General features: G+C 35.8%; 5 protein-coding genes across 7 annotated transcripts; 2 read left to right on the top strand and 3 right to left on the bottom strand.

The window, feature by feature from the left end:
- Positions 1-11801: 11801 nt before the first annotated feature.
- On the top strand, positions 11802-13844 carry LOC136815267 (uncharacterized). The gene has a single exon (XM_067071710.1). It carries the CDS (start codon positions 11802-11804, stop codon positions 13842-13844), a length of 2043 nt encoding a protein of 680 aa, XP_066927811.1.
- A 3631-nt stretch (positions 13845-17475) lies between these two features.
- Positions 17476-30815, bottom strand: LOC136815213 (uncharacterized). Of its 3 annotated transcripts, XM_067071661.1 has the most exons (6): positions 30728-30815; positions 30469-30543; positions 30065-30122; positions 29395-29527; positions 19301-19780; positions 17476-18957 (listed from the first exon to the last, which is right to left on the bottom strand). In XM_067071661.1, exons 5-6 carry the CDS (start codon positions 19686-19688, stop codon positions 17900-17902), a joined length of 1446 nt encoding a protein of 481 aa, XP_066927762.1. In that variant the 5' UTR covers positions 19689-19780; positions 29395-29527; positions 30065-30122; positions 30469-30543; positions 30728-30815; the 3' UTR covers positions 17476-17899. The 3 variants fall into 3 exon arrangements, with proteins under 3 accessions (XP_066927762.1, XP_066927763.1, XP_066927761.1); XM_067071662.1 differs by lacking the exon at positions 30065-30122 and having other exon boundaries at positions 30728-30809; XM_067071660.1 differs by lacking the exons at positions 29395-29527; positions 30065-30122; positions 30469-30543; positions 30728-30815 and adding an exon at positions 26358-26636.
- Positions 30816-31639: 824 nt separating this feature from the next.
- LOC136815212 (cobalamin trafficking protein CblD-like) lies at positions 31640-32695 on the bottom strand. The gene has a single exon (XM_067071659.1). The coding sequence runs from the start codon at positions 32670-32672 to the stop codon at positions 31824-31826; it is 849 nt and encodes a 282-aa protein (XP_066927760.1). The 5' UTR covers positions 32673-32695; the 3' UTR covers positions 31640-31823.
- An 8100-nt stretch (positions 32696-40795) lies between these two features.
- On the top strand, positions 40796-52146 carry LOC136815215 (large ribosomal subunit protein bL12-like). The gene is made up of 5 exons (XM_067071663.1): positions 40796-40888; positions 49625-49808; positions 50207-50275; positions 50908-51036; positions 51912-52146. Exons 1-5 carry the CDS (start codon positions 40839-40841, stop codon positions 52026-52028), a joined length of 549 nt encoding a protein of 182 aa, XP_066927764.1. The 5' UTR covers positions 40796-40838; the 3' UTR covers positions 52029-52146.
- An 818-nt stretch (positions 52147-52964) lies between these two features.
- Positions 52965-58167, bottom strand: LOC136815211 (ankyrin repeat, SAM and basic leucine zipper domain-containing protein 1-like). The gene is made up of 3 exons (XM_067071657.1): positions 58010-58167; positions 57222-57606; positions 52965-53490 (listed from the first exon to the last, which is right to left on the bottom strand). Exons 2-3 carry the CDS (start codon positions 57583-57585, stop codon positions 53141-53143), a joined length of 714 nt encoding a protein of 237 aa, XP_066927758.1. The 5' UTR covers positions 57586-57606; positions 58010-58167; the 3' UTR covers positions 52965-53140.
- Between the last annotated feature and the right edge of the window lie 13450 nt (positions 58168-71617).

Here is a 71617-nt window from a genome sequence, read left to right as displayed (position 1 = left end):
GATGTAGTTGATTATCTTTGGTGAATCTTAGATGTAGTGGATTATTTTTGGTGAATCTGCAGATGTAGTTGACTATCTTTGGTGAATCTTAGATGTAGTTGATTATCTTTGGTGAATCTGCAGATGTAGTGGATTATTTTTGGTGAATCTTAGATGTAGTTGACTATCTTTGGTAAATCTGCAGATGTAGTTGACTATCTTTGGAGAACGTTAGATGTAGTTGATTATCTTTGGTGAATCTTAGATGTAGTTGATTATTTTTGGTGAATCTTAGATGTAGTTGATAGTTTTTGGTGAATCTTAGATGTAGTTGACTATCTTTGGTGAATCTGCAGATGTAGTTGATTATTTTTGGTGAATCTTAGATGTAGTTGACTATCTTTGGTGAATCTTAGATGTAGTTGACTATCTTTGGTGAATCTGCAGATGTAGTTGATAGTTTTTGGTGAATCTTAGATGTAGTTGATAGTTTTTGGTGAATCTTAGATGTATTGACTATCTTTGGTGAACTCTTCGATGTAGTGATTATTTTTCGGTGAATTAGATGTAGTTGATTATCTTTGGTGAATCTGCAGATGTAGTTGATTATTTTCGGTGAATCTTAGATGTAGTTGATAGTTTTTTGGTGAATCTTAGATGTAGTTGACTCGCTTGGGGAATCTTAGATGTAGTTGACTATCTTTGGTGATCTTAGATGTAGTTGACTATCTTTGTGAATCTGCAGATAGTTAATTATTTTTCGGTGAATCTTAGATGTAGTTGATAGTTTTTGGTGAATCTTAGATGCAGTTGACTATCTTTGGTGAATCTTAGATGTAGTTGATTATCTTTGGTGAATCTGCAGATGTAGTTGATTATTTTTGGTGAATCTTAGATGTAGTTGATAGTTTTTGGTGAATCTTAGATGTAGTTGACTATCTTTGGTGAATCTGCAGATGTAGTTGATTATTTTTCGTGAATCTTAGATGTAGTTGATAGTTTTTGGTGAATCTTAGATGTAGTTGACTCTCTTTGGTGAATCTGCAGATGGTGGTGCTTATTTTTGGTGACTCTTAGATGTAGTTGATCGTTTTTGGTGAATCTTAGATGTAGTTGACTATCTTTGGTGAATCTTAGATGTAGTTGATTATCTTTGGTTGATCTGCAGATGTAGTGGATTATTTTTGGTGATCTGCAGATGAGTGATAGTTTTTTGGTGAATCTTAGATGTCGTTTGATTATTTTTGGTGAATGCTCACCCGATGTATTGATTATCTTGGTGAAGCTTAGATGTAGTGGATTATTTGGGTGAATCTGCCGATGTAGTTGACTCTCTTTGGTGAATCTTCGATGTAGTTGATCTCTTTGGTGAATCTGCAGCGTCCGTGGAATTATTTTTTGGTGAATCTTGGATGTAGTTGACTATCTTTGGTAAATCTGCAGCTGCTTGACTATCTTTGGAGAACGTTAGATGTAGTTGATTATCTTTGGTGAATCTTAGATGTAGTTGATTAATTTTTGGTGAATCTTAGATTAGTTGATAGTTTTTGGTGAATCTTAGATGTAGTTGACTATCTTTGGTGAATCTCAGATGTAGTTGATTATTTTTGGTGAATCTTAGATGTAGTTGACTATCTTTGGTGAATCTTAGATGTAGTTGACTATCTTTGGTGAATCTGCAGATGTAGTTGATAGTTTTTGGTGAATCTTAGATGTAGTTGATAGTTTTTGGTGAATCTTAGATGTAGTTGACTATCTTTGGTGAATCTTAGATGTAGTTGATTATTTTTCGGTGAATCTTAGATGTAGTTGATTATCTTTGGTGAATCTGCAGATGTAGTTGATTATTTTCGGTGAATCTTAGATGTAGTTGATAGTTTTTGGTGAATCTTAGATGTAGTTGACTATCTTTGGTGAATCTTAGATGTAGTTGACTATCTTTGGTGAATCTTAGATGTAGTTGACTATCTTTGGTGAATCTGCAGATGTAGTTAATTATTTTTCGGTGAATCTTAGATGTAGTTGATAGTTTTTGGTGAATCTTAGATGTAGTTGACTATCTTTGGTGAATCTTAGATGTAGTTGATTATCTTTGGTGAATCTGCAGATGTAGTTGATTATTTTTGGTGAATCTTAGATGTAGTTGATAGTTTTTGGTGAATCTTAGATGTAGTTGACTATCTTTGGTGAATCTGCAGATGTAGTTGATTATTTTTCGGTGAATCTTAGATGTAGTTGATAGTTTTTGGTGAATCTTAGATGTAGTTGACTATCTTTGGTGAATCTGCAGATGTGGTTGATTATTTTTCGGTGAATCTTAGATGTAGTTGATAGTTTTTGGTGAATCTTAGATGTAGTTGACTATCTTTGGTGAATCTTAGATGTAGTTGATTATCTTTGGTGAATCTGCAGATGTAGTGGATTATTTTTGGTGAATCTGCAGATGTAGTTGATAGTTTTTGGTGAATCTTAGATGTAGTTGATTATTTTTGGTGAATCTACAGATGTAGTTGATTATCTTTGGTGAATCTTAGATGTAGTGGATTATTTTTGGTGAATCTGCAGATGTAGTTGACTATCTTTGGTGAATCTTAGATGTAGTTGATTATCTTTGGTGAATCTGCAGATGTAGTGGATTATTTTTGGTGAATCTTAGATGTAGTTGACTATCTTTGGTAAATCTGCAGATGTAGTTGACTATCTTTGGAGAACGTTAGATGTAGTTGATTATCTTTGGTGAATCTTAGATGTAGTTGATTATTTTTGGTGAATCTTAGATGTAGTTGATAGTTTTTGGTGAATCTTAGATGTAGTTGACTATCTTTGGTGAATCTGCAGATGTAGTTGATTATTTTTGGTGAATCTTAGATGTAGTTGACTATCTTTGGTGAATGTTAGATGTAGTTGACTATCTTTGGTGAATCTGCAGATGTAGTTGATAGTTTTTGGTGAATCTTAGATGTAGTTGATAGTTTTTGGTGAATCTTAGATGTAGTTGACTATCTTTGGTGAATCTTAGATGTAGTTGATTATTTTTCGGTGAATCTTAGATGTAGTTGATTATCTTTGGTGAATCTGCAGATGTAGTTGATTATTTTCGGTGAATCTTAGATGTAGTTGATAGTTTTTGGTGAATCTTAGATGTAGTTGACTATCTTTGGTGAATCTTAGATGTAGTGGATTATCTTTGGTGAATCTGCAGATGTAGTGGATTATTTTTGGTGAATCTTAGATGTAGTTGACTATCTTTGGTAAATCTGCAGATGTAGTTGACTATCTTTGGAGAACGTTAGATGTAGTTGATTATCTTTGGTGAATCTTAGATGTAGTTGATTATTTTTGGTGAATCTTAGATGTAGTTGATAGTTTTTGGTGAATCTTAGATGTAGTTGACTATCTTTGGTGAATCTGCAGATGTAGTTGATTATTTTTGGTGAATCTTAGATGTAGTTGACTATCTTTGGTGAATCTTAGATGTAGTTGACTATCTTTGGTGAATCTGCAGATGTAGTTGATAGTTTTTGGTGAATCTTAGATGTAGTTGATAGTTTTTGGTGAATCTTAGATGTAGTTGACTATCTTTGGTGAATCTTAGATGTAGTTGATTATTTTTCGGTGAATCTTAGATGTAGTTGATTATCTTTGGTGAATCTGCAGATGTAGTTGATTATTTTCGGTGAATCTTAGATGTAGTTGATAGTTTTTGGTGAATCTTAGATGTAGTTGACTATCTTTGGTGAATCTGCAGATGTAGTTGATTATTTTTCGGTGAATCTTAGATGTAGTTGATAGTTTTTGGTGAATCTTAGATGTAGTTGACTATCTTTGGTGAATCTTAGATGTAGTTGATTATTTTTGGTAACGGTCTTTGGTTAACCTGCCTTTTTGGTAATCTGCAAATAAAGGTTGATAGTTTTCTTTGGGAATCTGCAGTTTTAGTTGATTATTTTTGTGAATCTGGTGACAAAACAAAAATGTTCTTCGGCCAATATACATATGGAGCTGATGGTTTTTGGTGAGCCTTAAGATAAGGTTGATGGTTGATGGTAAATTTGCAGATGGAGTTGATGGTTGTTGGTGATTTTGCAGATGTAGTGAATTTGATGATGATGTGAGTTTTGAGTTAATCGGCGATGTAGATGTAACTGGTGGGTTAAGAAAGAACTGTGCTTTTTGGTCAGTCTTTTGAGTAATCGGTAGCAGAGTGTATATCTCACTTATAACGTAGCGCAAAACAGCAATTAATTCTGTAAATATCGGATCTGTTTACAGACGATTGATAGAGTTGACGGCTTATGGTACATTTGCTGATTAAATTTTCTTGATTGGAGATTGTCATTATCCTTGACAGAGAATAAGTGTTTATAGGAATGAATGAATGAACTAATCTTTAGGCTTGATATACGATACGATATTGAATTATCTATTCATCATTATATTGCGATATTATACGATATTTATTAATTTGTACGAGTGAAGGTAGAGAGTCGATCCCCATATTTTCCTAACACCCTGCCTGGTAGTGCTTGGGATTCCAACACAGTCCATTGCGGTGCAAGTCTGTGATCGAAACCTTCACATTACCAATCGGCAGAATGTTAGTGAGACACAGTGATAGCCTTATCCAGATGGTGAGTGAATGTATACCGAGCTTATCGTTCTACATCTGCAATTTGAGCTTTACTAAGCTCATTATTAATTTATCTTCGATTTCTCAAACGACATTTTGTGCATGTTTAGAGAGAGCGTAAATATATCTTAGTGCAAAACTATACATACCACATGCAGTGACCGATAATTCCATTGAATTGGTTTAAAATTATCAATTATCATTTAACAATTATCATTTGATCGAGGTGGTTGGTTTGCTTCATCCATTTATACATATGTTAACAACAGATGAGGAAATGTTTAAAAATCGAATATTATCTGTTTCGCATGATCAAATCTATATACTGTAATCTGTAAGCAAGTAAGTTGGGGACCACATTCGAGGGCGAATACGAGGCTTCTTTTTATCTAGCTATCTACCCGAAGGTAGGGCGCCATTCCTTTCCCTGGAGTCTTCCACTTGCTGAGCATCAAACAGAGAGGCATCAAGTACCATTTTGGGAATCTCTGGTATAACCAAGCTGGGGTCAAGCCAACAACCTTGCACAACGTATAGCTGGATGCTCTACGTTCATGCCACGGCTTCTTATCCTATATAATCCAATATTCATGGTGTTTCAAAAGTCAAAATTTCACATCCTTAGAATTTTCTTGACAATTCAAGACTTTTGTACCCTTAATATACCCCTAAAGGGTAAGAATCGAGAATCTAGAGAGACTATTTTGGCTTCTTGTTAACGAGAGAGACTTTGGACGGCCCTTAAGGTCCGTAGATATATGATTATTTTGCTTTGTTTTTAGGAGAAACGTAAAACAGTCCGTAAACATGAAAAGATTTCAGTTGCTTTTAAAAACGTAAAAAATGGTTGGAGTAATGCTTTTATTTCAAAATTTTGATTATTTGGAAATATGATTTTTTTCCTTCAAGATGTCGACCTCGCCAAGTCTTCCCTGTCTACTCAGTGTCATCCAAAGTTATCTAAAAAACTTCAGTCAGATGTCTAAACCAGGGGGCACTCATATGGTCCGACCCACAGCATGTGTCGTCCTTAAGGGTAGGTTTTTCGAGACCCTCGAAAAGCACTGTAAGGGTGTACATTTTTTGATAGAGTGCACTACAAGGGTCTTCTTTTAGCTGGATACACTGCAAGGGCGTGTTTTAGGACTGCTGACTCGCAAGTCTGACAGTAAAAGTCGGATGTATCTTTATAGCTTTGACTCGAACCCAATTTAATTTGTTTTACTTATTGTGTCGACATCACAGGCTCATTTTCAGGTGATTTCAGCAAAACAAGGTATAAAGTCAAACTACACTGTAAGGGTCAGAAATGTTCGGTAAAATGGGTAAGGGTAACTTTTCATTGCTCAAGGGTTGAACTGTAAGGATCCGATTTTAAAAGCCATTTTTCGAGTGTCCTCCCCCGGGTGTTTGAATAATCACTGATCGGATTTGATTTTTGTTATTTAAAAATTTAATATTATAAACGACCAACTTATTCTCTAAATCAAGATAAGATCTTCCAATACTAAACATACCCAGCTGGCACACAACGTTTTTTCGACATTTATCTAACGTTCACAACGTCCATAGCTCTGGTTTCATTTTTTCTTTCGTTTTAGGGCAAAAAAAAAAAACAAATTTGAAAACCATGTTTAGTTCACTTATGAAATGGAAATCTAACATCTCCAAGTCGAGGAGGTAAGAATTTTAGACAAATACCCCGTAAAAATTATCACATGAGAAAACATGTAAAAAAATGAAGCGTTGAGTTTCAAGCCCAAAAGGCTAGAGAGAAATCTTATACCTTTACCAAGCAAGCAAAAGTGACATTGTTATATTTTCGGCGCATTTCGGACGACGGGGGGTTGTATCTAGCGTTCTTTTACTGTTTTTGTGTTGTACATTTTCAAGAATCTTACTTTCAACCCAACATTTGTGTGAAAACCACGTGGGCCACGCAATTTATGTAGAAAATAAGTGGCTTCAAATCCTATATACATGAGATTTGGATCGAGCCTTCGACTATACGTAAGTGGTAATATGAACTCTTAAACCTAGGGGAGGATATTTTCAACACCATACAGCCCTGAGTTAAATTTGTCCTGAAATTTTCAGATCATCTCAGCAGTCAAGTGAGGAAATAAGAAGAGCATCCTGGCTATCTAATGCTTCATCTTCATCATCGTCATCCACGTGCTCGAATGGTCGTCCGAAAATTCGTGTCCGGAAAGTTTCATTTGTGACGCCAGAAGGATGTCTATTTCAACTGAAGTAATGAAACGTTGTTTCAACGTTCATTTAACGTTATATGGACGTTATAAGCGTCAGATGCCAGGTAACGACAGGGTAAAACACAGATATCGACCCTGGATCCATGATAGGCGATTAAGCGTCCAGAGATTATCTTATGTGAAGCCCAATTGGTCCATGGTGAAAACCAGAAAGATGGTATTGCTAAAAAGTATCTTTTATTGCGCTCCAGAAACGCTGGTTCTGATCTGTGCTAGACGTTTGAAAAACTCAATAGAACAGCTTTCGTGCATGGTTTCATATCAGACGTCCGACAAAAACTCAAAGAGCGTCTTTTCAGACAAAAAAATCTACTGAAGGCTATGGTGTTTTTGTTAAAACACATTGTGGCTTATTTAAAAATTGACGCTTGAAATTTTGTATCTATGAACTGTTTGTACCCGCAAGGTGGATGAGACTAAGAAAAAGAGACTAAGAAACTATGATAAATTATCAAAAATGAAATGAAATTATATTTATGTTTATATTTATACCCTATTTGATATTTAATTTTTTGATTAAATTTACTTTCAAAATATCTACAAAATATCTAGAATAATATAATCATGCAGGCATGTTCCGTTCAATCAATTTTTGACGACATTTCTGGTCAAAAAATTGAATTTCGATGGTAATTTTCAATTTTCAATTTTCGAGTTAAAAAATTGAAAATTGAATTTTGATTGAAAGTTTCAATTTTATTTTTATTTCTGCCAGAAATGAACTGAAATTTCCAGTATCATCTTTGATTTTCTAATATAAACTTTTTGTATTGAAAATTGAAAATAATATTTTCAAATACTGAAATTTTGTCGTGAAGAATTGAATTTGACAAAACCAAACCAATTTGTAAAGTAATTTATCTCTAACTCAAGGAATTAGGTCATTTGAAACTTTCTGATTACGCAGTACGTCAAAGGCCTCTTGGGGGGGGGGGGTTTCAGGGGGTACCCGATTCCGCAATTCCGCCAATTTTTTCTCCAATTTCCGTCAAACCGTCTTAAATTGAACCAAAATTCCGTCACCGAAAATTCCTTTGAAATTCAATATTTTTGTCGAAAATTCTGCAAATTTTGAATATCTTTTACCAATTCCGAAATTCCGCAAATTTGTTTGCTAAATTCCGTTTTTCCGCACTAAAATTGTCTAATTTTCCGTCTTCGTCAGAGAACCCAATTTCCGTAATTCCGTCTAAATTTTCGCCAAATTCCGCCACTCCGTCCGAAAAAAGGGCCGATTCCGCTCCTCCGCCAACCATGAAACCCCCCCTCTTAGTTGACAGGTAGTTGTGCCATTGAGGTTGAAGGAATTTCATTCCTGACACAGTCCTGTGTATCCTAAAGACTTAATCGAGCACTTTCTAAATAAGTTTTTTTATAAGAACCAGTATACTTTGGCTCAGGCTGGGCTGTTCTTAATTTTTTGAATTTTTCAGGCTTAAATGTTCTTACGATGTTTTTTACTTGAGAACTTAAAATAGATTTAAAATCAGTACTTTTTTAGAAATCTGAGGCTCAGATTGTTCTTAATTTGTTCTTAGGTTTTGGCCTAAATTTCAGCCTCGTGTTCTTGTAAAATTGTTCTTATAAAAAAGGGCGTTGCTCAATAAAAAAGGCACACTGCAGGACTATGTTTGCAGTCAAAGACCAAAGAGTATCCGAAGAGTATATATTACGTAAAAGAAATTTTGCCACGTGAAATTTATGTCATAGTGTATTTACCCAGAAGGAAATTAAACTGCAAAAGACCTGGGAACTAGAAATCAACAGATAATAAAACATTCTACTTTCTTGTTTTTTTTGGTACCGATGAAACACTACTTGTTTTGAGCATCTGTTTTCATGGAAAAGCAAGCGTGATAAAAAATTGGTTTTGTTTTGTCAATTCAATTTTTCACGACACAATTTTCAGTAATTGAAAATATTATTTTCAATTTTCAATGCAAGAAGTTTATGTTAGAAAATCAAAGATGATACTAGAAATTTCAGTTCATTTCTAGCAATAAACAAAACAAAAATTGAAATTTGCAATCAAAATTCAATTTTCAATTTTTTAACTCGAAAATTGAAAATTGAATATTGTCATCGAAATTCAATTTTTTGACCAAAAATGTCGTCAAAAATTGAATGAACGAAACATGCACACACGTATAATCTTTAATTCATAACGAGCTTCAAAGTTCAATGAAGAAATAAAAAGCTATGCCATGAAAATATTTTTTATCCAGGTGTCACATTGATAAATTGCTTAGGAAAAATGGTGGCTTAAAGTTGATTAACCGCTCCATGCACCATGTCCCCTAAATCAAATTCAATAACTTTTGAAATATTTATAAAGTCAACATTAACTTAAACTTTCGACGGTGAACAGTAAATATGAATTGATTTCTATGGTGAAACTTTTGGAATCATCTTTTTGACAACTTTTGAAAATGCCTAAAAAAAATTTTTAAAGATTTTTTAACTCAAATTTTTACTTTTTAGAGGACAAATTCAATTAAGGGGATTTTGAAAATGAAATGAAATGACAGACTTACTGACGCAATCATCATTTTTGCCTTAATGTAGGTCTCCGTACCTCAGCATTGGATGGTACTATCACAGTTACTACGCTAAACTTTACAACCAGTTTTTGTCGGTTTTTTCCACGCCTCGTATACAAATTTACGACGGCTTGTGGGGTTAAGAAGGGTGTATTTATTTGGAATCTATCCACTAGAAGAATCATACTGGTGAAAATAAAAGTCCAAGATTCCATCGCTTCAGTAGAAAAAATACTGAAAGTTCTGTGATCCGATTATTCTCAATTAGCCTCCGTCTCAGAACGCGGTCAGAAAATTTTGCGGATAATTTCACAGCGAAAATGCATCCAGTGAAATGTAAGTAATGTATCATAATTCAAGTCGACTGACATAATTATACACATAATACATGTTACAAGTTCTGCCTACGGATTCTCAAGCTCGGCTATAATAAAACTATTACATGTTAGTAGCAGACCCGACTGACCAGTGTTATGTAGCAGGTTGAAACATGAGTTTCTACTGGAAAGATGCAGTTTGTTTTCAAGTTAAATCTTCAAAATAAAACAAACTGTGTGGGTTTCTTTACTTCCAAACAACCTACCAATAGTTTTGGAACACTCCATAATAAAGGAAGATGGCTCTTCTTGTGGATTGGCTTTCTGATACCCCATATAAACACGATGTGACATGAAAGTGAAGAGACATGATTTGTTGGTTTTTGTTTGATTTGTTGACTCATATATCTCATGGCAAATGGGATAGCAAATGACTTTTCATGTATTGCTTGGCTCTACATATGATACCTCTAACTTTGAACACCTCCAGAATGTTGAAAAAAGCATTTTACGAGATAAGTTTCAATTATAATTTTAATGGAAATTTTTAATCGACAGATTTGGCTTGGCGGGGGTTGATGTTTGGTATCGTGATCATTAACAGCAAAGAAATGCCACACAGTCACTCTACACATGATGCCTCCAGCCATGATTGGTATCAGAATGTTGGAAAAAAAAGTTTTACGAGAAATTGTTGATAGAAATTATATTGACTTTATTTTTACAATTTTGGCGGTGTGGGTTTAGTTGGTTGATAATGTTTACACTGTGGGATGATTGCCAAAAAACTGTTATATTGATTGTTGTTTGTTGGAATTGATTACCAAAAAAAAAGAGAACCTTTTTTTGATAAATACTTTATTTTTTTCGTGAATCGAAAAAACCGTGTGGATAGTATGTCTTGTAGTAACCAATGCAGTGTCTGTTTTCAAATTTTGAAAGCTCTATACCTACTGAATTGAAGTTCTGACTAGCTCTGTTTTTAAAACTTTGAGCCATGTTTTTTTTCTTTGTTGCTATTAAAGATAGATTTTTAAATTGTCGTAATGTAAATTTATGGTAAAGTTTTAGTTTTTGATTTTAGTTCATCAGTAGTACATACAGTAGTATTTTTTCAGTAATCCTTTCTTGTAAATATAGTAACATTTAACCAGACTCATTGCCCTCATTATATTCGAATTTGTATTATTTAGGACTGATAAGTACATATTTTTAAACACCAAAACAAAGCAAACAACATGCCAGTTCTTTCTGGACAAATATATATGGTATACTTTATTGTGTGCTTTGAGTTCTATTTTAATCAACCCTCTCAACTGCTGATCTTTCAACTATCATTTAGGAGTATAGAATGGGCTTCCATAGTACCATTTTCTCTAAGTATTTTGTGCAAATTTTCAACAAAGAAGTAGACTTCTTGACTGTCCTTGTCCCTTATGTTAAAGTTGTTCTGATGGAGGACATTGCTATTTTTGGTAGCCTTCACATATCAATAAGGAGCTTTGGTGTAAATGTTTTTTCTGATGAAATCATACTAATCTGAAACTATTAGGTCTTTATGAACTTTCGAGAACAATAATCTTGCTCCAATCTTGAGAAACACTGGAAAAATAGGTTAGCATTCCCTGCAATAATTTCACAGATTTCCTCTGCTTTCTGCTTGAAAACGCTGTCGTATAGCCGAAAACGAAAGTGAAACTGTGAAAACGTCCGCAAATTCGGGCCCAGTCCTCTTCCGAGACGGAGGCTAATTGTGAATGTAGTCTTAACTCAGCCGGCACACAACGTTATTTCAACGTTTATCTAACATCATATGGACGTTGTGAACGTTAGATAAACGTTATATGGACGTCGAGTGTCAACTAGGACTCATATCGATGGGTTAGAGATTGTACTTCAAAATACTCGATTATAATAATCTAAATTTATGGTCACACTGCAACGACTTCTCAACGGTTAGACGTTTTTTTGAAAACTAACGTCAAAAGAGTGAAAATAAATTAGTTTTTCTTAAAATTCTCACTCAAATTAAAAAGAAGTGAGCTGATTTTTGCTAAAGAAGATGAAGGAAGCTGCGCTTGTCGTAATGGTGTATCTCTTTCTACATCAAATGGGAAGAAGCCACGAGAAATCGAAATTTAAAGTTCAAAACAAAGACTTTTTGACTCGACGTCAAAATCACAACAAAAAACGGAGGTTTTGTGCACCGATCCATCTGTACGCAAATCATTCGGCAACATTTCGACTCCTCATCTCTGGTGACATCGAAACTAATCCGGGTCCGCTCGCTTGTCCTGTTTGTGCCAAAACTGTCCGTAAGAATTCGTACCACTTGGAATGCAAGGTTTGTCTCAACTCGACTCACGTAAAATGTATTTATAAAACTGTAAAAAACTTCTCAGACAAACACAATTTATGGACATGTCACGACTGTCTGCTTACTGAATTACCGTTCAACAATGTCGATATAGACTTTCTACTATCAGACCCCTCGACCGTGAATGATATCCCAGCGCAACAAGATACTCAAATCCAGTTGGATCTTCTAAATGCCAACCGAAACAACTACAGCATTGCGCACCTTAACATTCAATCTATCAAAAATAAGACTGCCCAACTTGAAGCCATGCTCCTAAAACACAAGTTCGATATCCTAACAATCTCTGAGACATGGCTCGTTGACAATCCTGCACTCATCCGACAACTCAACTTCTCCGGTTATCATCCTTTCAGATACAATAACAGAAATGGTAAACGTGGCGGTGGCGTGGGAGCCTACTTCAAAGACGGCATTAAACATCGCCCAAGAACTGACATTGACAAGAAAGATACAACGATCGAACACCAGTGGTTTGAAGTGAAGGGAAAGAAAAGTCCCTTTCTTATAGCCGTTTTCTATCAACCAAGTTCCGAAGACGTTGACAAACGTGCTTGGCTTCAAAAATTCGAAACATTAATATCGTACGTTCACACCATCTGGTCTGATCCAATCGTGATTACTGGTGATACAAATATCGATCTCCTGAAAGAGAACTACAACGTTGCTGACGAATATAAAGATACCCTCGATCGTCTCGGTTTACGTCAACAAGTGAAGAAGCCAACCCGGAAGGGAAAAACCTGCATTGACCATATCGTTACCTCATTCTCAAAAGTCATCCACGATGATGTTATCCCATGCGACGAAATGAGCGATCATGATGCTGCCTTCGTCATATGTAATCTACGCAAGCCACGGTTTGAACCCAGATATAAATTTATTCGAAATGAGAAAAACTTTAATGTAGCAGCATTTAAAACAGATATTAGACAAATACCGTTCAATCTTGTTTACGCTTTTGATACCGCTGAGGAAAAACTAGACATATTTAACAAACTTTTTACCGATTGTCTAGACCGACACGCACCCCTCATCAGGCAGAAATTAACGCGCCCACCAGCTCCGTGGTTAAAAGATCTCAACATCAGCGAGAAGCAAAAGGAAAGAGACTATTTACGAACCAAATGTCATTCCCCGCAGTCCGAGCAAAAAGATTGGGATCTGTTTCGTAAAATCCGAAACGAATTAAAAACTCTTATTCGAGTAACAAAATCCAGTTTTTACCGACGCGCACTATCCTCCAAAAGACCGAAAGAAGTATGGTCAACCATCCATCGCATCCTGAAACCATCACCACAAAAGATATCCGCTGACCCCGACACACTCAATGTCCACTTCAACACAACAGCCGGGAGACTTCTTAACTCAAAACCTAAATCAGAGCAAATCCTACATCAACTCATCAACGAATTACCTGCACAAGACAATCCATTCGACATAAACGAAGTTTCCTACGCTGACGTTCGTAAAGCCTTATGTAATCTTCGAAACGACTGCTCAACCGGCCATGACCAGATACCGTCGAAATACATTAAACTCGCCATCGATGAAATTGTAGTCCCATTTGCCATATTATCAACTCTTCCATTCGACAATCCGTCTTTCCTAGCCAGTGGAAGATCTCGAAAATCAGCCCTATTCCTAAAATTGAGTCACCCGCTGATCCGAGCGACTACCGTCCAATCTCCATATTACCGATCCTTTCAAAAGTATACGAGAGACTGATTATGACACAAATGACAAACTATCTAGAAAGTGAAGAACTACTATCAATACATCAATCTGGTTTTCGAAAGGGTCACTGCACAATAACCACCTGCATCAAAATCAAAAACGACATCCTGAAAGCGATGAATCGAGGCGAAATCACTCTTGCAGTTCTCGCTGACTTTTCAAAAGCATTTGATACAGTTGATTTTGAAACTCTTATCAAAAAACTTCACACACTACGATTCTCAAAAAAGTCACTCTATGTTATCTCCAACTATCTGAGCAATCGACTTCAGTACGTACAGATCAACGACAAGAAGTCATCCATTCTCACAGTTACTAATGGCGTCCCCCAAGGAAGCATACTTGGACCCATTCTCTTCAACATTTACGTGTACGACATGGCAACAAAAACCACCGCAAAATGTGTTCAATATGCTGATGACACGACTATATATCGCCACACCAAACCAAACGAGCTTGAAAATTGTGTCACTGAAATGAACTCTGATATTAGCGTAATTGAGAAATGGTCGCTGGATTCGAACTTGATATTTAACGCCAGAAAAACTAAATCGATGCTCTTTGCCACATCTCAAATGGCAAGGAGGCATAATTTTGAATTCGAAATCAAGTCAAATAACGAAAATGTGATTGAGCGTGTTCCCCTATTCAAGCTGTTAGGAATCATCTTCACCGAAAACCTAACATGGAATGAACATGTCAAAAAAATCGTCACTAAAGCATATGGCACGCTGAAGAGTCTATCCCTCATCAAACGATATTTACCATACCGTGTACGACGCCAGTTGGCAGAATCTCTTGTATTGAGTAAAATAGACTATGGTAATACCGTAATTCACAACGCACCACAATATCTATTCAACCAATTACAACGAGTCCAAAATGCCACAGCTAGCTTCGTCCGGAAGAGCTACTCTCGCAAGTCTGACGTAATAGATATGAAATGGCTACCTGTCAAAGAACGGACCGAATACAGTTTGGCTAAACTTGCGTGGAAATCAGTGAATATGAATGACTGGCCCAAATTCCTCCCTATGGAGAAATATGTGCAAGCCAAGACTCGAACGGATGTAATTGGTGGAACTAAATTGCGTGAAACCTGTAATGTTAGTGGTTCCTTTGAATCTGAAGCTTCTAAAATTTTTAATGAACTACCTGTTAACTGTCGTGACTCAGAAACTTACAAAGCCTTTTGTCAAGAAACAAAAAAATATTTTTTCGACAAAGCCCTAGCTAGGAGCTTGCAGTAGTACCTCTTCTACCAACTGTAGTCCCTGCGTCGCTACTCGCTATTTCCTAGCTGGTGCTTTCTATGTTATATTATTTCTTATACCTAGTTTTAGTCTAATTCTCGATTTGTTTCACGCGCCATTTTAGTTTTAAATTAATTCTGACTTCAATTCTTCTAATATCCCTACTCGTAGCCTTGGTTCCCTAGTCTCCATTCTGATTTTTAGATTTAGCCCATCTGTTCTTAGGTTTACTTAGTCTGTATTTTCTTCAGTGCATATATATGACTTTATTATATTCTAGTTCTATGAAGTTTTTTTTTTTTTTCCATTTGATGTTTAATTATTTTCAATTAATTTAATTTAGATAGTTGATAGCTCACTTATTTATGTCAAAATACTGGTCGTGTTTTGCAAGGTCCAGTACACTTTTACACAGCCTTCGGTGTTGCAATCTATGCAAGTTTTACTCATTCTATCTTACGCTCTGTCGTGATTCTATCTCACCGAGTTCTTAGATCTATTTTGTCGCTTACTTTACCTCTAGCCACCAATAGTACTTGAACCTTAGTCTAGTCTAGCTTATAACATTATGTTAGTATTTTTTTTTAAATATATTCGTTAATTTTTTATAATAGCACACATTGCGATGGCCTCAGCTAGCATACTCAGATACTCGGATTTGTTTAGGTTTTAGTCTAGCTCTATCACTATTCACATTTTACCCCTTATACTTCTTAATCCTAATCATTTTATTCGTCATACTAGCCCACCGCTTCGTCCCTATTTGCTTGTCCGCATACGGCCCCAATTTTTCTTCAGTATACTACCAGGTTATTTTACAATTTTTTTCTAGACATTGCACATATATTATATACAGAATTTTCAGGTGAAGAGCCAAATGTAAATTTTGGAAATGCCAGAAATATATCATTATTATTATTATTATTATTAATTTTCCCAATAGGTTGGAGGTCCCTTAGGCTCTGTGTCGTGTTAAACGGAGATGTGATAAAGTTTTGGATTTTAGATTCGGATGATAAAAAGTTTGACTTACAATACAAAAAAAAACAGAAAAAGAGCTAACAAGACACAATAGGTAAACCCTCCTTGATTCAAAGTCACCCTCTTTAAATTAACCCCGCCTTAACCCCTTTAGCTCCAAGCTATTTTCGATTTTTGAAGCCCAAGGAGGTCGTATGTGATGTTTCCAACCCAAAACTTTATACTTGGAGGGGGTTTATCTAAAGAATCCTACTAGTACATTTACTAAAAATAGTCAAAAAGAACGACAAATTTCATAAAAAAGACGATTTCGCCGTCCCCAACCCCGACCGAAAGTGACTGTACCACGTACTCATTCCTCTTTGATTATCACGGTATTTAACTACATATGGTTTAAAGAGCGAAAAATTACGCATGCGTGTTACAATACAGGATTCTTTAGAGGAATAGACTGTTACATTGTACTTTTCATAAGATTCTATCAAAATTCAAAAAGTTTTAAATCGTTTCAAAATGATTTTCGTCGAGAAGAATACACAAGAGAGCAGCATGTGGTAGATTACCCCATAGGGGTAAGCAGGGTTACTTAACCCATTATTTCATTAGGCTAAAAATTGTCTTTAAACAGGAAGCTGTAAAGCTTTAAGAAAGATATCATGAAAATTCCTGTCCACCCAGATAAGTGGGTGGTATTTTATCTGGACTGAAGCTGTTGCAAGACTTTGTCGTGGAGAGGACCTCTGTCAACTCTTCCATGGGGAAAGAAGAAGTAGAGATATCTAAATAGTAGAAAGATACAAGAGGATTTCTTATCCAGATTGTTATCAATACTGACTATGATCTGATAGGGTCAATTGAACTAAGTTTTAGATGCCCAGGAATTTTTCAAGTTTTTTCTGACGAAATTTCTAAGGAATTTATTTGACGCCTAGTGTGAAAGTTACAGAGGTAAAAGAAATTATTAAAGTTGGATGATGATGCATGCGAATTAAAATTTCCACCAAAATAGATCAGTTTAAGGGGTCGTATTAATTTTTGGCAGGAAAAATAACACAAATTATTTTAACAATCTGACAATATAAATATGGGATTGAATTACACACAAAAAATATACAATATTATTATTTTTGTTAATTACAAAGCTTATAAAATAAAGCTTATACTTTAAATTCAATACAGTTAACTTTTGCTATAACTCGATGTCTTGTTTTGCTCGATTTAAGGAAAGATTCGAATTGTAGAAAGCATTTTACGAGGGTTTTTCTTTGACGGGGACTGAGAATTAGTTCGAATTATAGAAAGATTCGAATAATAGAAGTTCGAACTAGCGTGAGTCCACTTAGCATGTACCAGACTCTTCTTCGCTGACTACGACAAGTTTTATTCGAAATATAAAAAAGGCCCGTGGCGGCGGGGTGGTACAGGCTAGAGTCCACTGTAGTATAGAAAATTTCAATCGGTAGATAAATGTTTATAACTTTTATCCACTAACTAAAAGGTTATGTACGCTCACAAGAGCATGAATTTTGAACACAGTAGTGTAGTCTTTATAAATCTTTTGACTGCCGTCAAGGAGGTTGGGGTTCGATTTCCACTGGGTGATGTAACTCACTTGGTGAATGAATGTGCCTCCGTCCCGATCCTTTGTAAAGGAGTTTTCAGTCTTCATCAAGTTTGATCAAGTTGAGGGTTATTTGCTCTATTGTAATTAGGCAAGCGTCTTTATTTCAATTTTTCAATTTTTCAATAGTGGCTTCTTCTCGCCTTCCAGCATTTCTCCAATGCCCAAACTCATTTTTATTTTTTTCGATTTTAAACTTTTGTTGCGATCTCATAAAAAGAGGCGTTCGAGTTTCGTTTCAGCAATTCATCTTTGAACAACGAAAGCGTGCTAGAATCCAATTCTCTTGGGTCCGAATAATTACCAGAGTCCGACAATTCACCGTCGTCGGAATTCGACGACGTCTTCCGGGAATTTCGAGCTACGTAAGCCGGCGGCGTGAAATCTTTCCCGTTCATTGGCGTTTTATGTAAATGACCATCGACATCATGACGATAATAATCAGAAAAACGATTATCCTCGTTTACCGACAATCTTCCATTTTCGTTTTTCGTTTCTGCGTCGGCTGCCGAGAAAAATATTTGTCGGCGAGTGCCTGGCGACAACCATTGAAGCCCACGTGGTAAGGTTTGGTGCTCTCGGACGTAAAAACGATCGATTGTATTGTGTTGCGAGACGCTCGAAAAGTCGCTACTCGTCAGCGTTGAAAATTGATCCGACGATTCTCGTCTCGCCGAATATCTGTTTACATCGAAAGGCGACAACCATCGGTCCTGTGCATCATATGGTGTTGCTATGGTAGCAATATTACTTATATTATCTGGATAAACTCGTGATAACGTCGTAAAACGAGTTGATAGCGATATCTCATCGGGATCAAAAATATTTTCGTATGCAAAATCGTGATTCCGAAAATCAACGACGGATGGTGTTGAAATGGAGGTTCGTACAAAGTCGCCTTGGTGATATGGATTCCGATCCCGCACCGATTCTTTGAGACTACGAGTTAAAGTTGTATCTCCACTTAACGAGTTCACTTTCGCAATTTTACGATTTATCCCTTCAATCTCGCGTTGTCGAAACCAATTATCGATTTTCCAATTCAATCGTTTTCGGTTTGATAATCTTTCATCTTCTTCTCGCTTCTTGGCTGCCATTTTCCTTTTACAACAATAGACCAATGAGATGACAGCAATGAAAATAATAAAAACACCTGTGATTGAAACTACGAGAACAATAACGAAAATCTTTTGGTCATCAGTCGTACCCCCTTCTTGTTTGTGTGTCTTGAAATTACCACTATCGTTATCTAGAGAAAATGAAAGAAGAATTTTGATAAAATCTACAACCAAAAAATAAATCCAATGAAATGAGGGACTATTTATCTCAAAATCACCCGAAAAAATATTATCCCTCGATTTATTATTAAGGCCTTAAACAGCCTTAAAAGCTAAAGTTTTCTTTTTTTCATAATGTCTTTTTCTTAGTTTCAATGTTGTTTTTGAACGATATTTTTCCGGTCAAAAAACTTTTTTACTAGGGTGATTAAAGAAAAACAGGGCTATTAAGGGATTAATCCCCCTGCTTGCCTTTTATATCTCCAAGTTGAATGTAGTCAGCCATAAAATTAGGGAAATAAGGAGTCGGCTTACCTAAAACTAGTTGATAGTCTTCTTGTATCGCGCCTTGGTGTGCGTCACTTTTATAACGATAAATCGGTGCATGCGATGTCGAAATAATGCCCCGTTTACATTGTCCCTGACACGTGATCAACACTTCTGGTTCGTTAGAATCGATATTCAATAAAACCAGATTCGAATGTTGTAATAAGAAATCATACCATTGGTCGATCTTTGCTTCGCATTTCTTATTGACGGTTATTAAAACAACAGCATTCATTGGTAAGGCGTTAAAGAACTGTTTTAAACGATCACGCCTAAATGTATTGGATAAGAAATTGAATGTCACTTTATATACTATTCTTCCACTATAGTAATCAAAAACAATGAATTGAACACCCGGTTCGGTTAAGTTTTCCATCTGGTCTGCAATTTTGATGCTTGATGGACATGGTTGACCATCTTCTTGGACACACTTGGAATCGCATTGGTAAAGTTTCAAGGAGACATCAACTAGAAAAAATGAAACAGAAATTAATATTGAAAACGAAAATTTGAATTCTACGTTGAATTATTATATTGGGTCATATCAGAGTCAAGAAAGTTCAGGGAGGAGGTTAGGTTAACGAATAGTGTATAATTAATCTAAAAGTTTTTATAGCATGATGATAGAAATCTTTTAAAATTCTCAATCTTTTATAATTCTCAACGAGAAACCTACATCAGCTTGAAATTACAAAGACGACACACGAGACATGCTCTCGCTAATTCGAAATTCTATTTGTCAAATCTCTCAATAATTCGAACTAATTCTTAGTTCCTGTCAAATGAGAAACCCTTGTAAAATACCCTCTATAATTCGAATACCTCTGTTATTCGAACAGATTTGGAAACCCGTTCGATTTCGAATTAGCGAGAGTTAACTGTTTGACTATTGAGAAGGGAACGGAGATACACAATCGGGTTAAAATAGGATTATCATCCAGAATATCTTCAAAAAAATAGTTAGTTAATAACAGACAGTAAAGTGCCTTTAAAGTAATTTGTAAAAGGCAGAGTAGAGGCTTAAATAAGTTTTTAAGCCTACAATAGACGGGAAATTGAGCTTTAAATCTCCCTAATACAAACAAAACGTCTGCTTTGAAAAAAAGATTCTGTAAAAATGCTCATAAGTTCAAAATAGGTTTAATTAATGTATACGCACTTCATATGCTATTTTCAGATTTCAAATTCAACTATTCAAGTTTGTTTTGAAATGTTATCTTAAATGTCTTAAATGGATGATATATATTGGTTGAGTATCTTTCATTAAAAGCCTGATCCAGCTCTCTGCAGAAAAACAACCTTTTTAAGGATAACAAAAATGGAATTCTCATGTTGGATCTAAGCCCGATCAATTATATTGTATATTAGAATCGTATTTTCAGGCCTTTTCAAGAATTAGCTGACAGAGGTCTTTGCAGAAAAACAACAGCCTAAATATTATTAAAAAAAGATGTCGTTTAGGTTTACAAATGTATCAGTCGCAGAGAAGCGTTAACCAGATACTCTGATATTCTTAATTGGAAAGCGATTGAAGTCATTATAAATCAAATATTCAAAAATTCGGGAAATATTTCCATATCAATCAATGTCGAGTTATTTCAATATGGCAACAACTTAATGAGCGGTGATGAAGGGACCCTGTTAATAATTGAGCCTTTGTCATTAACTAAAAACAGACAGGATATTTATAAATCAAACCCGAAAATGACATATGCATTTAAAAGGTAGGAGCCTTCCTACAAAGTAATTTATTACCCGATCCAGGAGCTGCCAGAAGTCAGGGTAACTTCCTCAAAAGTGTGTGTTTGTGCCGTCATTTTTTACCTAAATTCCACTCTTTCTTTTTCAAGAACTAGAAAGTTAGGCTTGGCTACTAAACATTTTTGATAAGAATATGAAACTTCGATAAGTTAAGAACATTTCAAGGTTCTATGGGCTCTAAAAAACCCAATTTCTCAAGGTAATTGCATAAAAACTCCCACAAAATTGTGGAATTAAGAAAATTTTAAGAGCTTTTTTAGGCTTAAAAGTCAAAATAAATATGACCTAAACAGTCATAAGAATTCTTCCAGCTTACATTGCACGAACGTTAGATGAACATTAGCAAAACGTTGTGTGTGTCAACTGGGTCGATTGTGTTTTCTTTTGGGCAATAAATCAAGTCAGAGGTCGGCTACAGAAGATCTTTTGAAGTGACAGAACATGAGAGAAAAGCGACCCATAAAGTAAATGACCTTTTAATGAAAAATCGCAATACGAAAAATGAATTATCAAAAGCCGCAGCTTAATTAGAAGCAATTTAACGCAATTAAATCATGTCTCTTTGAGGTACAAACTTGTGGCTTCGACTTTAAACCAAGAACTCTCCGCAATTAAGTTTTTGATTTATAACTTTGTTTTTGTCAATATTAGCGTCCGTAGCATAAGCGTAGAGTATCCAGGTTGTCATGAGCAAGGTTGTTGATGGAACCTTTTAAGCGAGAAACTCAAAAAAGTTGGCTGATTAATTCTCATTAACCAAGCAAAAGGGCCGCCATCTAAAGCTCTGGCCCTGTCTATTCTCATTGTGAATTAAAAGTGGGTAGAAAGTTGGCTGTAAAACCCTCTCCTACATGTAGGCTGACAGAAATCGAAAAGAGAACATTCGCTAAGCCCTTGACTGGTTTATTTTCTTACTTATAAACCAAAGGCATGGATTTAAATTAAAAGTAAATGTGAAGATTGTATGCTTTAAAAACGTCCCTTTCCATATTTTTTGCGATGAAAGCTAAATTTCGAAATAATATCCCACGTAAGAATTTTCAATTAAAACGTTTTCACCCCAATAACGTCATTGGCAGAAAATAATTTCGTGGTGCGTAATTTCAAAATAATAAATCAAATTTTTACTGAAAGAAAACACGTGTTTGGCAAACGGTGGCGAAAAGCTTTCAGCTTAGTAGACCGCAAATCTAGCAACGCCAATTAATTTTACTCCATAATGGTGATTCGAATTCATGTTAATTTGATCTCCTTAAAAAGAATGCTGAAAGACTAAAATGAAATCTAAGAAAAGTACGATTTTACATCCGTTTCTCATCTCAGATGTATGACAAGTTCAAATTTTGGTCACTTTTGGCCCTTGTGAGACAAAAATGGTGCATATCTTAAATAATTGCGGATATTGTGCATGACATCAAAAAATAAATTGACGATTTTTATGTTTGTTTTTAAAATCCAGTCATTCAATGGATTCTTACAAAATTATCGGATAAAAAAACGTTCTTACTTTGGGGGCAGAAACTTTAAAAAATTTTAAATGGCTCTTACGGAGCCATTGCCTTTAGGATGCATACGTGCCAACGCAGAGTAATCAGAATCTGGACGGAGATTAATTTTTTTCTTATTCAGCCCTAGCTATTGTTTGAGTGTCAGTAATTATCAGGTTTAGGTGGACACAAGTTAACGATCCGATATCAAAAATAGAAACTTGTATTCAATGGAATCCAGGATGCACATTGGAAAATATATCATTCCTACACGATCCTTCCTTAAGTCTATATAAAAATTATTTTCTAAGATTTCTCAAAATAATGGAATGAAGAATGATAGCTTTATTATGCAATATAAGTCTTCCCGAGGTATGCATGTCGGGAAATGAAAACAATAAAATATCAACCTACTAACATCAAAAGGCCAAATGTCAAAAATAATGTCTGAAAAACTAACATATTTGCTAACCTTAAACTTTGAGATTGTCCCTTTTTCAACTAAATAGTCGACCTTACATATTTCATATGCAAGGTCAAAAATCCTTAGCTTAATGAGACGAATGGAAAATGTATTACGTAGATAGATAGAGTCCCTGAGTAGGCGAAGAACATATTCTTCTATTTCTTATAAAAAGAAAGAATTTTAAGAAAAACAATAACAAAAAAACATTATATAAATACCGACACAATATATCAGTGCACACTTAATGACGAATGAAAAATGACGTCGTCGTTATCGTCTTTTTCACTTGTTGCCGTCATTAATAAGTCATTTAAAGATCCGGCATACGGTTTTCGCATAACCGTCATCTTTTTAACACTTTTTTTGTATGACGGTCTCGTTAGTTCTTTTGCCAAATTTCTGAAGTTCCGTTATCAATGCAAAGTCACTGCTCTGCTTCCAAAGAAAAAGTAAAAATGAGGTCAAAGAGAATGACAATCAAAGACTTAGACGGCCAGCCCTTTTTGAACTGTACATACTGCGGTTTTAAGAGCGCCCACTAATTGAAGGAAATAGTATTTGAACGTGCTAGATTGCGTATTACTTCATAAGCAAACATCGTCTTGAGCACTTTGTATTTAACTTTGCCAGATCATTTTTCAAGCCTTTTTTAAAGCGTTCTTGTTATATAAGGCGCTGGCTGGACTTCTTAAAGTAAAAAGTAGTGATAAAGTCCTGAAAAACACAGATGAAAACCTCCAATTTTTTTTTCTGGAATGAATTGAACTTCTAGAAGGCCTAGCATAAGAAAAATTATGAAATCTTGAGATATTTTCATTTTCAGAAAAGAGAAATTGAGCTTGGAGTCGTACATATACACGTCATTAATGAAGCTATTTTATCATTACTAAGTTACTGTATTCTCTTGAGACAAGCATTATTGCAGCGAAAATAAAACGCCTTTTTTGAAGATTACTGGGAGGGTATGGGGTGGCCAAAATGACATCTAACCTCTAATCAATTTAAAACGAAGAAAGTTTTTCATTCGTTAACTGCAAGCGAAATGAAGTTCTGAATTAATAAGTCTAATTGTCGGAAAATGATGGCAATTAGCGAAAAAATGCCAATTGCAATATTTAATACCAGTATGTTAAAAAAGCAATACTTTTGAAATTCGCTGGCTCCTAGCTAATTAAGGGTTACTAACAAGCAAAAACGAGGCTAGAGTTTTCGGTCAAGCAAGTTAAGATTTATACGGATATACCGTAGGCCTACCAAATGATTTTTTACAAATTGAAAACTCTTAAGTGCTTTCCGCAAAAAGACGACCAAGGTATATGACCACGTGGTTGTTTCATGGAAAAAAGAACATATAGATAATTTGAATTATATGCTTTAGAAAATCATACAAAAATAGTCGATTTTGGTCCTTCGTCAATTTAAAATCAATGCTATTTGCACTAGAAGACATAGTTTAAAACCCATAAAACAAAGTTTTAATAAGACATAATCGACCCAAAAAAAGGGCTTTTCAAATTTCCTGACAATGTTACAATAATGTTGAAAACTTTTACTTCAGAGGAAGGAAACTTTATACTCCATTCTCCCCAATAATAATTATATAATATCAAATGTAATTGACAAACAGAACGAAAAATACGTGCTATGTCCATTTAGCGCGTGGGTAGCATAAAACATCCCTTATACATAAATTTGAAAATTATATTGATTAACATTTGTAACTTTTTCATGTAATATTGACGACTACTTTCCATTACTTTTGTTTTATTATTCGAAAAAAGGAGAATTTTCGACATCAAAAATTCCACTTTGTTACTTTTTCGAATGTTTTGAGCCCAGGTTTTAGGGCTCCAAGCATTCGATTTTTTGACGTCACTCCAAAAGTCGTCATAAAGTATGGAACTCATTGAGAAACAAGATAAAAAAACCCCAGTTTATAGTGAGGTGCCCGCTAGTCTTCGGCCAGTAATTCAGGTCTACGTCCGCTGACGGAAATAAAATTTGCAAGGCAACCCACCGGGTACACAGTGTTGCTTCAACATTCATCTAACGTTATATGAACGTTGTGAACATTCTTATGGTATTTCAAGTAAATTTTCGTTCATTTGGCTTTATCAAATTAATGCGAATTTCGCTGAATTTAGAACAAAATGAAAAACAATAATAAGGTCACTTTAAAAAATGACGGAACTTGATTGTAGAATTAATCTAATTTAATCCGAATTAAGTAATACATTTCCCGGTTTTTCTAAAGAAAATCAGCGCACGTTCAATCACTAAAGAACATTATTGAAAATTGCTTTTCAATGGAGTCTGCATGTAACCGAATTACCGTTCCCAACTTCCTTATAAAGATTATATACTCATTATAGAAAAAAACATATTTTATAGTAGACCTACAAATCATTGCCAACGGTTACTTTTTAAAGGATTTTAAAAGATTGTAAAAACTCATCAAATTATAAACTCATTTAAATTAATACTTTTGATACAAACTTTTTTTAGTAAGATTTTATTAGATTGAGAAGAAAGCTAAAAGTATATCCAAAACTTCAGAATCAATTTTAATTAGGTTTTATTTTAAGATTTTCATTCCTAATAACCTTGCAAAAAAAGGCTTCTAAAATACACTACCCATGTGTATCTAAAAGTATTAACATTTGAAATTAAATTTGTAAACTATCGTTAACCCAGTAATACTTTCAAATAAAGAATATTTAAGGAGACTTGTCATCTTAATGAATACAAGACTTATCTTGTAAACAAGACATCGACCTAATAAGATTCCAAAGTGACGGTGTTGATTTATTAGCGGTCATTAATTAACCACTGGCTGAGATACCAGTGGGAATCAATAAAACCTGCGTACAGCAAATAAGTTCCTTATTGTTTTACACAGTGGAATTGAAATTTTCAGCTTTTTTTCATCAATCCAATAAAATGAAATAAAATCAGTAAACAACACGGAAAGTCTCCACCTCTCGCTACCAGGCTCCATGAAAAGTCTAAGAATTGTCACATTATAACCTATTAAGTTTAAGTTAACTTATTACGAGTAAGGGACTGCTTCAAAATCGTGACCTATAAAGTTTAGTAAGGTTGTGAAAAATGAATTCATTTCATTGACTCTTTCTTCGGTAATCATATACGGGACGAAAAATAATACAATGGCCCCCTCAACGATGCAGATATTTATACATCCAAAGAACGTGCAGATAGAAGCTATTGATTTCGAGGTTTGGATTTGATAATAGGATCTTAACTGAAAATACAGTAACAGCGCCTCCACATAAACAATTCTAGCAGCTTCTAAAATAAAACCATTTCATACCTTTGATAAGGGCGTTGCATCTTCCATGATTTCCAAGACAAAACGCCACGAAGAAAACAATGAAAAACAACCAACAATTCTTCGCTGTAGTTATTCCATTACTGCAACACATTTTGTCGAGTCAGCAAATTGTCTTTAACAGTCCATTTAATAAATATGTAACAACCACTTTACTTTAAAGTGAAAGTCACTAAATATCCATAAAAATAAAAGTAACAAATTTATTGAAGGTGCATCGAAATTGGAAAGATCAAGTATTGGTGATAGCCAGTGGTAAATCTTTCAAATAGCAAATAGTTAAATTGTATATGATGGAGATGTAGTCTATTTTATAGTTGTTGTTATTGTTCTTATGTGTATTAAGTGAAAAATAATAATAAAAAGAAGTGGATAGTCGAGTAGAAAGCGGGAATCGTTAAAGAGGCAATTAGTAAGGTAATTAGTCACAGGAAATCATTGAGGTAGTTTCGAACAATGATAGATAGACAACAGACAAAGTCGCTTTACTACCTTACTGCCTAGCTACTCTTTGTGTTCAACAATTTTTGTTTTTGTGTTGTTTTTTTTACGTGATCCGTCTTTTGAAAATGAAATGACATATTATTTTTCAATTTTTTTGTTCAAGGACAACATTTAACGTATCTCCAAACATTTACTTACTAAGCATGTTTCTAAACTAAAGAAAGGCCAACTTTATATCCCTCTCGCGCCGAAAACACCGTACGGACCGGCAATTGTCCGTGCGGGAATGTCCCGCGCCGTACCTTGCACGGCCCGTTCCCCGGCAACCGGTGACGGTTGGGTGATGAAATTTGGAACCCTTTCTCCGCGCGAGCACAAACTTTGAAAAATTCTTTTCTTTATTCTGCTTTGTCAGCATAAGTGGCGCACCTCCTCTCGGTATAAAAAGAATGTCTTAAATGTGTTTTTAATAAGAATACTACTCTATAGGAACTGAAAGAGAAGAAAAAGTTTAGACTCACCCTTACAAAAACGAATTCATGTGTTGTTTTTTACGTCATTTGTCTTTTGAAAATAAGATGACATGTTAGTTTTCGATTTTTAGTGGAATGATTTTTTATAAGAACACTATTTTATAAGAACTCAAAGACAAGACAAGAAAAAGTCAAGATTCGCCACAAAGACACATTTATAGTAACCAAGAAACGGAATCCCCTAACACATCGACTACCTGGCAAAAACAAAGCAATACCCAAATCACATTTCTTTAGAAAATTTGATATTTGAAGTATCCATTAGTATTTTATTATAGGAACAATCACAAAAGATCAAGTGGCTCATTCTTATGTTTTTAATTTACAAATGTTGAAACATTCAAGAATATGTCAGTTTTGTTTTAGCGAAAACGAAACTCTATAAGCGCAATGTAAAGGATTTCATATAATTCAGTCATCGTTTCAAAATATCGCGAGACACCTTGATGTTTTATCAGAAATAAGAAAAGACCCCAATTTCTTTTTTTAAATGAGAGGGCTAAATGTGTTCTTCGTGTGTTGCATTTAACAAAAAGATGTTCAAATCGTAAATTTCATTTACCCGAAACTTTTTTTATTGATTTTTGCGTCTTTTTGTCCTTTTTTCCCATTTAAAAGACAACGTTAGATACAAATATTGATCGATAAAGTTTGTACCGTCGTTCCGGTTAAGATTCCACTTTCAGGACAAAGAACCTACCTCCCGGACAAAAAGTTCCACAACTTTCCCAAAATATTTCTACTGTTTTCCCCAGGATAATCGGCTGAAAAACTTTTTAAAGGGTTTTTAAAATGTACATGATAAACCTTGTGTTGAATTAGAAGACTGGCTAACTTTCCCAAGTTCATTTTTCAACTAGCCAGAGTTTTGGTTTTTTTTTTCCACTGGAAAGTGACAGAGGAAGTTCAGTCCGGGAAGTGGGATCTTACCGGAAATAACGACGGTATACTATCATAGAAGGTTATGAGGTAAACATTGCACAACACCTGACACCTGTGATCATTTCATCTCGTTCACAACGCATAATAGTCAGAATGTCACTTTAGAAAGGTGAACTTTCAGCTTAAGTTTGTTACCACAGATCTTACATAAAACTTTCACAATCACTCCCACACCACAGCTCATCTCGTCAACACCGAAATAAATACATGACAAATTGCAACTGCATTAGTATAGTAAAAATGTGGTGTGTTTTTTAATGTTCTCTAAACTATTTTGATTCAATCACTTAATTGAAGAAGTATGGTTAATCATTTTCTTGGAATGATGATGGATTGCTTTAAAATAACTTGCATATTTTTGATGTTTGAAAATTTGCCAAATTGATGCTGATGACAGCCTGTCCTCGCGATTTTATCAAAATATCTGTCCAACCTTACAACAGTTACTTAAACTAGAAATTTGGTTTTGTTTTAGCCTTTTTCAATTTATAAAATATAGTTACTCTCAGCGGTTAGCCCGATGACCTGATCGGGATTGTCTCAATGATTCCCGAGTTTCAGTGTAATAGTTGAATAGGTGGAAATAGGCAATACGTAAGTTAGTAGCTAGATAAGGCTCTTCCAGAAAAAAAATTATCATTCCGGGACTGGATCAAATTAACTCTTGACACTATGTCGTTCTAAATTTGAAGATCTTTCAAACGTGAGCCTATGTCAATTTTATTGGGGCCATGTTTGACATAAAATAGCCTCTCGACATCGCTAATTTAGAGCGCCATAACCCAAGGACAATCTCGATTTCGATATCTCTAGATAATAATATCTATTTCCCAAAGCAATCATTTTTTTTAGCGAGCCATTTTTATTGAAACACCATGAACGACTGACTTTGGCAAACATTTGAGGCGTGATTGCGTGACGTGATGATAAAGGCCGATAACAGGGATATACAAGTCTGTGAGCGAGGAAAGATTATGCTTATGTAATTAAGGGTACCGGAAATACCTTTAGCCCATAGCGGGGCTAATATGTGAGAAAGTCATTACACCTCATAATGGTTTAATACAGGAAAGAAAAATGATTCAAATGAACGGAAATACCTTTAATTTGTTTGTTTGCTGTTTCGTTCCATTATTTTTGATATCATTTTTCATTATTATATTGACAGTCAATATCAATATTTTCTTTGTAACCTCTCGGTTTATTGCGTAGTACTATCCACGAGGTTCCATTCTGTAGAAATGAACACACCCAAAATTATTATTGTAGAGAGACGTTTCACGATGAAATATTAGTTTTGAGTTAAGAAAACGAGTTAAGTTAGTTTCATACTCAACGCAATCGTCAATGGACTAAACAGGTAATCTTCAATGTCGTCAAAAAATTATTGACGTCAATTCAAAGTCATCCGAGAGTCTTGAGGAGAAATTTGTCTAGAACAACATATCAGACAACTTCGATTGCAATATGAGAAATATTTTATGACTTCCGAAATTTTTCCGTTTAATATACGGATAAAGAATATAGGACGAGTAAAATATTTCCATATTGCACGAGAAATTTCCGTCTATGGCATATGAAATCTATATACTAAAAGTCGTTGCTGCATAAAATAGTTTCGCCAAAGGAATCTGTACTATCTGCTGTATATAAGAAAAAATGACTATAAACTGGATAGAACTGAATTAATTACTTAGCATGTGAAGAAACATTAACAAAAATCTTAAAGATGGAAGAATTAATTTTCAATATGGGATTTCAGAAAAATACCTTTCTAGTTTATTTGTAATTGTTGCTTTTATTGTCATCAACTCAAGTTGATTGGTCCCTAACAAGAGAAATTAAAAGTAAAGGAAAGTGAAAGTATTTATTATCAATCAACATCAAATCGTATATTGAAAAATATTTAAAACAGATCAGCATAAATTTCAGCTAATGATGATGTGGCTTTTTCGCGAAATTAAAGGCGACTCCCCCGGAAGAATAAATGTAATTCCGCATATTGATTACATCATAACATAGAAAGATGCGAAATTTTAAAGCAATTCCTAGGATATTAACCAACTGTGTGTAGGTGTCGGTTTGGAAGTATTAATCGGTGCGCTCCCTTTCATACACCCCTTTCCAGAGTTTCAGTCCGTTATTTTTAACCCCACTGGATGAAAATATCCTACCGGGTCTGTGAGAAGGGGTCGTTTTCGTACATTGATCAGATGCATCGGTCTTTCATCCGGTTCTTTCTCTACCACCTAAAAAGAATAAGAATTGAAATAGAAATAAGAAAATACACAACTCAACTCAACAATTGATTAAAGATTTAACTTAGACGAATTCCCCTTTAGATTTGTTTTCGGTTTTCACAAGGTAGGAAATGCATGTACAATAAAAGCGAATAGGTTTACTGAAATAGATAAGTTTTCTTCTTTTTCTTACCTTTACTTTTGTCCATCTTGGTTAATGTCTTTTCATTTTATGGTTCAGTAACTCAGCATTTTTATAAAATTTTCCATCTATAGACTTAAAAAAGAAGTTTGATAAAATTGAGAACTAACAAAAGATTTTATAGGTATAGATTGGTTGCGAATATTTAATAGGTGGAGAAAACTTTAAGAATAAAATCTTTTTGTCTTCAAATGACCGAGAAAGTCCAGAGGTACTCAATGTAATAGCCGGTAAAATTAGTTGAAATTTCACTGAAACAAAAAAAAATTCCCGACAAGCTGGAATTCAAAATAGCAGTCTCTAATAGGATGAATAGCTAGTAGAAAGATAGGGCATTGGGAAAACACTTAATTAGGGCGAAAAAGGGGGTTCCTTTACATTTATGAGCACAAGGACGAACAAGTCTATCTCAAAAGTACAGTATGTGGACACTTTAGTTTTTTGACCTTTTCTTAGCACCCATTCATGCTACGTTAGACAGTTATACACCGTTGGAAAGATATTTCTAAATAGAATAATCTAAATGATAAAAGATATAGCATAAATGGGTGCTGAGAAAATGCTCAAAAACTAAAGTGTCTGCATACAGACTTCAACTGTTCTTATATTACTAGTTCGTGGGTGGTTGTTATTTGGTTCATGTACAACGCCAATTCTACTGGAATAAGTAATAAGTTGGGTATGTATGAGGGGTAAGGGCACCTTTAAAATGTCCTTTAAAAATCAATCCAATGTCTGAAGGATTCGGAAATCACAAAAGTCTAAATTATTTTCCTATAAAAGAGTTATTATTTCTTGAAAGAATGTTTCTATCCGTATGTTAAAAAACACTCAAATTTCTTTCGAAGGGGATCTTTTTTCGAGAGGTAGGGTAGACAGTTTAGTAATTTAATAAGATATACCTTCATTGATTTTTCGATAATAAACTCCCAAAAGATTTTCATTTTAAAAGGGTTCTATAAAATAGATTAATTGACTTATAAAATACAAAGTATGTGGTTCAAACTTAAAATTTGAAATATAAAATAATTGATATCCATCATGTAGTATGCATGGTTATACAGAAATGCAAAATTTTGTTTCTAACTCAAAGACTTCCAAAGAAATGGCTATCGGCAGGAGCATTGGTGAAGATGATACCAACAAAAACATTGCTTTTCCATTCATTATGCAAAAGTACTTTACAACAGCCAAGATCTTCAATTTCAAAACCAAGTTGATTAAGCCTGTCATCCGTTTCAAATAATGTTTCATTACGATGAGAACTGTAATATGCGTGACCAGAGGCTGGTTCAATGAAATCAGCCCAATGACCATTTTCTTTAATTTTGGAGCAAATTTCTTTGGCGTTATCAATGAAAATACCTGTTAGTTCTTCTCTTTCATTTTCAACTTCTTCAGACCAAGTTGTCATATCATTTTCTGTTTTCTGGCTTAGCGTAATAACAGTTAACTGCTCATTTGCCGGAAAACTATCAAATAAGCTTGTAAAGCTCTTCATAAGATGATCAGGGCATGATTGAATTTTACATTCAACATTATGATCTAGATAAGAGGTGGTTGCTTTGTCTTCACTGAGGTCAACCTCTTCTCCATCTTCAAGACTTTCACTAACAAATTGATTCAAAATGCGATTTTTACGCATAGCCTCATCCTCCAGATCCAGAAAAGCAGATGCTAAACTCTGGTATGGAGGTGGTGATGAAGTAGAGGCTTTAATCTCAGAGGACGCATCAAGGGCGTTCAAATCTACACCAATATTTCCAGGCATAGGAAATGAAGGGTCATTATTCCAGATTCCAACTTTTGATGATTTTGAGATTTGGTTACTTGAAGTCATTGTAGCCATTGAACGTTGATGGATGCAAAATTGTTTTGCTAGGTGTCTCATGTTTGGAGCATAAAAAATGTTGCGGATGGATCTATTTGCTGCCATTTTTCTTTTTATTTATTCTCTAAAAATATATAAAAAAATATAGATTTAATTACATTAAGTGGATAAATTTTGGCGTGGACTTTTAAATACAATTTTTGGTGGGGGATTTAATTTGGCAATAGACCAATTTCGTAAACTTTGGCAGGGATTTAATTTGGCGAATTCGAAATTTTGTCACATTGAAATGTGTGACAATTACTCAAAAATATACTAAAAAGTTGCGATTTTTCACATAATTCTCTTTTTGTTAAATTTGGTAGGGCGAATTGCCAAATTTGGAAATTTTGGCGAGGATTTAATTTGGCGAGTTTTGGCCAAATTCGCCAAATTTAATCCCCACTAAAATTTATCCACTTAAGGTATTGTGGTACTGATCTATTGATGAATATAAAGGAGCAGAAAATAAAACTTCTTTCAAAACAAAGTTGGAATTACCAAGTCAGCACCAACCTAAATGCTCAATCAAAATAAATTGTATAAAAAAAACAAATCCGAAAGGGGAACATATATATACATCTTAGCTAGGTCAAACTAAATTGAATCGTTTTCGGGTTGGATAAGCACTTTTAAAATGTTCCAACCAAATTTCCACACACTTTGATGAGGATCCTCCTTTTAATTGGTTGGATAGAGGATTTAGAATTTTTTACCAAATTGTAGTTCTCTAACTAAGTTCTAGGCATTATGGTGCTCATTGCGAGATAAGTTTTCAGACAAGTTTATTTGACCATTAATAATGAAAAATACCTCAGCTTCAAGATAGGTTCATCCAATTTTACTTTGCATATTGCAAGAATCTAGATTATCTTTCCGCCTTCGTGTTGTGGCAGCGTTGTAAAGAGATGCAGCGAGTTAAGCCTGCCATCCACTAGTGCTAATTTTGGTTATCGCGAAACGTAATCGCAAAATGTTATCTCATGCCTGAAGTTATTTTTAGATTTTACATGTCCACTATTAAATAGGATAATCGCGAAATAGATATCATTCCTTTTCAACTTCAAGATGAGTCGAAGGCTTTTTCAGCGGTATCTGGAAAATTAAAATAATTGGCCCAGCGCTAGCGATAGGGCCTTTCATTTGCAACTTTCCGTCCGTCCTTCCATCTGTCCGTCCGTTTTGGTAGAAACGGCGCTTAAAACCAGTAACACACTTTTTAATTTTGCCGTTTGGAGAGGGAAAAGGTTGCTAAAGTCGGGTACTGGCTACAAAAGATATATTTTCTGATTCCGCGCTCTTTCAAAAACAATTTTCAAAACAAAACAAGATGGCGGTCGAAGCGAGGAGGTTGATTCATACTCTCTTGAACATTTTCTTTGCTTTAGTGGTCAAGAGACTTTCAAACCAAAGATATTTTGTAATGGTTTTCTTTTATAAACCTTTTTCAACATTCTGCCATATCTTATAGTCTTTGCTCAAGTTTTCATAACGTTTTATGAGTGAAAATTCTACCTTAAATCACTTCTATTTTTAGTTTATTGTTTTCGAAAAGACTTTATTTTTAGGAAATAATGGCTTCTGATATAGAAATAAATAAACTGAAATGTAGCTCATGTGTAAATTTGAATAAGATTGGAACTTTTTCCTTGATGCTACACAAGAAAACAGTCACTTCTGGATCTGTCGCTAACAACGGTCAGTGGTGGGAGAGTGGGACGTGGTATGATTTTCAAACTCAACACATGATTATTAAAAGTAAACTGATTTTGGAATTTGGTAATGGACACTAAAATGGACCTCGTGTGTAAATTGGAACAAGATTGGTACTTTTTCCATGAGGCTACGCGTGAAAATGGTTATTTCTGGATCTGTCTCGTTTGACGATTGGTGCAGTGGCTTGAATTTTCAAATTCGATACAAAATTATTCCAAGCTGATTATGGAATATGTTAGCGGAGACTAAAATGCAGCTCATGTGTAAATTTGAACCAGATTGGGACTTTTTTCATGATTCTACACATTAAATAAAATGATCAATTCTGGATCTGTCGCATTAAACGGACGGTGGCTTGATTTTTCAAACTCGAGTCACATACCGTCAACCGTCTCTAACTTGGGACGATTGGTCGAAACATGGGACTGTTGCATATCTGGTCTGTATTTTCACTTACTGTAAAATCGAAAGAGAAATCGTGTATTTTTAAATACGCCTTTCCTTAACTCAAATCAAATGACTTTGGAAGTTCGGTGAAATGGTGGCCGGCTTGCCAATCGGCGTCCCATATTTTTTCAGATAGTCCCAAGTTGGAGCAGTTGATGGTAATTATTTAAAGTATATAAACTGATTCTGGAATCTGTTAATGGACACTATACTAAAATGCAGCTCATGGGTAAATTCAAACTAGATTGAATATTTCTCATGGTTGCAAGGCTTGAACAGTGAAAATGGTCATTTCTGGATCTTCGCATTAACTGTTAACTCACATTAACCACATGAATTTTATTAGCTTGGATATGCAGACCGTAAAAACTATTTCACCGTCTAGTTCTTTAAAGATCATTTTTCTGGTCTACGGTCTGGTCCAACTAACATGCCTGCAGGGATATTTCTCCCTGCATATGTGAGTGCACCTAATTCGTTAAAAAGTGCCCACTCACTAAGCAGAATATTCGGGGGATTTTTTTATATTTTTCTATGGGCGCCTATAATTTATGGAAAAAGCTGACCTTGTGAAAAAAGATGAACAAATGAAAACACAGGTTCATTTCTAAACAAAAAGGCCGCTGGAAAGGAGCCTTTTTAAAATGTGGCTGATGTTTTGATGTAGTTTAGAGTAGTTTTGAAAGTTTTTTGAGTTTGTAAAAGATGTTATATGGTATAAGTTAATTATGTGTTCGCCTGGGTTTTGATAGTTTGTCAACAAGGTTCACTCACAGGCAGTATCAAACAAACTGTACTAACAACACTTTCCATTGAGTGTTTCAAAGTAGTTTTTAACAACAACGTATCCGAGTAAAACTATTTGGAATATTTGCAATATCTACACAAAGTAATAGAAATTGGATGATAAAAATCAGACAAATCTGTGCATTATATCTTTAACTTCTTCCATTCCAAGAAATTTTTCGATTTTGCTCCATCTTCTTCAGTGGTTTATTTTTGTGGTCGGAATGCGATTTATCATACAAGCATGTATAACTCCTTACAGCTTCAGATAGTTTTTCAACTTCTTCTAAATTATTGGCATGTCAATAATTACCGTCAACATTATGAGCCTGAACCTTTCATGTCAAAAAAGTCCCGAAAACACTGAAAACACTTTTACCTGAAACACCTTTTCTGAACCTTTCATGGTTTTCTGGGTGTTTTTGGCAAAAACATTTTCCCAGAAACACCTTACCTCTCGAGGTGGTGTGTTTCCAGCATTTCCTGTGTTCCTGGTATTTCCATAAATCAACTCTCAATTTTCTCCACTAAACTCAGGCAAAAATGCCATTTCCCAGAAACACCACCATTTTTGTGAACCTTTCAGTGTTTCTCTGGTGTTCAAGGTGTTTTTCAAGACGATTTTGAAGCTCTTGCAGTGTCCTGTCGGAACCAATCAGATAAAAATTGGATTGAAAATCGGGTTAGAAAATCGGGAAAAAATCGGGAAAATTAGCCAGTCGGGACTTTTTTTACAGTCGGCTTCAACAGGACATTCGGTGTTTTTAAAAACTTTGAAAACTGAACCATTCGTGTTCAAAAGTGTTTTCTGCAAACCAGGTAAGCAATGTGTTTTTAAAAACATGAAAGGTTCAGGCTCTATACCGTCAACTTTTGCTTTGGACGAAAGGTTGTAAATTCTGGTTGATTTTAAGGTTTTATCTTATCTTATCTCTTTTAATTTAATTAGTAGAGGCTTCTTCAATGTTTGGGGAAGGTAAGTCTATAAAAATTACGTTGGAAAAAGTGGAAAAAAGTGGAAAAAAGTGTTTAAAAAAGCATTTTTTGTGCTCAAGGTTTATTTTTCTTCGCTAATTTTTGTCTTCAATCTTAAATAGATGAACGAGTATTTGACTGATGGTTATGATTTTTTTACAGAACATAGTAAAACTATTCAGGAACTTGGACCTTTTTATAGAATTTCAAAAAATCTGTTAGTTCTGGAGATATATTGAAAAGTTTAGACATGGGTAGTTTGCGTTCGTTTTTGCATTCCCAAACCAAACGCACGTGTCAGGGTTACTAGTAACGGCTTGTCACTGTGCGGGGTGCATACTCGGCACTGCATACTGTTTGTATAAGTCTCTTGTGTATTGTCTTATGTTAAATGTCTTGGGAATGTTGTTTATGTGTATGTATTGTCAAGTGTTCTGTCCTTAGGGAAGTGTACGTCGAGTTGTGTTGAGCTGTGAATGCTACAAATTGGCAGTGAATGAGTGTTTGTGAGTGAAGCATGTTGTAAGCTGTCTGTGTACACAGGAAAAAGTCATCAGATCCTACGGGTGGGAAAACCCCATTTCCAGCGCTGGAAATTTTAAAAATTATTTGTTCCGCGTAATTTTTCTCAAGCTGCAAAGTGGAATTTTTTAAGCCGGAGGATTCGCAAAATCCCACTGCGGACTTTTTTCAAAAAATATTTTAGTCTGAAGTTTTAGACGTGCAATATTGAAATAAACCCTTCTTACGAGAAAAAGCACATCACGCTAGTGTGAAACGTAATTTCCCCCATTGGAATTTCCCTGCAATAAAATTCTTTAAAATCTTTAGGATTTCCGATTTCACACCCTGGACTTTATCTAAAATATTTTGAGACATCGATACATCGGTATTACTAATATCACACTGCGGAAGCCCCTTTAGAGTCTTTTTGATATATCTTAGGTGTGAATTTCAAATAAACACTTAGCAATTATATAGTCGACGAAAACTTACACTACAAAACTCTAAAAACGGAAAAAATCATTTGTTCCCACGGGTGGGAAAGTCGAATTAATAGGGTGTGAAAGTCAAATTAATAGGGTGGGAAAGTCAAATTAATAGGGTGGGAAAGTGCAATTAATAGGGTGGGAAAGTACAATTAATAGGGTGGGAAAGTACAATATATAGGGTGGGAAAGTACAATATATAGGGTGGGAAAGTACAATTAAATACCCATACTTGTACTACGCATGCGTAAAAAAAAAACCACAAGTGAAAATTGGGTCAAAACTGTTCAGATTGTATGCAAATCATTAACATTATAAGAGTGTATTCGATCAGTGTGTAACACAACGCTAAAGGTGAGGCGTCCCGCAAGGGCGACCTCGTTCGTTCGCAATGGACTTGCGTCGCAAGGGCTCAGTGGAATCGTCATCCACCGTGCGGCCGTTCAATCGGTATCACGTTGTTGTTCCGCTGTTGTGACAAAGTGCCGGGATTCTCAAAGTAGCGCAAGTACATGACAGAACGAATGGGAGCTATCGAGCCAATGCTCACGAATGATCAAATACATTTAACAATTTATCAAATAATTGGTAATAGCTAGGTGGGGAATTGAAATTTCGGCGTGTGATTTTCGATTTGACCTTTTGATAAGCTGGGTGTGAAGTTCAAATTTAGGCGTGTGATTTTCATTTTCACTATTCTCAGCACAATGTCGAGAGCAACCACCTCTTGCATGTTAATTTAGTTTTAAACCGCTGGAATTTGTTTTTTCAACGTGGGATTTTATAGAGTGGTATTTAGCACTTCCCACCAGAGTAAAACATTGCAGGGTCCCACGCGTGGGAAACATGTACTTTCCCACCCTTTTAATTTGACTTTCCAACCCGTGGGAACTGATGACTTTTTCCTGTGGTATCTGTTCGAGGTGTTAGCCAACAGTGATTTAGTAAGTGTTTTTAGATGTTCTGTTTTGTGGGGGGGGGGGTTTGTAGGGGTTCGAAATACCGTTTTCCCGTCAAAATTTTTGCTGAATCCTGGAATCCCGAAAATTGAAAAAATAATAACACCGTCACACCAGCTTGTACAGGGCAAAAATGTACCTAAATACCGTCACCGTCTGATTTTAAAATACCATTTTCCCGTCCCTTTTTTCGTCAAATCCTGTAATACCGTACTAAAAAAGGGCCAATCCCGTCACACCGTAAAAGTACAAACCCCCCCCCTTTTGTAGGTATGCTCTGTATTTTCTTGTCTACTTTTTATTGTACCCTTAGACTTTGGTTTGTACTGATTTCTTGTGTTATTTATTTTGCTATTAGCTTTTTCTTTAAACTTTGTATTTGTGCTTATTTTTAGCCGTCAAAGATACATCATCGAAAACGCGTAAATCCTAAGGCTTTCTTGCTGCCGTTGTTTGTTAACCTGTCGTTGGGCCGGCAGTAACATTAAGGATGTTAATTTTCGAGGAACCCGCCAGAGAAATTACTTGAAATTTTGGTCAGTGGTGCAAATCTCGATGAAGAAAAGGTTTGCATAGTTTTCCAAAAACGCGGATGATCGAAGCAGTAACCTCAAAAATTCAGGTCAAAGTGTCTGCTCTCCTATTTAGGATACCTAAATCTCCAAATTAGGATACAACTCTCTAAAGTAGGAGAGATTGCTGACAGGTATCCTGATTTGCACTTGTTCCTGACTGCCCGTGCCTGCCATTATCACTGCTGTTATGGTGTCGATTCCAGCCAAGCCATATTTTATCATTCTACAGAAATCCCCGCTTGAAAAATCAAAACATTGATACGTGGTCGAGTTTACTAAACTTTGCCGAATTAAAACGCGCGAAAATATCATATGACATATGACCACGGCTTCCGTTTAGTCCGATCATGATTCTGATCACGTGATATAGCTTGATGTTTTGACTTTTTTAAACCAATGAAATCATTTGTTTATACCGCACTAAAGGCCTTTCTAGATTACCGCGCAAATAAAACCGGGGGTCAACATGAACTTTAAAGCCTGCTGCGGGAAAGGGAAATGGTTTTGAAGAACCAAATATATACAGAAAGGTTTTAATATTATTCAGATATCAGGAAAACAAGTGACATTTACGTGGTTGATCTTTATAAAGTTTGATCTGACGGTTTGTTGTAAAGAATGTTGACCCCCCGTGTTGGTTTTATAAACCTTTTATTTTTGGATTTGTGAGAAGACAAATGTTATTGTAAAAAAAAGTCATTTGGAAGTGTAATCATACCCTTTCTAGGGAACTGGACCAACATTTTTTAAGTCAGAATTCATTGCCAGTAATGCCGCAGCGTGGTTTGAAACCTTGTTGTAGGTCTGGTGGAAAATGGATTTATTTCTGAATGTAAACATTACTGCAGCTAGAATATTTTCCTTATTTTGACAAACAAAAGGTTCAAGGTTTGTTTACTTTTTATTTTACTGCATTTCTCTGTCTTATTCTGATGTAGTAGGCAATTGAAAACTCCTAATTTTTTGTTTTTGTCAGTGCTCGCTCGGCAGCCATTTTGAATTTTTTTTTTTTGACGTCTGTACTCGGCAATTTCGTGACCTCTACAGAATCGACGATTTTGCCTGAGGGGAACAGCAGTGTTATGGGAAAGATCCGAGCCTACGAACAGGGCCCAAAAAAAACTGACGATTTTACTGACTTTCCGAATCGGGTGTTCTGTAAATAAACAGTCGGTCGGACGACCCGAATGAAACATATTTTTGATTGCCGCCTTACAAATTTTGTATTCTGCTGTGCGAGTGTGTGGGCTCAATGGCGGATAGCGCGGCGCTGGGTTTCTGATCAGAAATTCTTTCATTTGGTGGGTTTGAATCCCGGTCGGGTCGATATTTGGAGAAAGTTTGAAATATCAAATTCATAGAAAAGTTAGTAGAAATCAGAAAACAAGTCTCAGAAAGTCAGAAAATAGAAAAGGAGATGATAGACATAGGTCATAAGAGAGATAGGAAGTGGAAAAACTAAACAGAAGGGGGATGTTCAAATGACGGTCAATTTCTATCACCCACCAAGATATACATGACCTTGGTCACGAATAACGACCTGGTACCTTACCTACTCACTTGTGACTTTAACTTAACTTGACTGCAATGATTGATGCTGGTGTGATCGGTGCGGTGACCGGCGGTGTGATTTTGATTGTGCCTGAAAAAAGTTAACCGTAGCAAAGAATACCATTTTCGTAAATCACGTGATCAAAACAATCTATGACGTCATATCGCGCGTTTCCCGTTCATTGTTACCGCAAGAAAAAGAGAGTTAGCACTCAGGTTTTAATTTAATCCAAAATGGCGGCTCGATTAGGACATTTTACAAGAACATGTGCACAACTTTCCAGGTATAATTTCCTTAATTTCTTTTAATTTGAAATTCTGCATGTAGTTTACGTTTTCTAAAAATGTTGTTGGTTATAAACACCCCTCCCTTTTTTCACTAACCAGTTGTCTTCATCATATCTGCCTATTGTATCAAAAATAATATTACTAATTTTTTTGTAGGGGTCACTCACATATCGATTTTTCCTGCAACTAACGTCATTGTGACGCTATCTGAAGAACCCCCCCACCCCCCTTTCTTAGCGTCATTTACATAAATATACCAAAAATCGATGAAAGTAATTTTTCTTCTCTATTAGTTATTACAGATATTGATATTCCAGCCACATTGATTTTTGTGCTTCGTTTCCCACGGTTTTAAAACAAGTGGTTTTGACTTATGACAGTTAGGAACATTTGGTGAGTTCCTGTACGCAACCGCGATCTAAAAAATCATAACAACACTCATTAAAAAATGACGTTCGTGTCTTTTCGCACTTTTTTTAGCCTAGACGATGTAGCAAACATAGTAAATATAAGCACACTGTGCTTTTAATTGGCTGAAATTTTTTTTTGCGTCGGAAAAACTTTTTCAAACTTTCAGCTATGATTGACCAAACTGTTACAATGAAAATTATCCAGCGCATTTTTTATCTTCTTATCTTCTTAATCTTCAATGAAGCACGTGCGTTTGCGTAGGGTAAAATGGCGAAATGCGAAAATCGAATTTGGCAAAAAATTTTTGAAAAATGACCCTACAAGATTTGACTATATCTTTTTATTCCATGAAGAGATTACTTTCAAATAAAAAATGTATTAACAATGAATGGGTAAGCTTTCTAGAAATCCAAACATAAATTGTATAGCTTTTACCAAAAAATAGCACTTTAGGATCAGAAACAGTCAAAAACCAGTTTTTTCCAATTTTCTTCGAGTTACAGGAATTAATTCCTTGTTTGTTTTGATCTGAAATTTTCAGTAGGGGTGGCCATCATGGTTTCCTTGCTCATATCAGGGGGGGCCGAGCCGGGGGTAAGAGAATTAAAGTTTCTAAGTAAAATCTTAATTATCACCCAAAAAAGTGCCTTTTTTATGTCCATATCTTTTAAATAGATTGTCCCAGCCTTATCCCTCTTTCAGTAAAGCTTCCTATATATACCTTTTGTCCTTCAGAAAAACCAAAAATATTGGCCTTAATTGCTTGCTTTCAGTTCCTGTAGCCAGTAGTGTGACCCCCTGTATTTCTATTTTTGACCCCCTGTATTTCACGCGGGTTTTTTAATAGAAAAGTCACATGACTCAAATCCCGCAGTCTTATTGGACTAGAGAAAGCGAAAGTGAAATCGCGCGATCTGATTGGATGAAAAAAGACCGCGGGAGCTGGAAACTAATGGAATTCTCTAGAATTCTCATTTTAAATTCAAGATGGCGGCGAGAAAAGCACGTCTTTTGCTTTGGACGAAAGGTTGTAAATTCTGGTTGATTTTAAGGTTTTATCTTATCTTATCTCATTTACTTTAATTAGTAGAGGCTTCTTCAATGTTTGGGGAAGGTAAGTCTGTAAAAGTTATTTGTTTTTCGGTGGAAAAAAGTGTTTAAAAAAGCATTTTTTGTGCTCAAGGTATATTTTTCTTCGCAAATTTTTGTCTTCAATCTTAAATAGATGAACGAGTATTTGACTGATGCTTATGATTTTTCCATAGAACATAGTAAAACTATTCAGGAACTTAGACCTTTTTACAGAATTTCAAAAAATCTGTTAGTTCTGGAGATATATTGAAAAGTTTAGACATGGGTAGTTTGCGTTCGTGTTTCGCGTTCCCAAACCAAACGCACGTGGAAGAACTCAAAGTTTACTGAATTTAAGCACATAAAATATTCTTATAATTATTGATATTCACTGAAACACCGTTCGTTGTGTGCTGCGGTGGAGTGTATGACGTAACTCGCACGGTAAATAACTCGCCTTTTGTTGGAAGATCGTATTGGGCGTTTTGGCGTTACCACCCTCGAAGCTAGCGGGCGCCCCTGTCTTTCCGCAACTCTTTCCACCATTTTAGATGGCCATAACAATAGATCTAAAAGGGCGCCATAATCTTGGAAGATAATTTGTTTTGGTCTCCAGCTTTGGGAAGTAGCAATGTTTTTGGTTGTTTTTGATGGAAAATAGTAAGAAACTTAAGTTTATAATAATGCTATACAAGTTCGCAGGCCACCGTGCGAGCACATGGGCCTCTATGAACCGCTCTTTGTTCGGTTTACAATTTTCTTAAAATAGAGTTTTTTCCTAGGGCTCCCCCTGACTTTGAATTTAAAGTTTGCATCCTTTAGTGACGTGTTCATTTCTTTGGCTTTCATACACCACTCTTTGATTGTCTTCCTTTCACTTTTCGTAAGATCATCTGTCACACGGAAGGGCAATCTTTCTCCTTTAGTGATTGCTCTTAACACTGTATTTTTGTCTTCTTCGTTTGCAAATCGGACTCTTATTGGTCGATAGCATTTTTCATCTTCCTTTTCCTTCGAAAATTTTCCGATTCTTTGAGTTTCTTCAATCTTTATATTCCATAAGCTTAGTTTCTTAGGTAAGACTGTTTCATTTAGATATTCTTCGTCGTAGATTTTGGTTGACTCCTCTGAATCTTCAGTGGATTCGCCAACACCATGAAGAATTAGATTGCACGCCGTGGATTGAATCTGTCGTTCCTCCTGTTTTTCCCTTCGAAGTACGTTTTCTATGTTTTTCTCGATTTTCCTCGACGCGACTGCTGCGTAGCTTTGTGATCTATTTTCTCCTTTATTCTCAACGATGTCTTCCATCTTCTTTTCGATCGTTGCCATTCTGGTCTCAAAGCTATCCTTTATTTCGCTGATCATTGTATTAACGTCTTTGGACTTCAGTTGAGTGATTTCTACGTCCTGGGCTTTCATTATATTTTCGCAAGCTTTTATCTCCTTTCGGAATCCTGAAACTGTTGATGTTTCACATGAATTGACCCGTTCCAATAGATCAGGGGTGATCACGACACAGTTTTGACAGACAAAAGCTCTCGATTTGTATGTTAGACATAACTGGATTTGATAGACGGGGAGCTTTGAACAAATGTTGTGTACGATTCGATTGCACTTTTTACATTCAAGTGTGCCTTTGGATCTTCCTTCTTCACTTGTAACACATTCAGATGGGCTGCAAAGGTCGTAAATTGATGCTGAATTCGGTTGTTTTCGTAGATTTTCTTGAATTTTCTCCGCCATCTTTACATCTTTTAACAACACATCCGTTCAGTTTTTATTTGACGTCAGAATGTTTACGAGTGTCATTTAGTTTTTTCTGGCTTATAGAATGGCAGGACCCTGGATGGTTTCCCTAACTGTATGACTTTCACATTTGTTTGTCCCCAGACAAACGGCTCGTTGTTTTATCATATTTATGTAGACGGTCCGTCAGCGCGGCCCTTGTATATCAAAATACAGCCCATCTTTTTTTTATTGCGATATCTCTGTTTTTATGATTATGGAGATAATAACATATTCCTACAAACGTAACGGAAGGGTATTGGATATCATCTCTGTTATATTTTATGCGTTTAAATTAAGATGGCAGGTTTAGCGAAGGATGGAATACAAAATTTTACAGGTTTGACAGTTAGTCACACTAGGAAATCTAGCTTTCAGAAAAAACAACATCAGTCATGCATCTACAGGATACATTTCAACAACAAGGATGAGAGTTACCTGAATCAAGTTCGCAAGAGAATATTAATTAAAACTTGAAAGTTGGAAACAAAATAAAACGTGCAGCAGCCAAAATCAACCAACCAAAATTTATCATTCAATTCCCGAGACAGCACTTCGATTTTTAAGGCCTTGTTTATACGCTAAAGTAAAAACAATTACGCACATGTAAATGGGTCATTGTTTGAGGTCCGGCAATATTTCCGGGAGATAGCCTATCTGGCAGTGCGCGGATCTAGGTGGGTTCCGCCTCCCCCGTAGATCTTTTTCTTGGGAAGATCTTCAAATTAGTTTTCAAGGTTGGCTTGGCTCAAATCTTTTCATCTATGGCTCAAATTTTACGCAATTTCTCAAAGTTTTTGAAAATGTTAATTTCATTAAAAAGCGCCGGGTTATTTTTTCATGAATCCCTTTAGAAGTTTTGCGGTGCATTTTTTTGCTTGAGTCAAGTAAACGATATAGCGCTTTTGCAGCATTAATCTTTGATACGCATTTTGGCAGGACGCTAGTGTGGCTAACAAAGACATTGAATTCCTCCACTCAAATCTTGGTAAAAACAAGCTTGTAACCGCCTCAGCATGGAAAAATTCCCGGGGAACAACAATCGGGGGTATTGGTATGCAGGCTTTGTCATTTGAAAATTCCAGGCGTGTGGTCAATCGCACTCCTAAAAAGTACTCTAGGCGTGTGATAAGGAGTGCTATGCATAACTTTAAGTGTGCTATCACACGCCTCAAACGATGCAGCCTGGGTATGCTACTCTCTTCTAGAGCAGCAGAAAATCTTTTATCTCTCCGTAAAATTTCAAATCGAATTATTGTTGCCGAATTTAATAGCAACCCTAAAACAACCTTTGTAGCTTGTTACAGTCCAACAAATGTCTCTGAACAGGTTGATGTCGATAGTTTCTATTCCATTCTTTCTCAAACTATCCTTTCTATTCCTGCGCATAACTTTCTTATATTAGCTGGCGACTTTAATGCCCAGTTAGGGAATGATAATGTAAAATTTTCATACCATAAATCGACAAATAGAAATGGTAATAAACTCTTTGATTTTATGTTATAACATCAGGTTGTTGCTACAAATACACTTTTTATGAAAAATACTAATAGGCTCTGGACTTTCCAACATCCCTCTGGAACTAAATCCCAAATAGACTATGTCCTTGTCCGAAGTAAATGGAAAAACAGTGTCAGAAATGCTCAATCATATTTTTCTTTTTCTTCTGTTGGCTCAGACCACAGAGTCGTTTCTGCACACATTTGTCTAAGTTTGAGATCTTCTAAAAAGTGCAAACCCAACCCTCTGAAATCTATTGATTGGCAACAAGTTTATACAAGTTCTAATCTTCGCTCTATTTATACGGTTGAAGTGAAAAATAGATTTGACCTCCTCTCTCGTCCCGATCACAATATTGAAGAGAAATACCAAACTTTGGTAGACGCAAATGAAAATGTCTGTCTCTCTCTTTTGCCCAAAAAAGTTAAAACCAAAAGAACACATCTGTCTGAAAATGATCTTGTCATCGCAGCACGCAATGAATACGATAAAGTCAAAGCAAGGCACCTATCTCGCGCAACCAGAAGAACCTCAAAACGCCTTGCTGACGCCCAAAAATATTTAGATGAAGCTTATTTAACAGCTGAAGCATCTTTTATTCAAGGTAAAATTGACACTATTTCACATCTTCATTTTTCCAATCAACACTCAGCTGCTTGGAAGACAATCAATGAACTGTCAGGGCGCAAGGATCATCCATCGATCCTGACCAACTTCCTCTGAACCAAGTTTTTGATCTCTTACACATTTCAACAGAGTCTTTTACTAAAGATGAACTTAAAATAGCTTTAAAATCATTTTCTATCAATAAATCTTCCGATCTAGACAATATACCCACAGTTTTATGGAAAGACCCTATTTTTCTTGACCTCCTTCTAGAGTTTTGTAACCATACATTTAACGATTTTGTGCCACCTTCTGCATGGTTAACAGGGGGTATCATTCCAGTTCCCAAAAAAGGTGATCTGACCTTAGCCTCAAACTACAGAGGTATCACCTTGATGCCAATTGCCGCAAAAATTTATAACAAACTTTTATTTAACCGTATTGTTCCTATTCTTGACCCCCTCCTTAGGAGAAACCAAAACGGTTTCCGGAAGGGCAGGAGTACACTCTCTCAAATTTTATCTATCAGACGAATTCTGGAAGAAATGAGGAAACTCAAAAAAGATGCTTTTATATGTTTTGTTGATTTCAAAAAGGCCTTCGACTCGATCAGTCGAGACAAAATGTTTCAAATTCTAGGTCTCTATGGTATCCCTGAGAAAATTATAAATGCTATTCAAGCATTGTATACTTCTTCCAAAGCAAAGGTTGTATCATCTGATGGGGATACAGATATTTTTAATATTCAAGCAGGAGTTCTTCAAGGAGACACTCTTGCTCCTTTTCTTTTTATAGTTGTTTTGGATTATGTTTTAAGAATTTCTGTTGATACTTTTAACAAAAAGGGAATTCAAATTAAAACGCCCCAGGGCACACGTGACCCTGGCTTGTTTGTGACTGATCTGGATTTTGCTGATGACCTCGCACTTGTTGCAGAAAGTATTCAAAATCTCGAAATTATACTCCATTCTTTAGAAACTGCAGCAAGTCAGGTCGGTCTTTACTGTAACGAGAAAAAAAAAACAGAATATCTTTGCTCCTCTGAAAACTTTCTCCCTTTATTTTCTTTGAAAGGTGTTGACATTAAAAAAGTAATCGATTTCAACTACTTAGGCTCTCTTATCAACAGTTCTGATAGCGACTTTAAAACCAGGAAAGCACTTGCGTGGAAAGCTTGTAATAAGCTCAACAAAATCTGGCAATGTGATCTTGGCAATAACCTCAAGCTGAAAATTTTCAAGTGTCTTGTGGAGCCCATTCTTCTTTATGGTTCTGAAACCTGGACCATGACAAAATCTATGGAGAAAAGTCTTGATGGGTGTTATACCAATCTCCTAAAAAGGGTTCAAAATCTTGATTGGAGAGATCATCCCAACCTCGCCCAAATCTACCAAGGTCTCCCTAGAATCTCTTCTGTTCTTTTTTCCAGGAGGCTAACTTTCTCCGGCCATTGTTTCAGAGCAAAATCTGAAATCATTTCAGATATCTTATTGTGGTGCCCTACTGGTCCTAGACACTCAAGGAAGCGAACTTTCCTCGACAATTTGAGGCGGGAAACAGGGCTCGAGTTAGAAGAACTGAAAACAGTTATGTCAGACCGTGAGCTGTGGAGAGAGAGATACTCGGTATTTCCGACCTAACGGTCGAAGGATGATGAACTGTTTGAAAATCGATATTCTGTTGAAATTTCTTAGCGTCATAGGCTCTGACCCCCCCCCACCCCCTCGCGTCACAATGACGTTAGTTGCAGGAAACATCGATATGTGAGTGACCCCAAAAGTTGACTGCTGGGTTAACTCCAGAAGCAAAGGATACCATTTTCGAAATTAACATTTTTGAAATACGGTAAACTTGTCCACTATAAAAGGCAGCAACCCGATCAAACTAATAAAATACAAATGGCACCAAGATGTCCAGTATGTAAACGTCCAGTTGCATCCAATCATAGATCAATTGAATTGAATGTGATGATTGCTCAAACTGGATTCATATCAAATGCGGAAATGTTTCTGCTAAGAAATATGAGGAATATCAATCCATGGACAAATTTGATTGGTTATGTCCATCCTGTGTTTTAAAACCCAAGAACATTGATATTGATATCTGTAATGATACTAACAAAATCGATGAAGACAAGGTCAAAGCCTTCAAGGAGATTGCCATTAAAGTTCACCAAGGAAAGGGTTTGAAAATTGCTCATCTAAATATTAATGGACTCATTCACAAACTAAACATCTTAAAAGTCCTTCTTGAGTTGAAGAAACAAACTTTGATATCTTTGCCGTTACAGAAACTCATCTTCAAGCAGACATACCGGATGATAAAATCAAAATTGATAATTACGAGTTCTTACATTGAGATCGTAAAGTGGATGATGGATGGGGAGGAGTAGTTATTTACTTCAAATTACAGTTAAATGGTATAGAATATGAAACATCAATAAAGAACGATTTAGAAATGATTTGGTTGGAATGCAACGTACGTTCTCCAAAGTTCCTAGTATCATGCGTTTACCAACCACCTCGCAACCACAGAACGTTCTTGACCAATTTTGAGACTATAATTGCAGAAGTCACTTCCAAGAAACACAATGTCATTATACTTGGTGACCTAAACATTGATTTGTTAGATGAGAACCAATCAAGTGCACCCTTTCGTAACCTCTTCAACTCATGAAGAGTAGTTGTTCAGAATTTCACATTTAGCAGAATCGCTTGTGGTTAGGACCCCTTTTTCGTTCTCAAGGGGACCAATACTGTTCTTTTTGCTCTTACCAATACTATAAAAAATTTGAAAGTGTTTTGTCGAGGACCCCTACAGTGTAATCTCCTTATCACGTCATAGATTGGGCCATTCCAGAAAATTTTTGTTACCCCCGTTGGACATCGTACATTTTTTCTAGCCCTGGAAATATTTTTTTTTCAGTGGTGGTCGGAAATTCAGATCAAAATCCATGTACTTTTGCAAAATGTGTCGGAAATCCTAGCTCTTTTTGCCCTCAGGATTCCGTGTCTTCCGCCCCCTGTTACAGACAAATTCTGAAATGGTCCATTGTTGATGCAAGAAATATGATAAGTATCATTTTCTTGAAAGAAAACTTTAACGATTACTATACTGTAATTAGCATTCTTTCCAGAAAGATATCAAGATCCAAACAACTATTAGCACACAACAAATTTTTTAGTAAGCCTTTTTACCCTGAATCAAAAATGATAAAGAGAACCCGGTTTCCTTTTGAATTTTAATGTGACCGCCATACTGGCAACCAACTCTGCCCTGTCAGGAGAAATAAGGGCTTGGCTACACCAGAAAAAAATTTAAAGTTCTCATCCATTCCATTCTTTCATCATATCTAGATGCAGTGTTTGTCGCATGCTTAACAAGACTCGTCCAGCTGCCTCATCACATTTTTATTCTACCGAACCACTTGAAGCACCTGCTTCTGGTAATTTAACCTTCCCGAAACATGTAGAAGATATTGTTGATTCCATTGAAAAACTGAACCTACTGGAGGTCTCATCGTTAAATAAATTGTTAAAGGTATTTGTGATTGCCTTTTTCAAAATACTTGAGAATCAGTTTGTTTCATGAGTACTCAAAGTTCCTTCCTCTTCTTTCGGAACATTTCATCATAGATGTTTTTGCTATTTTATCTTTTCCGAAATTTTCTATCTAATTATTATTTAAGTAGGGCGAATAGCCATTATAAAATGTTGAAGAACCTGAAAGACAGTAGTTATTAAAAATGATAAATAAAAAATTGAGCATGTCTTTTAAATAGAAAGGAACTCCTCATCTCTGGTCGATTTTCCAAAATGAGTGCTTAGATGAAAACTCGCCTTGAGATAGATCACTGCGGTACATTTTACTTTACAATACTTTGAATTCCATTTCCTGCTGAACAACTTCGTACTGTAATTTTTCTTCTGTTTTTTCAGGAACGATTGGGAATCTCTGATATTCCAATGATGTCATCAGCTGGCCCTGCGGCAGCCGCACCAGTTGAAGTATGTAGGCACCTAAAATTTACGTCACTTTAATGATGTATGCATGGTTTTAAAGTGAATATTTTAGTTAATTGTTAACTCTCATAATTGTTGATGAACGTTTAAACAAGTGTCTCACTGTATTTTTAAAACGAGGGCTTCATTTGACAAATGATAGTAACAAATCAAGCCCTTGTTTGAACAGGGTGTCTACGGGACCTTGAAAACCTTGAAATTGGACTAAGCAACCTTGAAAACCTTGTTAAAGTGAATGTAATATGAGAGAATTCCTTGAAAACCTTGAAAATGCATGATTGTGACAGTATAGTCTTGTTTTGACTTGGGGTTCTCAATGAAGTTTTGGTCTATGCTGAAGTTCCAAATGTTTTCTTGCTCGCTACGCTCGCAATCTTTGTTTCTGCATCAAATTAACGTCCATGCACTTCAGCATAGTCATATCCTACTTTAAGTCAATTTTAGTCCTGAAAAACTTTGAAAATACCTAATAAAGGGTCCAAAAAACGTTGAAAAAAAATTTGCCAAAAAAAACCTTGAAAACTTTAAAAATGGTGGAAAAAATTCCGTAGACACCCTGTGTTATTTCATGGTGTCCTACAGGTTTTCAGGTACCTCAATTCCTTCTTCCCACATAGGAAGAGGAACAAGCACCAGTAGAAGCTCAAACAGAATTCGGCGTTAAACTGATCAAGTTTGATGACTCAAAGAAAGTGAAACTAATCAAAGAAATCAAAACCATCCTCACTGACGTCAATCTTGTCCAGGTATTTAATAAGTATATGTAATCACATGATAACGAGTGCAATTAGAGAATGATTGCACTAGTCCTTTCGGACTCGGTAAATTAATAACAAAAAAGTCACGAGTGCAATTTTCGAATTGTACGAGTTATTATGTGATTACGAGCTAATCGCACAATGGCTTTCACTACTTTTTCCCAGTTAGGAAAGTAAATTACAGAAATTATACTGAAGGTTTTATATTTTTCTCTTCTCTCTGTGTCTTTCTTTTATTGTTGTTTATTGATTTTCTTTCTCACAAAATAAATTTCGAATGCAATTAAAACGTTCGATGCAAAAAAATGTAAGAAAAAACATTAAAATCAATTTTGTAAACATTGGCGCGGCATTGAAGAGTGTGATTAACGATTAATTGCTCTCTTTGAGGGCGTGCCAAATAAGAAAAAATAACCTATCGTGCGATTAAGAAGATAACGACCATTTATTACAGTCAACTCTCTCTAGTTCGAACTTCAACTTTTTTAAATTATTTTTCTACTTCCATTATTCTAATCTTTCTGCATTTACGGAAACAGAAAGTGGTTTGAATTGTTCTTAGTAATTTGAATTTTTCTCTAATTCGAAGAAAATTCTTGGTCCTTTGAAGATCGAATAAGAGAGAGTCAATTGTATGCCTTTTCTTATGGGGATGAGCTGGAGTTTTTATAAGATACTTCACTAATTAATTGGTCATTTGAAGTAATAGAGATGACGCGTTCTTTAGAAAAAGTAATGAAATTAACTTAACGACCAACCAAATCACATAAGAGCTTGTAAAAACTCCAGCTTGTCCCTTCTTATGAGAGCCATGTATCAAAAAATGACGACCAACACAGACTTTTTTATTAATCGTTTTACAGGCCAAGAAATTTGTCGAAAGTGCTCCACAAGTCGTCAAAGAGAAACTTTCAAAAGAAGATGCGGAAAAATTGAAAGCTCAACTGGAGGGAGTTGGTGCTTCGGTCGAGATTGAATAATCCAGAACTTTGGCAATATATGTGTTGCCTTCCTTTATCCATTGTATGTATAAAATTTCTATCACTAAGCTTTTTATTTTGATAAAAAAAGAAATTATCCTAACAAAAGAAAACGGAATTTTTTTAAGATGCTCCATATCATTCACTCCTCCGTGGTGTTTTTTCAAATTTACTTGCTTTAGAAAAATGCCGACTGTAAGCAAAGTGAAGGGTTTAGAATTTCATTTTTCTTGCAAATTGTTGAATGGCTGAAAATTAAAAATTTTAAAAACAAAATTTTGTTGCTCTCCATCGTTGATGTTTTTGGCAAAAAATAGCGTTTTTTCGAAAAAATACCGCCATACCGCTCAAACAAGTTTGATGACAACTGAAATTCAGATCTTTAATACAGACATAAATCGGCTTATTGAAATGTATACTTTACTGGCCTTTTGCTCTCCTTCTTTGCGTTTTTTTTGACCAAAATTGATTTCAACAGTTTTTAGCCAAAATTCGACTTTTACAAAGTATTTCCTAAAGTTTCCTCTAACTCGAGATATTGAATTCTGTTCCTTTTCACCTCCCTTCATCTAAAGCAAAGTTTTATAAGCATTTTGATAATTATCTTTAAACTTTAATACTAACTATGCGTTGATGAATCTAAAAAAACCATACTGTGCTAAGAAATATAGATGTTTACAAAAAAAAAGGTTCAAGAAAAATAAATTCTAATTACTAAATCCATCCATTCAGCCCAATCAATGCAAAATAGAATACAAACACATAACTTACACGCTTTTTTACAAGAACACGTGGGACCAAATCCTTTGACCAAATCCTTTAAGAACAAATTAAGAACAATGTTAGCCTCAGATTTCTGAAACTACTAAGAAAATACTGATTTTAACAGACTTAACTTATTTTCAGATTTAAGTAAAGAAACTAAGCATGTTAAGAACATCGCAAGAACATTCAAGGCTGAAAATTTTGATGAATCAAGAACAGCTCAGCCTGAGCCAAAATTTACTGGTTCTTATAAAAAAGCGTGGATTTATCTTTCAAAATATATACATATATGATCGATCAAGCCCATTAATAATATGTTCATGTCATTATCTCCTTTTCATAAGTTTTTAATCCAACTTTGAAAATTCTCGCGCAATGCGTTTCATACCGAACAAACTTTTCGATTTTTCAAAATGAACCGGCTCCATTGGAAAACTCGATGTCAGCGAAACCTTCAATTCCTGACTAAAAGTCTCCAAATTATCAGAGGGCGTTTTCTTTTTTTTATTCTTGGCACCCTTATTAGCACCCGCTTTTCGGAGCAATAAACAAACAAGTTGTTGACCACCCAGGGCGGCGAAATGAAGGGCGGTATTTTCATTGTCGTCAATAGCTTTCACGTCGGCTTGATGTTTGATGAGTAAGCTAACAATTTCGGCATGTCCTTTCCAAGCTGCATACATGAGTGGTGTACAACCTTCGTGTGAGGAGACAAAATATAAGTTAGAATTCATGATAATTAACGACGTAGTGTTTTATAAGGTAGCACCCAAGAAAATGCCAGGTATTTGCCAATGGGGTTGAATTTGAACAATGAAATTATTGACGAATTCTTGGTCATTTTTGGATACTTCTGCCATGTCAACAATACAAAAACCTTTAAAAAAGCGAAATTTTGTTCATTGTTTGTGTTTCTTAAACTACTAGGTCCAGTTTTTTAAGCATTATTAAGCACGAATGATTTATTATCATGAATTTACCGTGGCTGAAGAGGACCTTTTAGTTTGTATTTAGTTTGCGTTGTAACGCGCGGCCGCGCCTTTTAACACGCGGCCGCGTGTATTTTTCAAGAAACGCGGCCGCATATTTAAATGCGCGGCCGCGTGTTATAATACACGGCCGCGTGTTATGAGATGCGGCCGCGTGAAAAACACGCGGCCGCGTCTTTTTTTGAAAACACGCGGCCGCATCTTTTATGAAAAACACGCGGCCGCGTCTTTTATGAGAAACACGCGGCCGCATCTTTTATGAAAAACACGCGGCCGCGTCTTTTTTGAAAAAGAGACACACGACGGCTCCCAAAATGTAGACTAGTAACTAGTCGTTGTATTTCTGTAGCTCCGTTTTCAACACGCTCACTACGTTCACTGAATACAAACCTCTCATTCCCGTAGCGTTTTTTTTTATAAGAATAATTTCCACGCCCGCACATCACTTTATAAGCACAATTTCCGCGTCTTGTGTCTCAGGAAAACCGGACGCTTGCTATTCTACCCAAAATGATGCCCACCAATGAGCGCACTGTGTGGGGTGGTATCCATGTCAAAAATATCCAGTTTAGACAACAGTGAGAGGTTTGAAAATGATTGGGTCGGTTTATAAAGTGATTAGGTCGGTTTAAAAGGTGAGCGGCTTGGTTTTTTCGTATTTTCCGGGAAATCGGATTACTAAGTCCTCCTAAGTATGGTCTGGAAAATGTCACATTTCACTAGATCTAATTATGATAAAGCTAAGCGCCGATTTTTTGGTACCAACTCTTCCAAAACACCGAGCCAAAAAACCAAAGGTCCAATAGATGTATTTAATTAACGATTGATTTCTACAAAACAAGTCTGTACCTTTTTTTACTTTCTTCTAATTTAGAAAAATTCCTACTTAAACTTAATCTAGAAAGTACTTTAATCGGATTAACTTTCGCGAGATAAACTTTAGCGAGTTTCGCGAATTTTGCCCTTTTTCGCGAAAATTTGTCTCGCGAAAAATCTAAAATTGCTCATTCGCGAAAGTTTATCTCGCGAAATTCTGCAACTTTTCCAATTCCATTTCCAATTCCTAATTCTCGACCTCTGGAGCTATTGAGCCACTTCCAAATGGTCAAATCCTCACAATTGCATGGCCCTGGTGAGAACTAGACCCTTGGGAGAGTTGGCTGGGTTCTGTGTTTTGGTGGTTTGTTTTTTAATCAATTTCTTCATTCGCGAAAGTTATCTCGCAAAATTTTGGGATAGCTCCAATTCGCGAAAGTTTATGCGCAACATTTCGCGAATTTTTGACCTCGCGAAACTTTATCTCGCGAAAGTTAATCCGGTTAAAGTAGTATAAAAATTTCAACAACGCACCATTTTTATTGCATATATCCCTAGCCTGTGCCAAACCCTACTTCTTTATGTAGCTGATGGTAGTAGGGTTTGTCACGTTTAGATAGATTTCGTATGCAAGCGTTTCTTCGAAAAGCCTCTACGTGAAGTGCAAATTCCTTAATGTCATGTGCAAAAGAGGGTTAAATTCTCTTCGGACATTAATTTACAAAAAGTTTATAACTATTTTTAGCTTTTAATGACACATGCAATAAAAGTTGACCAATTGACATTTAAATTTCATTTAATTGTTTCGACCTATATCGCGTTTTAAACCGACCCAATCGATTTTAAACTCAGGTAATTTCATTTTTCTTGTTGTGGAAACCCAAATTACTCCCTCAAAAATCTAGAAAGTTAACTTACCCAGACACAGTATGCAGTGACACTGGGCTTCAATTTGATGATCTGAGTGCGAAAGTTGTCGTTCTTTTTGTCTTTAGTTAGCCTAACTCGTCAGTATTGTCGTTTTTCTATTGTTTGTTTATTTTTAGTAATGCAGGATCATTTTGATAGACGTCCTCTAAAGCAAATTAGGCCATGTTTGGGTTTGTTGGAAAGCTCATTTCAAGGGCTATCTTTTCAGTGTGCCAGTTTTTTGAATAAGGTCCTCAAAAGTGGAACGATTTTAGCTGGGGCGGAATCGAAAGAGTTAAAGATTTTCAACCTTGAGGATATTGCCTGTAGTCGAAAGAAAATTTTTAGTGGAACATATTAGTTGAACATATTGCAGGAATTTTCGTCATTGGATTGGTCGTTAACTTGCTATTGAGACGTTTTATTAGATATTTACCATTTTCTGAAGAACGTGTCATCTTTATTGTTTCGAGTAACCAATTATGTAATATAATATAATATAAAATTTCTGCCACCAGATAAACTAACGTTTTCACCCACCTTTTTTTATCCAGTGAACTAGCCTGAAACATTTTCCGTCCCCGTATTCATGATTTTTAGAGCTAAGAATTTAGCTCGTGTTAATTCCGAGGAAGTCATTTCAACAATCTCCCGCGCTCCGTTCGCATATTATCTCTCCGCAGGGAGTTGGCTTCCCAGCCAAGTTAATGATTGAAAGCTAGTCTAAGCACAAACACATTTATACTCAGATCGAACATTCATACCCCTCTTATCTTCTTTTTTCTTTGAGAGTTTTCAGGCAAAGGTAGGTCTCCGAAGCGGAGAGCGCAAATAGCACTAGAGGGCTAATAATCAATCTGCAAGGGCATAATTAATGAACAACGACAAACGAAAACTTAACGCTATTACTATTATTAACCATATCGGAGATTCAAACAAAGTCAATGTACAATGTATAAACAATGTTTATTGAAAATCGGGCTCTGTCACATTTTAGGTATTGCCATTTTGCATCAGTGTGCAAAATTTCATGAAAAAATATAAAGTACAGCTCGAGAAATTCAAGAAATACCATTTTTCCGGCGAAAATTTGCTGTTCCGGCGAATTTTAGAAAGTTCCGGCTTCAAAAATCAAAGAAAGATCCGGCCGCATGTTTATAACGCGCGGCCGCGTGTTTTTCTTGACAAAAACACGCGGCCGCAGGTTTTATTCCCCGGCCGCGTGTTTTCGAAAAAAGACGCGGCCGCATCAGATAACGCGGCCGCATGTTTTCGAAAAAAGACGCGGCCGCATGTTTTCGTTTTCAAAAAAATACGCGGCCGCGTATTGTAACACGCGGCCGCATACTGTAACACGCGGCCGCGTATAATTAGCGCGGCCGCGCGTTACAACGCAAACTAAATACAAACTAAAAGGTCCTCTTCAGCCACGGTATGAATTTCCCCCAGCTTCCCCTGACTGCTCCTTAATACTATCTTTATTTTTTACGGATTTGAGCCTTACTGTTCTTTTTTTTTAAGAGTGTACTAAAACAATAACCACCCCTCCTAAAAACCTAGAAAATCAATAAACATACCCATATCCAATCTTGTATCCAGAACCACTTTCACCACTTTTTCATTTTACTGATGAACGTGATACAATTCTTTTGTGAGCGATATCAAAATTATCAAAAAGTGAGCTAAGGACCTGGATACGAGTTTGTAAACATACCTTCATTACAACTACTATTCACATTGGCTCCGTGTCCAATCAACAAAACAGCTGCATGTAACTGGTTCTCTTTACACGCACAAAAAAGGGGCGTGGCTCCATTAATATCCTTCGAATTGACATAAAGACCTTTCTTGAGCAGAAATTTCAGAGTTTCTATATCCCCATTTCCAGCGGTTGAATGTAGGTCCTCGGTAATGGTATCTTCGTATAGACGTCCTGTTGTTTTTATACGGTCAGTTTTTACGGTAACCGATTGCTCGTGCTCTTCACTCTTGACTATGAGTTCTTTCATCAATTTTTGTTCTTTTGCAAAGTTTTCTTTAGCTTTTTGTAGTTCTTCTTTTTCATTTTTTTCAGACATGATGAAGTGAATTTAGAAACCCTAAAAGAATAAAAAGTTTTGTTTCCTTCTAAGACTTAACTTAATATCTTTTTTAACTACATAATCAGATGCTTAGCCTTTTATTCGGACAAACTTTCGCGAAAATTAAATAAATCGCGAAATTGCGTAAGCATGCTGATCGCGCAAAATTAAATCCACAATCTAAATTGAATCTATTTGAAGCTTTTCATAACCTCGATAAAATCCAGAAAATATTGTTTATTTCTGACTGGCAAAATTAAATTTTTTGCGAAGATTTATCTGATTAATTAGTATTATCTGCCAGTTACTTTTAAATTTACAGACCACTTTCAGGCATGCAGGCATCAAACTCAAATTCCATTCTGACACAAAAAATTAAAAAATATATTACATTAATTACATTAAGTTCAATTCTACATACCTTGTGCGTTTAACAAAATTTTCACTTGTTTGAATACTTATTTATGACTCTTATCGTCAACTTGTCAGTACTTTCACCTTAGCTGACCTAACGTGTCGATTAGTAAGAGACTTATATATGTCTCTCTCTTATTTAACAAGGCTTCTTAATTACATATAATCGATGATTTCAGCACCTTTACGTGCACTTTCTCAGTTTGGGATTTCCACGAATCTCATTATGAATATATAAAAACATACTGCAAAAATAATCTCATCATATTTTGTTTTTTGCAGGTTGTGAAATACAATGAATGGTGATGTATTCATCTCTAAATAAAGTTGAATTTGTCCGTTTCATAATCCCCATTACTCATAATATTTCTTGCACCCAACAAAAGCTGCCTTTTTAAAAGAAACTTCATTTTTCTCGTAAAGGGAAGTTATATAGGATACCCAGCCGGCACACAACGTTGTTTCGACGTTTATCTAACGTTCATAACGTCCATATAACGTTAGATTAACATTTAAACAACGTTGTGTGCCAGCTTGTATAGGTCTGCGAGGCAGACTACACGCTTTTTTTCATAAGAATATACTTTATAAGAATGTCCATGATGAAAATGGCCAAAAAATTGAGAATATGCTAAGAATATCACCATCATGGAGTTCGCTAGTCAAGCTAAGAATGCCATTTTTAGAGCATTATAAATTGTCAATTACCCCTAGTAAGGCTCACTCCTTTCACAAAAATGCCATTTTTTGCTTGAGACGTACTAAATGTTAAATCTAGTCTGAAGTCTAACCTAAGAATGCTGCAAGAATATTTTAGGGGCATACAGGAAAACTGGGAGCCGGGAGGCGGGAGGCTGAACCGGGAGCCGGGAGTCGGGAGGCTGAAATCGAAAGTGGGAGGCGGGAGGCGGGAGGCTGAAAACGAAAGTGGGAGGCGGGAGGCTAAAATCGAAAGTGGGAGGCGGGAGGCTGAAAATGAAAGTGGGAGGCGGGAGGCTAAAATCGAAAGTGGGAGGCGGGAGGCTGAAAACGAAAGTGGGAGGCGGGATGCTAAAATTGAAAGTGGGAGGCGGGAGGCTGAAAACAAAAGTGGGAGGCGGGAGGCTGAAAACAAAAGTGAGAGGCTCATTTATGAGGCCACGCACAAACGTTTTTGATGGTCAAGGGATAGGTAACAAAGAGCTAAGAAAAATCAGATCATTTATTTTTTATAAACACACACAATCCATCAAAAAAACTATTTCAAATAGTATGTTTAATGAAACCAAGTGTTTTCCTAGGAATTGTTTCTCTTTATAAAAATAATTTTACATAAAAATATAGCAAGCTTTGTTTCGAAACTGCTGATGCAAGATTTAATTACAAAAAAATATAACATGATAGTTTTCGAGTGTTATATATATTTAGTGCAATCGGCTCTTGCATGTTGGAAATAATCTAAAATCATTTCTTTAAGTCAATACCTTGACAGGGTAAAATTATACAAGTCATGGTAAAATAAAGGTTCAATTATAATCATTGATCATTACACTCGATATCACCTGCGTGGCCGAGTGGATAAGTCGATGAAACAGCAACTCAACTGAAGTGGTTTTAGAGAGTTCGAATCCTATACGGTGCGACGAAAATGTGTTATTTTGTCTGTTTTGTCAACATTGATCAAACTTTTTCTGGTTTTATTTTTTTTTTTTTTTTTTTTTTGTCATCTCTTTTATCACCAATTTGGTATAACCATGAATATAACTATCTAATAAATACAAAGGAGGTCTCTCTCTTTTTTTAAAAATATATGCTTGAGTTATGTACATTTAAAAAAGTTTTTTCTTTTTTTTTTTTGTTGATTAAAATAAAAATATTATAGATCGCGGAGCTTGAGATGAATGGGAATCTTCCAAAATTGCCGCCCTTATAAAATCCAAAAGGCAGTGGGGAATCACCCACGAGAACAAAAGGAAAACTGACAAAATGATGAGTAAGCAAAAAAGTGTAGCGTGGGAATCTCATCCTGCAAAATCAAAACAAACAAAGTCTGGAAGATAGATTTAGAATAAAAATTGAGGAGATTGATTATAATGAATTAATGGGTGATTATCTCACAAGGCCAGGATGGAAGTATAGTTATTAAAGTCGTAATTAAACTATCTTATATCTTATATACAGAATTGTAGATCCAAGAGAAGTCTTTGGGAAGAACCAGTGTTGTTTCTTAGCGTAGAAAGGAAAGGGATGAAATTAAGATAAAATTTGGTAGATTATCTAGATTATTTAAATGATAGAGGGATTTAAGAAGCTAAGATTCAGCGTTTGATTGACTCCTCAAGGATTTCTCTGAATCGCAATCTATTTTCATACTTGTGCCAGTTTTCGACACACAGACGGAGTTGATCCAAGTCTTCACCAGACATATTAGAGTCAATCACCTTGATTGATTGTTTTTTAATAAAGCTTTCGAATAAATCTATTTCATATTTCTCACATGTCTTGTTGAGGTCTTCGATTGTCGAGAAGCCTCTATCATCTTTACCCAGTGTGGTGACGTATAGGGCGTAGTGTCTAGTGTTGTTGTTTTCGATAAGTTCCTTTAGGAGACTGAGTTTTTTATTGTCCAGGATTTGTGAGATGTCTGCGATATTGTAGAGTTTGTTGATAAGGTTTTTCGAATGTTTCGAGACACCGAAGAGCGATTTTAAAGCACAGCGTGCTTGTCTGTCTAGAAATTCTTTATAGGTGGCTGTCAAGCGAACCAGTTCTACTCCGTATAGCAATTTCGGGACAACGAGGGATCTGAAGAGTGATATTATTTGAGTAGGTGATAGTCTTCTAACCCCGGCTGAAATAAGTGAGGATGTAACGGCCCACATTTCTTGTAAACGATATTCATGTTGCTGTAGCTGTAATGTTTTGGTCTGAGTTGATAATTTCCACTGAAAACCCAGGTGTTTAAGTGTATTTTGTGGTAGTACAAAGTTATTTTCTAAACGAAGAAATGGAAGCGATAGGTCACTTTTTCCTGATATGATAAATTGTGTTTTCAGTTCATTAAATTTAAGATTATGATTGATACCGTAAGTTGCACATTTGTCGAGAAGAGTTTGCAAATTTTGTAGAGTTGGACTCATCAGGACCAGGTCATCAGCAAATGCTATAATGGATGTATTTGTACCATCTGGTAGGTGAGTCCCGATCTGAAGGTTTAAAATTTCTGCAATGAGAGTCTCTGTATATTTATTGTAAAGATATGGAGAAAGGATCGATCCCTGTTTAACCCCCTGTGTTAGGTTGAAGGGTTCTGATTCAACGTTACCATAAACAACAGTCGATTTGCTTTTGAGGTATGAGTCAATGAGAAATTTGAGAATTGGTTTTGGTATTGATTCGTTATCTCCTAGTTTTTCAAAAAGTTTAAGCCAATTACAGCTGTCGAAAGCCTTGGAAGCATCCAAGCTGCAAATGTAAACAGGTGAGTCTTTACTGTTATAAAACCTGATAGTGTCTTGGATTAAGATTTCTGCATGAGTAGTTGACGATTTTTGAGTGAATCCAAACTGTGATTGTGATGGCGATTTTAAGAATAAACATTTTTCTAGGATAATGTTTTCTAAAATCTTTGTTAGGATTGGTACGAGACTGATCCCCCTGTAATTGTTAGGATCAGTAAGAGATTTACGGTAAGATTTCACCAATGGAATTATTATTGATACACTTAGGGCTTCTGGTGTTCTAGTTTTGAAGATATTATTGATGATTTTAGTTATTTCTGTTATGAAAATGTTACTTGAGGCATGTACGAAGTGCTCTGCTTTCAGATGGTATGGGTCCATAGTCTTGTTTTTGTTGAGTCTATTTATGGCGTTCTCAACTTCGATCTCGGTTATGTGGAATTCTGAGTCGTATGGTAGTTCCTGTAGGATTCGCAGTAGTTGAGCGTTTGTGTATTCATTGTCAATATGTTGGACTCTAGGTTCGTTCAAAACGGATTGGAAATGATGGCCAAATTCTTCTGTGATCTCCTCTGTTGACGTTTTGTTGTTAATTGTGTATAGTTTTTCTGCTGATGTTTTGTTAAGTCTAATCTTTTTCCAATAGTTTCTAGGGTTTATTTTCTTTAACCGATCAATGTTTACGTAGTATTTGGCTGTCGCTTGGTTTTTGTAATGGCGCACGAGATAACGAAATCTTTTCCTGGCAAACACATATCGGGCATAATACACTGAATTCATATCCTTTTCGAAACCATTGTCTCTCCATATATTGAAGGTTTGTTTGAGTGTATTTCTGCACCTTGTTAGATCCTGATTCCACCACTGTTTTGGTTCGACTTTCCGGAAATTGCTTTCTATCTCTGTATAGCTTTTACTAGCACATTCTTTAAGTAGATCAGAGAGAGTGTCTAGATCTTTGTTAATATTTTCGCTTGATTTGAGTGGCATTGCCTCAGCAACCTTTTTTCTGTAGAGCTCCAGAAATCTTTCATTGGACCAAAGATAGTTGGGTATTTGAGACAATCTCGGAGGTGTTGTTTGCTGTTGATGATGATATGATGTGTTCTCGAGAAATAAGGAAGTGGAAACTGGAAGATGGTCACTGGTATTCTCAGGCGCTGGTTCTATTACCGCAGTCTCGGATGTCATATTTGCAATGTCTTGTGAAACAAGAATGTGATCAATGTACGATTTATTTGGTAGGGTATGGTGATGATATGTGTATGATGGGCCTGTTCCGTTCATGATATCAATTGCAATCAGATCCATTTCGTTTATAAAGTTTGTAAGAAATTTTGAAAGGGTGTTGAGTTTAGCAGTCCTTGGTGAGTTTGGGATATTTGGAAAGCACTGGAAATCACCTAATATGATAGATTCAGAGGTTGAAGCAAATTGAGTATGGATTCCCATCAAAGTTGACAATTGGGTTTTGTAGGTTTCTATATAGTCTGTATTACTTGATGTTGGTAAGTAGACTCCTGAGATGGTGATTGATGTGTTACCAAGGTGTGTATTGATTGTAGTGTAGTTCATTTCTTGTAGTATTGTATTAGTCTGAGAGAATTTATTATTTTTCAGGAGTAGAATTGTTCCTCCAAAAGGTCTACCGCTGTTTCGTTTTTCTGCTTGAACGGTTATAATTTTATACTCTGACTCAAATTCATGTAAGAAGTGCTCCTCTGATTTAAGAAGCCAAGTTTCGGTCAAATAGATACAGTCATTTTCTCTTATAAGCTTTGAAATATATTTACAGTTGGACTTGAATCCATAACAGTTCAGTGTTATTATTTTGACTTTATTTAGTGCCATGGTTCATTTTCGTATTGAGAGTTCCTGGTCTGAAAGTTGTTGTTGGGGTTGGCAATTCGTTGTTCATAGTCATCGTAGTGTGCTCGTTCGTGGTAATCTTGTCCGTTGGGGTGGGCTTGTTCATGGTAATCTTGTCCGTTGTAGTAGTCCTGTTCATTGTATATCTTTCTGTTTCTGTTAGATTGTTTACTTCTATGGCGGTACGGTTTGACTATTAATCCTTCTATCCAGGTGTTTGCATTAAATGCTTTCTCCTTATCTCTTACGTTGATGTCAATTCGAACTGATTGATTATGTCTATTGTTACAGGTTATAGGTTGAATTCCTAGGATTTGAATTGATGTGTCTTCCTCGATAATGGATTTTATTTGGTTAGTTGGTAGTTGTGGATTAAAGCCACCAACGAAAAGAGAGGTTTTGGGAGGTTTTGACTGACCTGTGATGACGTTTCCTTTCGATGGTTTCTTTCCGAAAACGGGTGCTTTGTCTCGATTAACTGAAGCTGGGTGGTTTTGATGGATATCGTTATCCTTTGATTTATTAGAAGGTGGTGGGGGTGGTAGTGGATCAGTTGCCTGTTTGTTGAGTGGTGGGGTCGGATTGTTGCTCCTGGTAGGGATGATTAGGTTTGTCTGATCACCAGTGGTAGTGGGTGGTGTGATGGTTTCGGTCGATGTAGAGGAGCTTGGGGTTTGATTTCTGTCCTTTTTGAGTTCATTTATAATTTTGATGAATTGTTCTTTCTGTTCATCCATTTTTCGGTTTAGGTTTGTGATCTCCTTTTTCATGTTGTCATTTTCTTTGACTACGTTATTATTGGATGTTATCAGTTCCTGTAGTTTTTCGAGAATCGCTTTGCTATGGTTTTGGAGCAATGGATTGTTGTCTGTGTGGACAGAAGATGGTTTCAAGATCTTTGAAGCTAGTTTGTTTGTGATTTGGCCCTCGTGTAGGCTGAGTCCAATGCTGTATATATCAGTGGCAATAGTTTGAGTGTTTTTACGTTCTTTCAAAAGGGTTTTGGGATTGTCCTCTTCAAAGTTGAATCCGTTTGCCAATAAGATTTCCTCCTCGAATTCTTGCATAAACATGAAGAATAGTTGATCACGGAGTAGCCCGAGTTGTTTAATCTCCATTTTTTGAGCAAGGAGATTTATGATTACATCTTTTGGTGAGCTGTAAATTTCAGCAAGTTTGCTGCGAAATGTGGTTGATGGTTCTGCTTTGTTTTCGATAACAAGTTGGATGCTCGTGACTGCGTCCGCCATCTTGAAAAGAGCTCTTGTTGATATTTTTGAAACTTTTTGTTAAAATTTTAAGAAACAAATTGGGGGGAGGGGGCAGTCAGGCAAATTGACCGACGCCGCGACGGGTATCTGCGACGGTTAAGGTTATGTTTTCCAATTTATCAGAAATGCACTGTAAGGGTGGAAATTTCAGCAAATCTATGGGAAAAATTATTGCTCAAAAAATCTTGATTGCTCGAAAATCTTGATTTTTTTTGCTCTAAAAGAGTTTAAAATTTGAAAAAATGCATTGTAAGGGTAGGAATTTTTTTCTGCACTATAAGGGTGCGATTCTAAATGCCAATTTTTTTGCCGCACATACTGTCAATTGGTAAACCCCCACCCCCCGGGAGTGTCACCTCAGCTCAATGCAGTTTGATTCAAGTATAGTATTTCAAAATGGATCAGGTTGGCGGGTGGAGAGTCAAGAGTCAAGAGTTATGACTTTCCCTTCTCTTGAAAATCCAATGTTCCAAAACTTTCAACTAAAAAAAATGCAAAAAAATCGGCTTTCATCTTTTTTTATTATCTTATAAACACTTTTTTCAGAACCACAAGTGAAAAGAAAAGCAAAACTGACTGAATCTGCTGCCAAAAAAGTGATTGACAGGTCTAGAAAATGATTGACAGGCCCGGGTTAGATATTTCCGTGAGCAATCTCGTTATATTTATAAATAAACCAGCTGTGCCGGAAGGTCAGCCCGAAATTATAAGAAAGATTAGAAGATAAGAAGATTAAGATAATTAATTCAAGGAAAACTAGTTGTCCGTATTTTCCAAGGAAAATTAGTTATCGCGTATTTTCCAAGGAAAACTAGTTATCGCGTATTTTCCAAGGAAGATCACTAGACCGTATTTTCCAAGGAAAATCACTGGTCCGTATTTTCCAACCGAAAACAATTCCCAACGATAATGAAGGAGATAACAAGAGGAAACGAAAGCATGTCAAAACAACACCGACAATACAAGAAGATGATACAAGACAAAAAGACACAACACCAAATCAAAATAATAACGATCTGACACTAACACATCAATTAGAGAAAGAAGATGATCATTTGGCAACTAATAATCTTTCTGATCAAACTAATGACAAAGGAAAGAGAAAAACGATCTGTCGCTTTTTTAAAACTGGAAACTGTAAGCGTGGCTTAAAAGGAAAAGACTGCAAATTCTTACATCCGAGGATGTGCAGAAAATTTACCTTACATGGTACAAACAGCAAAAGAGGATGCACCATGGGAAAGAAATGTAAAGACTTTCACCCAAAAATGTGTTTTGATTCAATCAAAAAAGGTGAATGCTTCTCTGAAAACTGCCGATTTGCCCATGTTAAAGGAACCAAAAGACTACCACAAGGCATAAAGAATAATATGACACATGGCCATGAACTTCTAATGAATAATGACGAAATGCCAAAAAAACTTGCTGAACCTGCCTCTTTTTTAGAGGTAGTTCGTCTGTTGAGGGAAGAAATTCTGGAGACCTTGAATCAGAAGATGGACTCAATGCAGAATCAAATACAACACATTCAACAGACGTACCAATCACCTCTACCAACCTCATTTCCAACACAATATCCAATTCAACCCATACCAATACCAAGACATCTACAAAATCTACCACATCAAAACCAATTCAATCCAATCCAGTGTCAATAAACAATTTTGCATTCTTTAATGTTCAAGGAATTTGCCCCCAAACTGTTCAAAGCAAAGTCCCTTTTATAAAAAACAATATATGCAATAAAAATTTACTGTTTCTTGGACTGTCTGAAACATGGCTTCATAAGGGCCATATGGAAGCAGAACTTAAGATTGAAAATTTTACCCTATTCCGATGTGATTCTTCAAGAAAGAAAAGAAACAGAGGGAGATACACAGGTGGAGTGTGTTTTTACGTAAGAGAAGACATTGGTGCAACATTTGAAGAACTCTATTCTTACTCCTCTAAAACTGTACAACTCCTTTGTATTTACTCGAAAGCTGAAAACATGGCTTTGTTGGTAGCTTACCGCCAACCAGACGATAAAAGCAATGGAAATCCATCGACATCCAATGATTTTATCACCCCACTCAATGGAGTAAAAACAGCAATATCAGAGCTAGGAGCCACCCCAAACATCATTTTTGGTGGTGATTTCAACCTACCTAAAGCTACCTGGCCAGATGGCTCACCTAAACCTGGTTGTCCTTTGGATGAAAGAATCATCCTAAACTCATTGAATCAATTCTGCAATGATTATTTCATCTCTCAATACGTGAAAACTCCCACACATAAAGATGGAAACATACTTGATCTTGTTTTCACAAACAATGAAAACATTATCCATAACTGCTCAACAGTTCCTGTCCTTCAAAGTACCTCACACCACAAAATTGTCCTGGTATCAACCTGTCTTAATGTTAATACTGTATCAGATGAAGATGAGCAGCCAGAACCTCGTACAGGTTTTAGCACCCTGAACTTCTTTGCTGATGAAATAGACTGGGAAAATATAAAAGACACCATGCGTCATATCAGGTGGAAGGAAACACTTAGTGACGACCCAAACGAATTATTGGAAACCATAAATGCCCTGTGTTTCAAAATCTGTAAAGATAATGTACCAACTAGAATACCAATAGAAGGCAAAAGGAGATCAAAAGTTGAAAGGTATCGTAGATCCTTAACCAAAAGACGGAGAAAAATCACAAAAAAACTTTTACTCACAAATTCTCAAACCCGAAAGAAAAAAATCAATGAGGAGCTGCTGCAAATCGAAAAAAAATTGCAAAAATCCTTCCAAGATTCAAAAAAGTTTGCGGAAAATAAAGCTATTGAATCAATCAAAAAGAATTCTAAATATTTTTTTGCATACGCCAAGAAGAAATCAAAAGTGAGAACTAAAATTGGACCACTAATAGACAAAAACGGGAACCTTACAATGAAGAATAAAGAAATGGCTGACATCCTTTCAAATCAATATGCTAAAGTCTTCAGTGAACCCATGTCACCTGACGATCAAGCTTTCAACACACAAACCACTGAAATATCAGAAATGGTAGTCACTGAAAATGACATAATGAAAGCCATTGACGAATTATCACCATCCTCAGCTGCCGGTCCAGATGGTTTCCCAGCAATAGTCCTGAAACAATGTAAAGAAGAATTAGCCATCCCATTGTGCCATCTATGTAAAAACAGTCTGGAAAAAGGAATTGTTCCAAACAAATTGAAAAAATCAACTATAACCCCAATCTACAAAGGAGGAAACAAATCACTGGCTGCAAACTACCGACCAGTCGCCTTAACATCACACGTTATAAAGATCTTTGAGAAAGTCATCAGAAAACACATTGTCAAACACATGGACGAAAATAACTTTTTCAACCCAAATCAGCATGGCTTTAGAAGTGGAAGATCTTGTCTGAGTCAGCTCCTTGAACAACATGATCTTATATTAAACTTACTTGACAAAGAGACCAATGTAGATGTTGTTTACTTAGACTTTTCTAAAGCTTTCGATAAAGTGGATCATTCAATTGTTCTGTCAAAATTCAAAAGGCTAGGAATAACTGGTAAAATCTATAATTGGATAGAGTCCTTTTTGAGAGACAGGCAACAAACTGTAGTGGTCAATGGTGTGAAATCAAACAACCAAGAAGTTATCTCAGGTGTACCACAAGGAAGTGTACTTGGACCCCTGATTTTCCTGATACTCATTGGAGACATAGATGAGAATGTTATCCAATCTATCGTCAAGTCCTTTGCAGATGACACTCGCACAACCAAGTCAATAAAGAATGCTGAAGATGTAAAAATATTGCAACAAGACCTTCAGATTTTATATCAATGGACAATCGCAAACAATATGAAATTGAATGATGCAAAATTTGAATTGCTACGTTATGGCTCAAATACAGAAATCAAAAATGAATCTCACTATACCTCACCATCAGGAGATAAAATTGAAGCAAAGGAATATGTTAAAGACCTGGGAGTTCTTATGTCCAATGATTGTCTATTTAAACATCAAATTGAATCAATAATTGAAAAAGCCAAAAACATCATTTCTTGGATATTACGTACCTTCACTTCCCGCTCTACACATACCATGATCACTCTCTATAAATCACTTGTGATCCCTATACTGGAATATTGCTCAGCGTTATGGAGCCCCAGTACTATTAGTCTTATTCAAAGACTTGAAGAGATCCAGAAATCATTCTTAAAACAAATAAAAGGATCACACCAAAATTATTGGGAAAGTCTAAAGAAGCTTAGAATATACTCACTCCAAAGAAGGAGAGAACGCTACAGGATCATATACACCTGGAAAATATTGGAAAATCTTGTGCCAAATATCAATGATTGCTTCAAATCTAAAGAACATCCGAGATTAGGACGAATGTGTTTTAGCAAATACGCCGGTCCAAACAATTCAAAATTACGCGACAGTACCCTGACTATACAAGGAGCAAAACTTTTCAATGCAATGCCAAAGAGCATTAGAAACATGAAAAATTTAACTGTTGACAAATTCAAAAATGCACTTGACAAACACTTGCAAAAAATTCCCGATGAACCCCAAATCCGTGGTTATACAGGGTGCAGGAGAGTCGACTCAAACTCAATTTTAGACATGAAATCTCTCTGCTGATCCATTTCTTCCTTCAGGAATTATGGATTGAATGAAGATTGTGGTGTGGATCAAAAGATTCTTGCCAGAGCGGTACGCTCAAACACATCCAAAAGTAAGTAAGTAAAATCACTGGTCCGTATTTTCTGAGGAAAATTAGTTGTTGCGTATTTTCCAAGGAAAATTAGTTATCGCGTATTATTATTCAAGGAAAATTAGTTATTGCGTATTATCCAAGGAAAATTAGTTATCGCGTATTATCCAAGGAAAATTAGTTATTGCGTATTATCCAAGGAAAATTAGTTATCGCGTATTATCCAAGGAAAATTAGTTATCGCGTATTATCCAAGGAAAATTAGTTATTGCGTATTATCCAAGGAAAATTAGTTATTGCGTATTATCCAAGAAAAATTAGTTGTTGCGTATTATCCAAGGAAGATCACTAGACCGTATTTTCCAAGGAAAATCACTGGTCCGTATTTTCTGAGGAAAATTAGTTCTTGCGTATTTTCTAAGGAAAATCCTTTGTTCCGTTCTTTCCAAGGAAAATCAATTTTCACGTATTTTTCAAGGAAAATTAATCATTACATACTTTCCAAGGAAAGTCAATTGCTATAGCTAATTTCCAAAGGAAATCATTTGTGTCGTATTGTCCAAGGAAAATCACAGCACTTTATTGATTTTCTTTTGAAAGAAAAGGTATTTCCCTTGCAAAAAATACAAAATAACTGAAATTCCTTGAGCAATCATTAGTTGAATTCTTCTTTTTGAAAAAGAAGATTATTATTCCCTTGAGAAACACACAGAAAATCAATTTCCTATGCAAAAATTCATACCCTGTCTTATTTAATTGAAAATACAGATTTTATTTATTTTTCTCTTGGAAGACTGGTCAGAATGATGATTTCACAAACTGGGGGGGGGGGAGTCTTCAAAAAGTCATGCATCCGACATGTTCTAGTCCAACAGCTAAAAAGTCCGATAGGCAATAGAAGCTTGCTCCAGTTTTTCCGAAACCGATTTTGTCCGACAAAAAGTGTCAAAAGAATATTTGTTTCAGAAAAAACGTTATTAGCCTGTCTGACTAGCCAACCAATTTTTAACACTTCAAAGTAGGCGGAGGACCTTGTCCGTCTAGTACAGACTTTTAAACTAAATTTAGGAAAAAGTCTCTCAAAGGGTCCCAAAATCATCAAAATTTTATCTCTCAAAGGGGCGATTTTCGATTTTTGCTTTGGACATACCTGTCACCTCGCAAACCTAGTACCTAGTACTGTTTGACATTCTGTTTTTATCTTTTTGAAGGCGTTTTCAAGCTCAGAAAATTATGGTCGGTACCTCAAGACTTGAGGACCGTTATAAAGCCAGGGAGTGCTTGAAAAAGCAATTTTTTTGATTAGGTCTGAAATATTTTTGATCCCTGTGGATAATTGCGTTTAGAAAAGAAAAAAAACACACATGGGGGAATCGAACCCTGGACTATCTGGCTTTGAAACTGTTGCTCTACCGACTGAGCTAATTGAACGAATGTTCAATGTTTTTGAACGGAAACGGATGATGGAAAGAGCCGATTTGAAAGCTCAGCGGGCTGACCAAAAAGTAATATACTTGTGGAAAGCCCAATTATTCTACTTTTTCGAATGCTGTGTCATGGAATTTTTTAAACAATTAAATAGAACGGGGTTTCCTCTGATGTAAACAAACCTCGAGTCCTATCCTGAAAATTGACATTGAGCGTAGAAAAAAAGACAAATGAAAGTATTTTCCTTTTTAATTCATATTTCCAATAATTAAAGACTAACTTGAAAACACCAAGAGTGAAATGTAGCTAAATGCTTGGAACGCCTTGCGACTTAGAATTTTTTTGCAAAACTGAAAATTTGACCCCGGCTCGAACTACCACCAAAGTCTCTTGAAATTGATTCTGAGTCCGGCACGCTAGCAATGTACTATCAAGACTATACAAAATTACGCAATTTAAAACTCCTTATAAAAAACACTACTGCATATACGGGTGAACTGACCTCATGGGCTAGGCTAACTCAATTACATACTCCAGGCTCCGTAAGGTTCCTTATTATAATTGAAAAAGCGTATACTACCAAACGATACGGAACTCGTGAGAGTGCTTTTTAAACCGTTGTCTTTGTTTATCTTCACAAGATTTTCTTTATCTGTTCTCGCTTTCGGCCTTTCGTCTATTCGTTTTCCGCCTCCCACTTTCAATTTCAGCCTCCCGCCTCCCACTTTCGTTTTCAGCCTCCCGCCTCCCACTTTCGTTTTCAGCCTCCCGCCTCCCACTTTCGTTTCAGCCTCCCGCCTCCCACTTTTAATTTCAGCCTCCCGCCTCCCACTTTCAATTTCAGCCTCCCGCCTCCCACTTTCGTTTTCAGCCTCCCGCCTCCCACTTTCGTTTT

This window comes from Clytia hemisphaerica, unplaced genomic scaffold, assembly GCF_902728285.1.
Source record: "Clytia hemisphaerica strain Z4C2 unplaced genomic scaffold, Clytia hemisphaerica genome assembly, whole genome shotgun sequence".
In the NCBI taxonomy this organism is placed as follows: Eukaryota; Metazoa; Cnidaria; class Hydrozoa; order Leptothecata; family Clytiidae; genus Clytia; species Clytia hemisphaerica.
The sequence above is the reverse complement of the archived record's forward strand: the minus strand, read 5'-3'. Positions and strand labels throughout refer to the sequence as shown.

What these genes read in the sequence shown, in the direction of transcription:
- LOC136815211 (XM_067071657.1), bottom strand. Translation starts at nt 57,585, where the DNA reads ATGTCTGAAAAAAATGAAAAAGAAGAACTACAAAAAGCTAAAGAAAAC. An exon ending in GAATAGTAGTTGTAATGAAG is followed by an intron (nt 53,491 to 57,221) that starts GTATGTTTACAA and finishes CCTCACACGAAG; the next exon opens with GTTGTACACCACTCATGTAT.
- LOC136815213 (XM_067071660.1), bottom strand. Translation starts at nt 26,469, where the DNA reads ATGTGTTGCAGTAATGGAATAACTACAGCGAAGAATTGTTGGTTGTTT. An exon ending in ATGCAACGCCCTTATCAAAG is followed by an intron (nt 19,781 to 26,357) that starts GTATGAAATGGT and finishes CATTTTTTCTAG; the next exon opens with TTGATGTCTCCTTGAAACTT. An exon ending in AGACTATCAACTAGTTTTAG is followed by an intron (nt 18,958 to 19,300) that starts GTAAGCCGACTC and finishes CATTTTCTCTAG; the next exon opens with ATAACGATAGTGGTAATTTC.
- LOC136815215 (XM_067071663.1), top strand. Translation starts at nt 40,839, where the DNA reads ATGGCGGCTCGATTAGGACATTTTACAAGAACATGTGCACAACTTTCC. An exon ending in CGTTAAATAAATTGTTAAAG is followed by an intron (nt 49,809 to 50,206) that starts GTATTTGTGATT and finishes CTGTTTTTTCAG; the next exon opens with GAACGATTGGGAATCTCTGA. An exon ending in CTGACGTCAATCTTGTCCAG is followed by an intron (nt 51,037 to 51,911) that starts GTATTTAATAAG and finishes ATCGTTTTACAG; the next exon opens with GCCAAGAAATTTGTCGAAAG.
- LOC136815267 (XM_067071710.1), top strand. Translation starts at nt 11,802, where the DNA reads ATGAAGGAAGCTGCGCTTGTCGTAATGGTGTATCTCTTTCTACATCAA.
- LOC136815212 (XM_067071659.1), bottom strand. Translation starts at nt 32,672, where the DNA reads ATGGCAGCAAATAGATCCATCCGCAACATTTTTTATGCTCCAAACATG.